The 69814-nt window shown below is 47.7% G+C and overlaps 3 protein-coding genes, 1 long non-coding RNA gene and 2 other non-coding genes across 7 annotated transcripts; 3 read left to right on the top strand and 3 right to left on the bottom strand.

The window, feature by feature from the left end:
* Window positions 1-11228: 11228 nt before the first annotated feature.
* Window positions 11229-11335, top strand: LOC144289081 (U6 spliceosomal RNA). Its single transcript, XR_013357137.1, has one exon. It is a non-coding gene; the product is annotated as a U6 spliceosomal RNA (small nuclear RNA).
* Window positions 11336-13903: 2568 nt separating this feature from the next.
* Window positions 13904-18238, bottom strand: LYPD3 (LY6/PLAUR domain containing 3). Its single transcript, XM_077849620.1, has 5 exons — window positions 18049-18238; window positions 17330-17461; window positions 16426-16596; window positions 15958-16119; window positions 13904-15092 (listed from the first exon to the last, which is right to left on the bottom strand). The coding sequence occupies exons 1-5, from the start codon at window positions 18140-18142 to the stop codon at window positions 14605-14607; spliced, it is 1047 nt and encodes a 348-aa protein (XP_077705746.1). The 5' UTR covers window positions 18143-18238; the 3' UTR covers window positions 13904-14604.
* A 6025-nt stretch (window positions 18239-24263) lies between these two features.
* On the bottom strand, window positions 24264-44481 carry PHLDB3 (pleckstrin homology like domain family B member 3). Of its 2 annotated transcripts, XM_077849609.1 has the most exons (16): window positions 44337-44480; window positions 43440-43828; window positions 42633-42815; window positions 42252-42389; window positions 40406-40534; window positions 40085-40246; window positions 39143-39253; window positions 38904-38987; window positions 38417-38527; window positions 31577-31676; window positions 31349-31439; window positions 31180-31267; window positions 30790-30846; window positions 26372-26591; window positions 25658-25743; window positions 24264-24670 (listed from the first exon to the last, which is right to left on the bottom strand). In XM_077849609.1, exons 2-16 carry the CDS (start codon window positions 43689-43691, stop codon window positions 24536-24538), a joined length of 1947 nt encoding a protein of 648 aa, XP_077705735.1. In that variant the 5' UTR covers window positions 43692-43828; window positions 44337-44480; the 3' UTR covers window positions 24264-24535. The 2 variants fall into 2 exon arrangements, with proteins under 2 accessions (XP_077705735.1, XP_077705739.1); XM_077849613.1 differs by lacking the exon at window positions 25658-25743 and having other exon boundaries at window positions 44337-44481.
* Window positions 42686-56024, top strand: LOC144284731 (uncharacterized). Its single transcript, XR_013353184.1, has 3 exons — window positions 42686-42874; window positions 52131-52188; window positions 55784-56024. It is a non-coding gene; the product is annotated as an uncharacterized LOC144284731 (long non-coding RNA).
* Window positions 45792-69502, bottom strand: ETHE1 (ETHE1 persulfide dioxygenase). Its single transcript, XM_077849631.1, has 7 exons — window positions 69342-69502; window positions 68856-69000; window positions 68606-68754; window positions 48942-49071; window positions 46678-46767; window positions 46160-46276; window positions 45792-45991 (listed from the first exon to the last, which is right to left on the bottom strand). The coding sequence occupies exons 1-7, from the start codon at window positions 69420-69422 to the stop codon at window positions 45939-45941; spliced, it is 765 nt and encodes a 254-aa protein (XP_077705757.1). The 5' UTR covers window positions 69423-69502; the 3' UTR covers window positions 45792-45938.
* LOC144289298 (U6 spliceosomal RNA) lies at window positions 47863-47972 on the top strand. Its single transcript, XR_013357263.1, has one exon. It is a non-coding gene; the product is annotated as a U6 spliceosomal RNA (small nuclear RNA).
* Window positions 69503-69814: the final 312 nt, after the last annotated feature.

Below are 69814 nucleotides of genomic sequence, written 5' to 3'. Positions count from 1 at the left end.
GGGTCAGGGTGGCATCCGTACCAGGGGCAGGGGGTCTGGGCAGGTGGCAACCCCAAGAGACTGGTTGACATTTGAGGGGATTGAGCAAAGAAGTAAACAAATAAAGATTTCTCACTGATGGAGAAATGAGCTATAATTATGCAAACAGTGAAAACTAGAATGGACTATGCAGAGTTGGGTTGGAATTGAAGATACCAGGGGAAATTCATGATTTTCAATATGTAAAAAGAGATCCAGAAATGAATGTAGATGTAAGTCCATGTGCATATATATGTAGGTGTATATGTGCATATTCCCAATCTCCATCCAGCAAGAGCCAGTCCGTGACCACATGGAGCAGCCAAATCTTGATTTCTAAATTTCATTCCCCTGAAATGTGGCAGGGTTTCTTCTTGGGGTGAAGGCTACTTTCAGGACTGGATTGAGGAAAGTACAAGATGAGTCTGGCACATCTCACTGTGCCAGGAAGCAAAAAAATGCCCAGAAAATGAGGGGGTCAGGTCAAAAGGATATGGGAGTCAGCTTAAAGGGGCTCTCTCAGGTCAAACTGAGGACAATTTGAACATCATAGTAAACAATGGTTACAATAGATTATCAGGACGTCTGATCCTGATAAGGCTCAGCGGTCGAGCGCCTGCCTTTGGCTTAGGTCGTGATCCCAGGATCCAGGATTGAGTCCCACATAGGACTCCCTGAGGGAGCCTACTTCTTCCTCTGCCTGTGTCTCTGCCTCTCTCATGAGTAAATAAAATCTTTTTAAACATTTTTAAAAGTTTAGATGAGGAATAGGGTATTTATCTCCAAAACATCTCCTCAGAAAACACATGATTAACAAAGGGGGAGAAAAAGAGTAATTTTACAGTAGAAAAGTCTGGAAGACACCCCCTTACTGAAGTATCACAGCAAATATCCTGAGGGGGAGGACCTGAAATTACTTCTGTGACACTCCAGCCAAAGACGCTTAGCCAGACTCTGATTATAAGAAGATACAGGATGAATGCACATTTATGGATATCTACCCCCAAACCGGCCTGTCATGTTTGCACGTTCAAGGAAAGAATGAAGAATGTTTCCAGACTAAAGGAAGACACGGAGACATGCAAGGTTATGCAATGCCAGAGTCCAGATTGGAGCCTTTGCTACGGAAGCCATGGCTGGGACAGCCAGTGAAACTGAATGGAGTCTGAGAATTGGGTGGCAGTGATTTATTGATGCTAATATTATTCATTCGTGAGGCTGTAACCTGGTTATACAGGAGAAGGTCCTTGTTTGTAGGAAACACACAGTGAACATCCATAGGTGATGGGGGATAATACTAGCAACTCACTCTTGGATGATTTAGGAAAAGCAATTTCTTTGTACCAAGTTGTACCTGTAACTTCTCTGTAATCTTGAGATCTTGCCAATTAAATAATATTAAAACAGTGCTTTTAAAACTTGTTTGAGTACACTGGGGGTGAGGAATACATCTGGCATCAACGTCGACGTGAAACATATTTGCAAAATTGCAATAAAAATGTCACCAAACGAAACATAACCTTGCTTCAAAAGAGAATATCAAATACGGTTTTATAAATTGTTAGTATAACCCAGGAGAATAACTTCCAAGAGAAACAGTAAAAAAACAAACCCCAGAACACTGCTGGAGATTAAATTGCCTTCATGACCTAGAATTTTTGTCCAGTCTTTTTGCAAGTGCGTCATAATGACAAACATATATATAGGTTGTAGCACGCCCTGGGTGCTGCTCTAAGGATTCTGCAGATACTGCTTAATCCTTGCAGCAATCTTATGAGGAAGGTAATCTTAGTTCCCAATTTAAAGTTGATGAATCTGAGGCTGGAGAAAGGTAAACTAATTTGCCCAAGGTCACACAGCTAGGAAAAGGTGGAGCTGGCTTAGAATTTTAGCCAGATCTCACAACACCCTGTAGAATGGACATCATCATCCCCCATTCGACAGACTGGGCAACCAAGTTTCAGAGAAACTAAATCGCTAATTCACAGTCATGCTGATTTTGAAAAGCCCAGACTTGTCCCCAAGTACAGACTGGCACAGCCAGGGAGACCTAATGTCAACAGTAAACCCTGAATCAGGAATCTTGGGCTGTCAATCTAGAGTTTTGCCAACCAATATGGTAGCCACTAGCCATATGTGGCTGTTTCATTCAAATTAATTAAAATTAAAACTGTGGTGTCTCACATTTGCCACTTTTATGTTTAAGAATTTTTTAAAAGATTTTAGGTATTTATTCATGAGAGACACAGAGAGGCAGAGACATAGGCAGAGGGAGAAGCAGGCACCCCATGGGGAAGCTGATGCGGGACTTGATCCCAAGACCCTGGGATCACGACCTTAGCCAAAGACAGATGCCCAACCACTGAGCGACCCAGGTGCTCCAACGTTATTATTATTTTAAAAGTAATCTCTACACCCAACATGCAGCTCAGATTCACAAGCCCGAGATCAAGAGTCACACACTCTAACCAACTGAGCCAGCCAGGCACCCCTCACCACTTTTCAGCATGTGCTTATGGCTACCACGCTGCACAGCTTAGACTACAGGACATCTCCATCATCATCAGAAGTCCTATTAGACAGGGTGGAAACTAGAGACTGCTTTGCAAGGGCTCAACAATTATTATTTTCAAAGGGGGGACTAGAATATTCCAGATAGTTTTTAATTAAATGACAAATGTAAGAGCACCCCCTAAACAGACTGTTGGTAACAACCGCATTTCGTTTTTCACTAAAGAGGCAATGCCACATTTTTCACATAAAGGTCTAAGTCAGGAAAAGGAGCCTGTTGGCCCACAAACCCCAAGTGGGTTTCAATCCATGGTCATAACATGGTCATGATACAGTCATGGCTGTGACACCTGATGGTACCTCTAAAGTCTCACCTTGTAGACTTCTAATCCACTGAGTCAAAACCCCAGATCTTACTTTGAAGTATTTGGCATTCTGCATCACGGAAGGTACATATGGCCTCGAATAAAGAAAAGTGGAGAAAACAGAAAACAAAGGGTCTGCCAATAATAGCAGCTACCAATCACTCTTCCCAGCAAGGGCTGTTTACAGACCTAGTCTTCATCATTCTCACACTACCCCTGGGAAGCACACAGGATTACACCCATTTTTACAAACCAGACACGGTGGCTCACAAAGTGAAGTCACTGCCCAGATTCACACGGGTCATAAATAAAGGAATATGAACTTGAATCAGTCCCATCTCAAACTTCACATCCGGCTTCTTCCTGTGAATGGATTTACCTAATCTAAAGCAAGCCCAGGAGAGACACTGGTTCCAGCATAAAAGCACTGGAAAGCTCATGCAGACAATTGTCAAAGCAAATAGGATTACAGTACACTAACAACTAATTCACGCTAATGATAGGTCAGAGGCAGGGTGGAGAGGAAGCCAGGCACAGGAGGGCAGGTGAAAGGTTTAAAAGTCAATCGGAGAAGGACAAACATTATATGGTCTCATTCAATTGGGGAATATAAAAAATAGTGAAAGGGAATAAAGGGGAAAGGAGATAAAATGAGTGGGAAATATCAGAGAGGGAGACAGAACATGAGAGACTCCTAACTCTGGGAAACGAACTAGGGGTGGTGGAAGGGGAGGTGGGCGGGGGGTGGGGGTGACTGGGTGACAGGCACTGAGGGGGGCGCTTGACAGGATGAGCACTGGGTGTTATTCTATATGTTGGCAAATTGAACACCAATAAAAAATAAATTTATAATAAAAAAAAGAAGAAAAAAAAAAAGATTTCCGAGTGAGGGGAGGAAATGCCCAGCTGGCTAAACTTCAGTCTGTCGCTGTACTCTCTAACCAGGCCCCAATGCTCTCTGCCATCACCACCGCCATGTGGGTTGAAATCATAGATCTTTTCTATCTCACCCACTAGAGTCCAGTGCAGTAATAACAGAAATTTTGAGACCTGTACCCTCCATCCAGCGGCCACATGTGGCTAATTTGAGCACTTGAAAGAGGACCGAGTAACTGAATTTTAAATTTTATTTTGTGTTAATGAATTTAGACTCAAATGTATACCCCACACATGGCTAGTGTCTGCCATATTGAACAGTACCTCATAAGAGCAGGGCATCCCCAGATGTATCCCCCAATGTGCAATGGGTGAACTAGTTGTTCTACAGGCACTCTCTGGGGTCAGACTCCCGGGTCCAAATCCCGGCTCTGGGAAACCTTAAGGAAGTGACATAATCTTGAAGGTACCTCAGTGTTTGCATCTGTAAAATGCAGCATCCTTAAGTGGCCCTGAAAAAGTGTTGGAAGTTATTGAATCTAAGTGCAGAGCAAATAAATGTGCATTGCATGATCTTTCCAACTTGTCTGGGTGAGATTTTTTTTCCTAAGATTTTATTTATTTATTCATGAGAGACACAGAGAGAGGCAGAGACATAGGTAGAGGGAGAAGTAGGTTCCCTGTGGGAAGCCCGATGCGGAACTCGATCCCAGGACCCTGGGATCACAACCTGAACTGAAGGCAGCTACTCAACCGCTGAGCCATCCACATGCTCCGATTTTATTTTTAAATAAAAGTTGGAAAACCCAATGCTCGTTCTATTCTGCTCTGGGCATTCAGTGGTGCTAGTAAAGTGCTTACCTCAGTGCCTGGCACCTAGAAACAATGGAAGCCTTAAGAAGTTGAGCAAGCATTTACCTGGCAAACGCCTCCTCTCTGTCATGTGCCAGAGACATAGACAAATAACACGTACTGAGCACCTTCTAGATGCCAGGTACTGTCATAACCCTTTATATGTATTAACTTAACTTTAATCCCTACAGCCCTCTGAGGCAGGGAGGTTATTATCATTTACTTTAGGACAGTAATATTGTTGCCTCTTAATTTTTTTATTTTTTAAATAAAAATAATGGGCAGCCCAGGTGGCTCAGCGGTTAGCACCACCTTCGGCCCAGGGCATGATTCTGGAGACCTGGGATCAAGTCCCACGTCGGGCTCCCTGCATGGAGCTTGCTTCTCCCTCTGCCTGTGTCTCTGCCTCTCTCTTTCTCTCTCTTTCTCTGTGTCTCTCATGAATAAATAAATAAAATCTTAAAAATAAATAAATAATTTTTATTTTTAATTTCAGACTTAGAGAAAAACTATAAAAATGACACAAAGAATTCCTATATACCAGGGCATCTCGGTGGGTTAAGCACCTGCCTTTCTTTGGCTCAAATCATGATCTCAGGGTCCTGGGATCTAGCCCCGCAATGGGCTCCCTGCTCAGTGGGGAGTCTGCTTCTCCCTCTCTCTCTGCCCCTTCTCCTGCTCTTGCTCTCACTCTCAAATAAATAAGTAAAATATTAAAAAAAAAAAAGAATCCCTACAGCACCCATCAACCACATTCCCCCAAGTTAACATTTTACCATGTTTATCACTTTCTCTACTTCTGTGTAAATATTTTTTTCCTGAAGAGTCTGAGAGTAAACAGCAGACATGTTGCCCTTTTACCTCTAAATAGACACCAATGTGTATTTCCTAAAAACAAGGACTTTCTCTTACATAAGCATGTCATATTTATCTATAACAGGCAATTAACATTGGATATTAAAAAAAACATTGGATATAAATGATCTAATTTGTGGGGTTTCTTGAGTTTTTTTTTAAGATTTTATTTATTCATGAGAGACACACACAGAGAGAGGCAGAGACACAGGCAGAGGGAGAAGCAGGCTCCATGCTGGGAGCCCCATGTGGGACTCTATCCCAGGACCCCAGGATCATGACCTGAGTTGAAGGCAGATGCTCAACCACTGAGCCACCCAGGAGCCTCAAGATTTTTATTTATTTTATTTTATTTTATTTTATTTTATTTTATTTTATTTTATTTATTTATTTTTTGCTTAAATAATGTCTCTTGCAGCAAAAGAAAATTCTGGGCTCATGCACTGCATTCTGTGGTCTGTCTCTTTATTCCTCTTTCTTCTGGCATCCTTTGTTTCATGACATAGATATTTTTGAGGAGCAGAGGTCAGTTGCTTTGTAGAATGTCTCTCACTTTGAGCTTGTCTGATGTCTCCGCACGGTTAGATTCAGGACGTTTTGCCCAATACCATTGAAGTGACGCTGTGTCCTTTCTTGGGGCATCATATCAGGAGGCCCAAAATGTGTCTGTCCCATTACTAGTGATGTTAACTTTGATCACTCAGTTAAATGGTGCTTCCAGGTGTTTTCTTTCTTTTTTTATCTTTTTAGACGATTTGATTTATAAGTAATGTCTATGCCCAACATGAGGCTTGAACTCAGGACTCTTAGATCAAGGGTCATATGCCCCTTGGACTAAGCCAGCCAGGCGCCCTGGGGGCAGGGGGCAGAGGGGGGTTCTTTTTATTTTTATTTATTTTTTATTATTATTATTTTTATTTTACAAGTTGTAATTAGTTTATTGTTAGATTCAATATATTTTTTTATTTTAATAAATTTATTTTTTATTGGTGTTCAATTTGTCAACATACAGAATAACACCCAGTGCTCATCCCGTCAAGTGCCCACCTCATGCCCGCCACCCAGTCACCCCCACCCTCCACCCACCTCCCCTTCCACCACCCTTAGTTCGTTTCCCAGAGTTAGGAGTCTTTCATGTTCTGTCTCCCTTTCTGATATTTCCCACTTATTTTTTCTCCTTTTTCCTTTATTCCCTTTCACTATTTTTTATATTCCCCAAATGAATGAGACCATATAATGTTTGTCTTTCTCCGACTGACTTATTTCACTCAGCATAATACCCTCCAGTTCCATCCAAGAGGGAGATTCTTTTTAATGTCAATATTCCTTCCTGTGAAATTAAGTATCTCAGGGGGAGATCATTTGTCACCATATAAATATCCTGTTACTCCTCAAACTTAAGCCCACTAATTTCAGCATCTATAGTGTGGCTCTAGATGGAGATTCCCACAACCTTTTCCTTGGGTTCAATTAATTTGCTGGAGCAGCTCACAGGACTCAGAGAAACACTTTACTTACTACAACACCAGTTTATTATAAAGATATAACTTGAACAGACAGATGGAAGAGATGCATAGGGGGAGCACAGGGGGATGGGGGAGCCTCCATGCTCTCTGAGTCCACCACTACCCCCCATATCTCCAGGAAATCACTGACCTGGAAGCTCTCCAAACTCCATCCTTTCGGGTTTTTATGCAGGACTTTCACTGCAAGATTGATTAAATCATTGGCCACTGGGGACTGATTACATTCCCCACCCCATCTCCCCTCCCAGGAGGTCAGACTGGTAGGAATCAGAGTTCCAACCCTCTAATCACCTGACTGGTTCCCCAGGCAACCAGCCCCCCAATCCTTTAGTGCTTTCCAAAAGTCGCCTCATTAACATGAACTCAGGTGAGCCAGGAAAGGGGTTTGTTATGAAGACGCTTTTATTGCTGTCATCATTCAGGAAATTCTGTAGGTTTTAGGAACTCTGTGCAGAAACCAGGTCAAAGACCAAACATATATTTCTTATTATAAATCAAATATCACAGCATCTATTATCAGCTCTTGCCTGAATCAATTATTCTTTTTTTTTAAAGAACAGTTGTTGTTTTTTTAAGATTATTTATTTATTTATCCATGAAAGACACAGAGAGATTGAGAGAGAGAGAGAGAGAGAGAGAGAGAGAGGCAGAGATACAGGCAGAGACAGAAGCAGGCTCCATGCAGGGAGCCCGACGGGGGACTTGCCCCGAGCCAAAGGCAGATGCTCAACCGCTGAGCCACCCAGGGATCCCCTATTCTTTTTTTTTTTTTTCAAGATTTTATTTATTTGACAGAGCCCGAGAGCTTGTGCACACACACACACACACACACACACACACACACACACACACTAGCAGGAGAAGCAGCAGAGGGTGAGGGAGAAGCAGGCTCTCCCCTGAATAGGGAGTCCAATGCAGGGATCATGACCTAAGCCAAAGGCAGACGCTCAAACTCCTGAGCCACCCAGACATCCCTGAATCAACTATTCTTTAAGATTTATTTATTCATGAGAGAGAGAGAGAGAGGGGGGTTGCAGAGAGAGAGGCAGAGACATAGGGAGAAGCAGGCTCCTCTTAGGAGCCCAGATGCAGGACTCGATCCCGGATTCCGGGATCACAACCTGAGATGAAGGCAGCCGCCCAACCGTTGAGCCACCCATATTTATTCATGAAAGACAGAGAGAGAGAGAGATAGCTGGACACACAGGCAGAAGGAGAAGCAGGATCCATGCAGGGAGCCCAACGCCAGACTCGATCCCGAGTCTCTAGGACGTCGCCCTGTCCGAAGGCGGCACTAAACCGCTGAGCCATCGGGGCTGCCCTGAATCAATTATTATTATTATTTTTTTTATGATAGTCACAGAGAGAGAGAGAGAGAGGCAGAGACTCAGGCAGAGGGAGAAGCAGGCTCCATACACCGGGAGCCCGACATGGGACTCGATCCCGGGTCTCCAGGATCGCGCCCTGGGCCAAAGGCAGGCGCTAAACCGCTGCGCCATCCAGGGATCCCTGAATCAATTATTCTTAATGAAGATTCCCAAATGGTAATGTTCTGATTCCATCATTCCTCTACATTCGTTAGTTGACTTGTGACTCTAAGAAAGAGCTTTCTCTTCTCTCATTTATTGACTTACACCCTTCTTTAAAAGATTCTTATTTATTTTGAGAGAAAGAGAGAGAGAAGGCATACAAGAGTGAGTGCTGAGGGTGGGTGGGTGGTGAGGAGCAGAGGGAAAAAAGAGGAAGCACACTCCTTGCCGAGCAGAGCGTGAAGTGGGGCTCGATCTCACGACCCTGAGATCATTATCTGGGCCAAAATCAAGAATTCAGCGCTTAACTGACTGAGCCATCCAGTCCATCCAGCCATCCCTGACTTACTCACACCCTTAATATCGCTATATAGTCATGGATTCCTCTTTCTTCAATGGGTTTTAACCTTTCACTATCATTATTTAATTTGGTGCTCAATTTGCCCCAGATTCAGTCGTAGAGAGTTTCTTTCAGATGTGTCCTTTTAACACACACCCATCGTTCTTTGACTATGTTCTTACTTCGTAGGTCGCCTCTGTTTTAAAGATGAAGACACTGAGGCACAGGGGAATTGAATAACTTGCCACCTTTACGTATTGTAGCCACAGGACCAAGATCTGAATGCAAGCACTGGCGGTCCCAGAATACAAGCTCGTAGAAACTCAACCATGGAGTGTCTTAACCCAAACCAAAACCATGACTTCTTGTTCACAGCCATATCCCCTCCACTCAGCATGATGCTTGACCCACAGTACCTGTTAAATAAAGATGTATGAAGGGTCGCCTGAGTGGCTCAATTGGTTTAAGTATCTGGCTCTTGACTTCAGCTCAGGTCACGATCTCGGGGCCCTGGGATCGATCCCTGCATTGTCAGGCTCCCCACTCAGTGAGGAGTCCGCTGGTCTTGCTCTCTGCCCCTCCCCCGTCTGCCTGCCTGTACACTCTCTCTGTCTCTCTCATGTAAATAAATCTTTTTGAAAGAAAAGATTTCTTATGAAATCTGGGGTACCTGGCTGGCTTAGTTGGAGGAGCGTGTGACTCTTGATCTCAAGGTCATGAGTTCAAGCCCCACATTGGGGGTAGAGTCTACTTAATTTTAAAAAACGTATGAAATGGTGGATCCCTGGGTGGCTCAGTGGTTTAGCGCCTGCCTTTGGCCCGGGGCGTGATCCTGGAGTTCCAGGATCGAGTCCCAGGATCGAGTCCCAGGATCGAGTCCCGCATCAGGCTCCTGTCGTGGAGCCTGCTTTTCCCTCTGCCTGTGTCTCTGCCTCTCTCTCCTCTCTATGTCTATCATGAATAAATAAATAAAATCTTTAAAAAAACGTATGAAACGAATAAAGGAATGAATGAATAATCCATCTGTCATATCCCTCAGATCCTAATTTCCCTTCTTTCCTTCCTTAAATCCACTCTTAACCATGATAGTCTCACTTGTGCATATACTCTCAAGTCTCTGGCTTTGTCCTCTTGATAATGCAATCTGGCAATATCCCACTTTCTACCGCTCAGTTTCCATACTCACGTAAGTGACCAAAGCTGGAGAAAAATCACACAACTCTGCTGGAAAGTCTTACTTTAAATTCATGATTCATAACTTCCACTGGGCTCTTAATTCTGCCTAGAAATCAGCCTACATGGTCACGTCCATTCCCTTGCCTGCGCTCCAATTTCATACTTTCTCAGCTTCCCACAAAGCAACTCCCATTACCCTCCATGGACATCAAACAATGGAGGAACTACTCAACGTGATCGGTCTTCAGGGATATGCTTGCAAAAAACACAATGAGATACTAGAACACACCTACACAAAGGATAACATTTAAAAGACCTACTGATGACACCTTATATTGATGAGAAAGTGGAGCTACAAGAATCCTTACTCACTAGCAGGACTGTAAAACAGTACAACTGATTTTGAAGAGGTCTGGTAGTTTCTTAATAAGCCAAACACATGCCAGTCCTCTGACACAGCAGTTCTACTGCCAAGAATTTACATATGAGCAATGTAAATTTATGTCCATAAAGGTAAGTGTACAAGAATATTCATAGCAGCTTTATTCATAATAGCCCCAAATTGGAAACAGTATGAGTGTTCGTCAATAAAAGAATAAATAGGGGCACATGGGTGGCTCAGTGGTTGAGCATCTGCCTTTGGTTCAAGTCGTGATCCCGGGATCCTGGGATCGAATCCTACACTAGGCTCCCCAGAGAGAGCCTGCTACTCGCTCTGCCTATGTCTCTGCCTCTCTCTGTGTGTTTCTCATGAATAAATAAATAAAATCTTTATTAAAAAAATAAATCATGATATGCCACTTTATGTGGAGTGAAAGAAGCCTTACACAAATGAGTATATACTGTATACTTCTATTTATGCAAAGTTCTAAGGCTTTAGATACCGAGCACTTGAAATGTAGCTAGTGCAAACTGAAATGTAATAAAAGCATAAAATACACAAAGCATTCCAGAGACTGAGTACAAAAAACCCATAAAATATCTCATTGATAATGGTTTTATATGGATTATGTATTCAAATGATGTCTGCACATATAAGGTTAGAATATATGATTAAAATTAACCACATCTTTTTACTTTTTTAATGTGGATACTAGAAAATTTTGAATTATGTATGTAATTTAAATGTGTCTTGTGATATATTTCTGTTGGGCAAAGCAGATCTAAAATTTTTAAGTAAGTGCTCACTTTGGCAGCACATACACTAAAATTGGAATGATACAGAGAAGATTAGGATGGCCCCTATGCAAGGATCACATGCAAATTTGTGAAGTTCCATATAATTTTTAAATTTTTTGTTTACTTATTTGAGAAAGAGCACAAGCAGGCAGGGAGAGGGAGAAGCAGGCTCCCTGCTGAGCAAGGAGCCTGCTGGCTGGATCCCAGGACCCTTGAGATCATGACTTGAGCAGAAGGCAGCCGCTTAACCAACTGAGCCACCCAGGTGCTATAGGGTCCTGGGACTGAGCCATGTGGGGCTCTTTGCTCAATAGGAGGCCCACTTCTCCCTCTCCCTCTGTTCTCTCTCTCCCTCTCTCATTCTCTCAAATAAATAAATAAAATCTCTTAAAAAATACATATGTGATAAATAAATGAATGAATGAAATTTATAAATAAGACCAGGAGCACCTGACTAGCTCAGTTGGTAGAGCATGCAACTCTTGATCTGGGTGTCATGAATTCAAGCCCCATGCAGGGCATGGAGTCTACTTAATCAAAAGAAAATTTTACTTCATAAATAAGACAAAAGCAAAACGACATATATTTCTAAAACATCTTACTGGAGCACTGTCTAACTTCTAGAACCACTCAAGGATTCTCTGGTTCTCAGGGGGAATGTAGCTTTGTATGCCCTACTATATATCACTGACTAGGGCCCACACTTTATAAGGTTTAGACTCAGCTTTGCAAATTATTTTCATAAATGATAAGAAGATTGATAGACTGAAAACTTGTTCTCTGGTAAAATGCAAATGACTTCAGATGTAAGTGATATCTGCCTGGTAAACAACGGAACCCCAACAAAATTGCACCTGCCAACGTTAAACAGGCAAGAAGGACTTTATTCAGGGGGTATTGCGGGAGGGTAAAGAGGCCAGCACTCAGTCTGAACTCAAATCTGCTAAAACAAAGAGCAGTTGGGTTTTTAAGAGGTGGGGTGAGGGGGACATCTTAGGTCATCTGTGTTTGCTAGTTGGCTTTCCCCAAAGGAAAAGAAATCTGTGCGACAGGAGGTAGTTTTACAACTTGGAAGAAGGTGCCCACAGAAGTGAGGCTTTCACCACCTCCTCTAGGAAGACTGTAAGACAGACAGGGGTGCTACCTCCTTTGAAGTTTACATTTCAAAGAGATGGTTCCCAGGGCCTAGAGAAAGACGTGTTTCTGGGCTATAAAACTGGCAGGAGGCTTTTAAAGACATTTACATAGATCTCAAAGGCATAGAGAAAGAATTTATAATGACAAGTTTTCTAAAGTGAGTGCTCTAAGAAAAGCGAGGTCTGGGGCTTCTGTGGTTAGGCCATCTGGATTCTGGAAGGGCTGGGGTGAGAGGGAGGTCAGGAGTTTAAAAGTGGAGAGAAGCCTATCAAAAGTTTAGTCGAGCTGAAGGAAAAGTTACAGCCCTCTTGGTCCAGCCCTGTAAAGCCAGTCTGCTTGGGTTGAAATCTGGGTTCCAGTGCTTATTAGCTGGGTGACCTGGGGCAAGTTTCTCAACCTCTCTGGGTCTGGTTTCTTCATCTTGTAAAATGCAGATGATGAATACTTACCTCATAGGATGGTTATATAAATCAGGTATGTCAATCCAAGTATAGCACTTAAAACAGTACCTGATATGTGGATTAATTGCTGTAGGTAAATTATTTTACTGTTCTGAGCCTCAGTTTCCCCAAACTTTCCATCTGAGAATGTATGCAGAAAACTAAATGAGACTCCAGATGCAAACACCCTCAGTACAGGCCTGGCATGTGGTAAGACTTTTAAAATGATTAACATTCCGTAACTACAGTTACTATTAACTGTTGCTTACTTTCTTATTAATTTCCTATTTTGTTCCTATAATCATTATTTACTATTGTGTCACCATACTCTTCCTCATTAATATGGATACTGGAAATATTACTATTATGATCTTGTTATTGACCGCATCTGGTCCCCCCTCCATCAAGCCATCCCAAGCCTGCCAAGACCTCAGTCCCAAGCCAGGCTTTTCCATCCTGGTGCCTCTACACCTTGGAGGAAATGGAAATGGAACTTAGGCCCCAAGTCCCCAACATGAAGCAGAGGTCAACAGCACCACTGAGATCTCCCGATGAGTAGGATGCAGAGGCTAGGCCCACAGAACAATTTTTAAGAAGCCAAACAGATGACAAGGTCGGGGGGTGGGGGGCCAAGGATGGTGTATGATCCATTAAACAAAGCTCCTCTAGAGCACCTGGGTGGCTCAGTGGTTGAGCATCTGCCTTTGGCTCAGGTCTTGATTCCAGGGTCCTGGGATTGAGTCCCACATCCGGCTTCCTGCAGGGAGTCTGCTTCTCCCTCTGCCTATGTCTCTGCCTCTCTCTCTCTGTCTCTCATGAATAAATAAATAAAATCCTAAAAAACAAAACAAGAAAACAAAGCTCCCCTCTGCTCCCAAACATTACTAAAAGCCCCATTCACCCTTCTCACTTCTTAGTGGTTTCATGGGGTAACCCTTCACCAGTGGGATCGCCCACAAACTGGCTAAACCCCAACTTCCCCCTGGGCTGTGGTTCTAGATCTCAGATTCTCTGTTAAAGATCTTGGCAGTCCCATCTTAGTTCAGCTAAGTGGTCACCCTCAGAGGTTAGGGTAAGAAATGAGTCCTTCAAAACACTGTACAAAGGAATTGAACTTTTATTGAGACCTTTATGTGCCAGAAGCTGACTACACAGGGGCATAAGGCACGGTCCCTGCCCTTGAGGAGCTCACAGTCTAGTAAGGAACTCAGATGCCAAAACAATTGCCACAGAGATGGTGGGGGTGGGGGGGGTGGGGCAGGGGCAGCAGCCAGCATAGGAGGGCACCACTATCCGCCTTGGCCCGATATTCCAGGTTGGCTCTGCCCCCTATATACCAGGTTGGCTCCACCCTCTATATTCCAGGTTGGCTCCACCCCCCTATATTCCAGGTTGCTCCAACCCCTACATTCCAGGTTGGTTCTGCCCCCATATTCAAGGTTGGCTATAAAAAAGCGAAGAGGAAGTTTATCATTGTTTCCCCCATCTTCCCTGGGACAGCCCTGGCTTTTCTCTGTCCTAGGCACCATGAGGAGGGGAGGGAGAGACAAAGATGAGGGAGATACATTTGCTGCCTTCAGAAAGCTATTAACACCCTGGCAGGATATATACAAACAATGGTAACTTTATTTCCCAAAGCCGCAAACCAGTGCAGCAGAAGCCGGGGATAGTGGGGACAATGGGAAGAACAGAGGCTGGGCCAGCCCAGTCCAGTCCAGTCAGGGAAAGGAAAGTAATGGGAAGAGAGAGGTACCCAGGGCCAGGGAACAGGGCAAGACGGAAGTTTCTAGATGGAAAAACTCATAATAAGGTGCGAGCAGCCACAGCCAACAGAAAGGCTGTCAACCCAGTGAAGGGAGTTGCAGAGGCTTTACCATGGGCCACATCTTTGGTAGGGATCCCTGCCATATTTCTACGGTCCTGGTGGCCAGTGGCACCTCCAGCAAAGCTAGATTCCTCTTTCCCGGAGGTCTCAGGATGTACTTCCTGGGGAGAAGTCTGGCTTGTTGGGGCTGAGGTGGCTTTGGTGGTAGAGACACGCGTGGTTGGGGCTGGGGTGGAAGTGGTGACAGAGGTGGTTGGGGCCAGAGTGGTGGGCTTAGGGGCGGGCAGCAGGACAAGGGGTGGGATTCGCGGGGAGAAAAAGGTCTTGTTGTGGAGGTCCGAGTTACAGCGGGACCCCTGGCAGCAGGAGCCACTGAGTGTGAACCCTGGGCCTGTCACCACATCCCGGGTGCAGAACTCGTCCTGGACACAGCCCCGCACGGGCAAGGATACAGTCACATTCGCTGCAGGAGGGAGACACAGTAGGTCGGTGGTTGGAGGCTTGCCGAGCCAGAATGAAACAGGGGCGAGACAAGGGCAAGAACCCCCAAAATGAGGGACAGGAGGGCTCTGCCTCCGTTCACCCAAAAGTCTCAATTCAGGCCCCACTTTAAGAAACGCTGTCCCACTGTCTCTGACACATAGTGAGCCGCATTTCCCACTCTTGAGAGGAAAGGTGTGTGGGATGAACTACAAGTCCCACAATGCCTTGCAAGGGAAGTGTGGACAGGGAGACACCTCTCACAGGACCAAAGAGCCAACAAACTTTCCCTACATCCCACTCATTTTTTCCATCTCTCTCTCTCTCTCTTCCACCCCCTCCCCTGCCAAAATTTAGTCTTGAGAGTTCAGAACTACATCTCCCATAATACACCTGAAGAGGAGTTTGAAGAACATCCCCCAGTTCAACATCCCCCCTGAGGCAGAGGCCAGGCCCATGCACTACCTCTCTCCTAAGTGGTTAGGTGGGGGGCCCTAACTCCTTGAGTTTTAAGGAATCGAAGTAGACCCCTGCCATCTAGAAGCTTGGAGGCTTACATTTCCTATGGCATATTGTCCCATTCTGCACCTACCAGGCCTCTATGGAAATGCATTTCCCCCCCAAAAAGAACTCTAGGACAAAAGCAACCTTAGCCCCATGCTATTTGGGGATAGGGCTGCATTATTCAGGATGCTCTAGGATAAGACAAGAACTTAGGCCTACAGTTTCCAGAAGGTGTTGGGGGGCGGGGGGGAGTCTTTGTGTAAAGGGCTACCCACCGCCCATGAGGCCTCAGAGAGGCTACCACAACTCCTGTCGGCCCGGCCCCGTGCTCTCGACTCGCTCACCTGCAGTCAGGGTGACGTTACCGTCGAAGCAGCCCTTGTAGACGTGGTCGCTGGCGTTGTAGCAGCTCACGACGGGCGGCGCCGTGCCGTGGCACGCCTCGCGGCTCAGCCCCACGCAGCTGTAGCACTCGGCACCGTTGGGCTGGTACGCACTCTCATTGCCTGCGAGGGGAGCAGGTAGGAGGGAAACGGTCCAGAAGGTTCAGGAAGCACAGGTCAGCCCAAAGTCCCTGGACGGACTCTCGGCTCAGCCCCTAGCCCCGCCCCCACGCAGGCCCCGCCCACCTCCCGTAGCTCCGCCCCTGGCGTCCCGCCCCACGAGGTCGGCCTCGACGAAGCCCCGCCTGCCGCCGCGTGGCCCCGCCCCCAGCCCGGGCCTCGTTCTCCCGCCTCCGGCTTGGGATCACCCCAGTGGCTCGGCCGCGGTGTGGCTCCGCCCCCCGAGCCTAGGGCCCCGCCCCCACCCACCTGCGGGGTTGAGCGCTCGCGACGTGAGGTTGAGTTTGGAGTTGCAGCGGTCCTGGGAGCATTGCTGCAGCTGGATGAAGGCCAGAATTCCGTGAAGGTCCAGGCCGCGGTCATTCTTGCCCGGGAGACCCGAGCCGCAGCCCCGCACTGCCACCGAGAACTGCCCGTGGACTGCGGGAGGGGGAGGAGCGGGGTGAGCGGCGGCGGGACCTCGAGTGGACCCCCCCCACCAGAAGAGAGCGGGTCGCAGGCGAAAGAGCCACAGACAGAGGGGCAGAACCGCGAAGCGCTGAGTCCGAGGGGATCCGAGGGGACAGGCTGACAGACTCTGGACAAAAAAGAGGCGGGGAGGGCCAAGAGTGGAGTAGGACGGGGCCGGGCGACAGAGGGGCGCAACCGCCGGAAGCATCCTAAGGAGGACCTGGGAGACTGACAGGGCACAGGGGCAGAGAGGTGGGGCCTCCCCGGAGCCTAGCCTCAGCCAGGGGCAAGATTCCCCCGGGCGTGGGCCGGTGGGGTGGAGCCTCCGTCTAGGGAACCTAGGAGACCCCTAGAGCGGTCAGCATCACCGCGAGCCTACCTGGATAGAGGATTCTGGAAGGGACAGGGTGGGTAGCGAGGTCTCAGGGGTGGGGCGGAAATGGATAGATTGTGCCCTTGAAGGGGACCAGGTCCCAAATCCGGGCTCTCCCAGTTGGCCCAACTCCGGTAGCACTTCTCAGCTCCACCCCTCTAAGCCCTAACGGCGTGATGCTGTTGAAGGGCCCCAGTCAGGCTGAAAAGGAAGCGTGGAGGGCGTTGAATGGGTGGGGGACAAATTCGGAAGAAGGGGCGGGACAAAAGGAGGCGGAGCTTGGCTGGAGAAGCATGAAGGGGCACGAATGGACCAGAGGGCCCCACTCACTGGTCTCCACCGCCCCCACGGACTCTGTGCAGACGTCCACGCCCGGCGCGCACTTCACGATCTTGGTCTTTTGCGGAGAGCATCCGTCATCTGCTCTCTGCACGCAGCTGTAGCATTCCAGGGCCTGCGTTCCTGGGGATGCAGGGCCGAGTAGAAATGAGGTATTGCTCCTGGAACCTCCTTCCGGAAAGGAGGAACAGTCCTTCTCGTGCCCTCTCTCCCCGGGATGGGACGACACGATTGCCCACCGCTTTCCAGGACAGAAGTAAGGAAAACCTCCCCACAAATCTGGTGCCCCTCTGCTTCAAGCCCCCTATGCCTGCAGTGGGAGCATCCTTCCCACAGCCCCTTATATCCAAGACGAGGGATCCCTGCTATGGATGGGAGAGACACTCTCCCACAGTTCACTCTTCTGATGGGACAACTCCTCCACAGTCCGGTCAGCTCAGGGAGAGATCCGTCCTCACTGCCCCTTCTGACCAGGGCGGGGGATCCTTGCCACAGCCCCCATCCGTTCAGGATGGAAAAACTTTTCCCACGGTCCCCCAGGGCAGGAATCCTCCGGACAGTCTCTCTGCCCAGGGTGGGGGATCCCTCCCACAGCCTCCTTGAGCAGAGCCGATGATCCTTCCCAGGTCTCCACAGCTCTTCCTGTAGGAGACAGCTCCTTCTAGAACCCTTACTCTACCCCCTCTATCCTCTCCTGGCAGCAGACCCACCTCCAAGAAGGAGCGGCGGCAGCAGCAGCAGCAGCAGCTGCCAGCCTGGAGTCCAGATCACTGCCTGGGCACCTGCTTTTCTGGCAGGGGCCATGGCTCGGTCCTGCTCCCTCGGTGTCCCCCCTGGGTGTGCCGCTTCCCAACCTGGGCCCTCTTACCTGAGCCCAGGATGAGTAAGCTCCCCCCAGGCAACCCTGGCCTTGCCCAACCAGGCCAAATCAGCGTCCGCCGTGGGGCGGAGCACCCGCCCCTGCGTGCGTCACCCCACAGCTGCCGAGGAGGGAAAGGGTGGGAGTCAAGGTTCTCTGACAATTCCCAGGAGAAAGTCTGTGTGTTTGGGGCCGGGGGGTGTAGAGGGGAAAGTACTGAGGCTCAGAATGGGTAAGGGGTCAGCTGGACACCCAGCCCCCCGGAAATATTTAATGAGTACGTACGGTGTGCAAGCTTTGGTTTGCGCCACTGTTGGAGGTGAAGATAGAACCAGTGCCTGTCCTCACAGAGCACACTGTCTGATGGGGGAGACAGATACTAATTAAGTAGTCACACAAACTGTTATGTACAACTAGAATAATGACAGAAGAAGTGTAGGAAGCTCCAAGGAGTTATGGAGTCTGGGGGTGGGGGGCTGGTTGGCCAGTGAAGCTTGCTCCAAGGTGTCTGCCCTTCAAGATGTGGTCTCAAAGACTTGGGGGCAGAGCAGATTACAAAGCAAAGGAAGCAGCTTGTGCAAAGACTAGAGCATGGACCACTCAGGGAGTAGAGCAGTGGGCTTGGAGCTCAGAGGACAAAGGAGGAAGGTGGATGTTAGAGGTGGAGGAGCCAGGCAGGGACATTAGAGGCCCTGTGAAGAAATTTCAATTAATTCTGAGAAAGGTGAATAAACTTTTAGAGGGTGTAAATCAGTGGGGGTGGGAGGGCACACAGTCAGACTTACTTTTTTTTTTCTTTTTAAAGATTTTATTTATTTATTCATGAGAGACACAGAAAGGGGGAGAGAGAGAGAGAGAGAGAGAGAGAGAGGCAAAGACACAGGCAGAGGAAGAAGCAGGATCCATGCAGGGAGCCCGACGTGGGACTCGATCCCGGGTCTCCAGGATCACACCCTGGGCTGAAGACAGGCGCCAAACTGCTGAGCCACCCAGGGATTCCCCCCAGACTTACTTTTTTAAAAATATTTTCTAATTTTCTTTAGCATTTTAAAAAAAAATTTAGCATTTTTTTAAAGGTTTTATTTATTCATTCATGAGAGACACAGAGAGTGGGAGAGGCAGAGACACAGGCAGAGGGAGAAGCAGGCTCCACGCAGGGAGGCTGATGTGGGACTCGATCCTGGATCTCCAGGATCAGGCCCTGGGCCCAAGACAGATGCTAAACCACTGAACCACCCAGGGATCCCCAGATGTGCTTTTTTTTTTTTTTTTTTAAGTGTTTCTTTCTCCCTCTCTTTTTGAAGGATTTTATTTATTTATTTATTTATTTATTTATTTATTTATTTGGCAGAGAGAGAGTGCACAGGCAGAGGGTGAGGGAGAAGCAGACTCCCTGTGGAGTAGGAAGCCTGATGCGGGGCTTCATCCCAGGACCCTGAGATCATGACCTGAGCTAAAGGCAGATGCTTAACTGACTGAACTACCCAGGCACTCCCAGACTTGCTTTTTAATGTTATCAAAATCTGGGAACAAATGTAAATATCCATCAAAAGGGAATGGAGAAAAAATGAGTGGGTCCCGAACCCCATGGATTATATTACACAGCCGTAAAAACAAGCCAACTACTGGTGTCTGCAGCCACATGGATGAATCTCGAAAACTTTATGGAGAGCTCAAGAAGCCTTACACACATAAAGCATACCATAGAATTCCATGTACATGAACTTCTAGAACAGAACAGGGATTCATTTTCCCAATGGAGCACTGGTGCTGAGCCTCTGCTATCTTCATCTAGGTGGTAGTTACACATGTGTACAAATCTGTAAAGAATTACCCAGCTATAACTTATATACTCCACTGAGTGTACATTATACTTTTTAAAAAGGAAGAAAAAAGATAAAGGATATCACTGTGGCCTCTGTGTAAAAAAAGGAGAAGGGGCGCCTCGGTGGCTCAGTGGTTGCGTGTCTGCCTTCCGCTCAGGTCACGATCCTGGGGTCCTGGGATCCTGCATCGGACTCCCCACAGGGAGCCTGCTTCTGCCTCTGCCTGTCTCTGCCTCTCTGTGTCTGTCATGAATAAATAAATAAAATCTTAAAAAAAAAAAGAAGAAGATGATGATGATGATGATTCTGGAGGGAGAGAGAAAACCAGGAGACCAGTGAGGGAGCTGGGCTGTCTTCCAGGTAAGGAAGAAAAGCAGCCCCTGACATCAGGGAGTTGGCCAGGCACCCACAGTGAGGCCATGGTGTTCTGTTACACACCAACACCAACACAGAACACCCACACTGGACAGGAGCACACCGTGACCTGGTGGAGGGAGACACGACCAGGACTGCATTACTGTGTGTAGGTTCAGAAACAAGAACATTGTGCAAGCTGCAAAATGACTAATCATCCCATGTCCAGGCTCATATAAGTGTCTCCTTATGTTATGTTATAGTATTTATATAGATTATGTTTATTACATAATATTTATATCATTATACTATATTATATCATTATATAAGTCACATCTCTAACCTTTCTTTGTTTCTCCCCACTCATAGATAAGATTTATCTATACCAGGGAAAAATAGCGGCTGTGTTCATTAAGATATCAGCTATTCCCCAGACCCCGCTGGGCACCCCTATTCCCAATAATGACTAGCACCTCACTCATACAGGTGACGTCACTTGGCTTCCTGCTGAGGCTCGCAGGGAGAAAGTGAATGACTACTTGTGAAGTCATCCAGCACTGACCCCTGCCTCCCTGCCTTTCAGCCTTGCAGCCTTGAAATCCCAGCCCCACTTATGCCCACTTATGGCTTGCTGTGTGACCCTGGGGAAGTGTCTTCACCTCTCTGAGCCTCTGAGATATCTGTTTTGTAAGGAGTGTCTTTTTTTTTTTTTTTTTAAGGAGTGTCTTTCATAGTGGAGCGAGGCAGTGGGTAAAGTATAAACACTAGACAGAATGAAATTTTAATCTTGCCTGTGCCATCCTCTTGCTGTGTGACCTCAAGCAACTGGGACTCCCTCTCTGACCTTCAGCTGCCTTTTTTGCCAAATGGATCTGAAAACCCCTATCTCCTGAGGGATGGAGCGAGTCAGGTTAATAATACCATAACTATTGTGTGTTCAGGAGTAGGAGGCCCTGCAGTCCCCAGCTGCGTGGGAGAGTTTCAGGGAGGAACCCCAACTAGCCAGACCAGAAGAACTAGCATTTTGGGAGGGAGTGGTACCCAGGGTGGGGAGTCTCCTCTTGCTCAGGCCTGCCTGGATCCTCGATGCTGACCCCCACCTGGCCCAGGCCCAGAGAGCAGAGGGAGGGTTGAATGCAGCGCCTTTACTTACACCTGCTCTGATTCTTCCCTGCTCCTATTCACAGAGATCACTGCAAAATGATTTAGTATTTGGTTCCCCAGATAGGTGAACAGAGAGGCCAGTGTGGAGGCAGTCTCCAGCTCTGGAGGTCATGGCAGGGCCTTATACAACCTTGGGTTGTCTGTCCACCACGGTTTCCTGTCCCCCGGGCCAAGGCAGGCCCTGAGCCCAGTGACATTCCCAGCCTATCTCAGACCCATTCCCTCTGGGACGTACAATCTGGGATGTATCAGGGAAGGGGTGGAGTTAGGGGCAGGGCTGGCTACATAATTTGTGGGGCTTGGTGCAAAACGTAAATATGAGGACCTGGTTCAAAAAGCATGAAAGAGGGATCCCTGGGTGGCGCAGCGGTTTGGCGCCTGCCTTTGGCCCAGGGCGCGATCCTGGAGACCCGGGATCGAATCCCACGTCGGGCTCCTGGTGCATGGAGCCTGCTTCTCCCTCTGCCTATGTCTCTGCCTCTCTCTCTCTGTGTGACTATCATAAATAAAAAAAAAAAAGCATGAAAGAGTGCCATTAAAGATATTAAAATAGAAGTGCATTTTCCCTTTCTTCTGCCATCTTTCTCCGCCCATCCTGGCATTTAATATCATATTCCCAAAGGCAAACATCTTGATGCTTGAGAGCACAGACCTTCAGAGGTATCTACAGACCCTGTCCCACACCCAGAGCAACTGGGTTGCTAGACTCCCTTTCCAGTGGGCAGCTGTCCACTGCCATGCCCCAACCCAAGATGCCATGTGGGACAGGTGCATGACCCTGTTCTTTCTGGGTGTCCCTTGGCCCTGCTGAAGCTGGAGGGTGACAGTGGTCACAGGGCAGGGGCCGGGAGGGAAAGGCAGATAAAGCCTGTCTCCAGGACGGGGAAGGTGGCAGGAGGTGAATACTTGTGTGAGCTCCAATCCCCTCCAGTGCATGCCTGACATCCCTTTAGACTTCTTACAAAATACACATTCAAAAAAGAAAATTAAGAATTTCCAGGTGGCAGCTACGGAGCATCAAATCGGAAAGGGCTTCTTGGCACAAGGACCTGTCAACTACACTGATCACCTGTCTGAGAAGTTGCCCCACCCCACTCCACCCCCTGCTGCTGTCAGCACTCAGTTTGCAGAGGGCTTGGGGTGAACTGATCCAAGAATCCAGATGTCTGGCACCTGGAGGTGGAGGCCAAGGGACACAGGGGTCCCCCGAGGGCCCGGGGTTGGAGGCGTTTGTATCACCAGGACTCAGGAGCACATCTGGATCCTTAAGAAATCTTGCAACAGGGACGCCTGGGTGGCTCAGCGGTTGAGCGTCTGCCTTTGGCCCAGGGCGTGATCTCGGAGTCCTGGGATCGAGTCCCACATCGGGCTCCCTGCATGGAGCCTGCTTCTCCCTCTGCCCGTGTCTCTGCCTCTCTCTCTCTCTGTCTCTCATGAATAAATAAATAAAATATTAAAAAAAAAAAAAAGAAATCTTGCAACAGGACACCCAGGCCCTGAGGAAATGGGAACCAGACTGAGGGCCTAGTTCCAGAGAGGTTTTTCCAGTGGGCAAAGACCTGTCTCTACACAGTGAGGGCCTAAAGTGGTCAGGACTGCACTGAGCAATCCCAGGGGGCTGTGGAAGCCCAGAATAGGCAAGTCCAGCCCAGGGATCAAGGAGAGCTTCCTGAAGGAGGGGACACCTTGAATAACACCTAAAGAATGAAGAGCCCTTTGCTTATTCTCTGCTGTCCTCGATCCTCAGCAGCTCTTTCTCATCAGTTAATTGAGCCAGCAGATGTTCCTTCAACACCTAATTTGCATTTGGGCCTTCTGCTGTGTGCCATGGACTCAGTAGTGACCCAAAGAGCCCTGATCCCTGCCTCCTGGGGCTCCCAACCAGCACAAGAGACATGCTCATCGACTGATGACCCAAAGTCCCCAAGGCTGTGATGGGGGGGGGGGGGGAAGCACTGGCACAGTGTCAGGGCTGGCTGGCCCAGGAAGCCCAGAGGAAGCACCTAGCTCAGCCAGGAGAATCAGGGAAGGCTCCCTGGAGAAGGAAACATCTGAGCTATGATGAGTAGTAGGGTGGAGTGAGGAAAGGTGCCTCAGCATAAGGAACAGTATGTACAAAGACCAAAAGATGAAAGGGAAGCATTTTTTCCACTTCTATGGAATGAAATGTGCCCTATGGTGCTGAGGACAGGGCAGTAACCAGGACGCCACTGGCTATGACCTCATGGGATTCCGGGTCGATACGGGACACAGATCCATCACCAGTGATGACCTAGAGTGTTCAGGGATGAGACAGGGGAGCTCAAAATGGGGTATTTGACCCATCTAGGGGGCCCCAAGAATGGCTTCCTGAAAGAAGGGACACCCCAAAGAAAACCTGAGTTGCTAGCTGGTTAAGGGCAGGGCTGAGGGAATAATTATGTGACAAGGTCCGGAGGACAGGAGCCTAGAAGTTCTTTGAAGTTGCCAATAGGCCAGTCAAGTCAGAAAGGGTGGAAGCAGGGGACCCCACAAACTAATAACACAAAATTGCCAAAGGTTAAGGACTCACGCCTCCCCACCTCCCTCTCCCAGCCTTGACCCTAATGTTGAAGGCCACCATTCCTATAGAGTGGAGAACCGGCTGTGGGACGCTTGGCTCCCAGAGGTACCTATAACTCAGATGTCCCGCCTAGGGGCCAAGGGGCCCTGGACGCCTGAGCTGGAAATACACTGCGGCAACCACTGTTTCCCTCCGTGTTTAATTCGGTATCACAGGAGCACCAATAAATAGTTCCTTCCCGCCCCTGCAATCCTCCTCCTTCCCGGGGCAGGGCCCCAAGGGCTGGCTTCCCGTAGCGGGAAGGCACCTGCAGCCCAAGACACTGCGGCTCAGGCCCGCCGAGCCGCAGCACCTGCGGGATTCCCCGAGTTCCAAAGGGGCGGGCCCAGGCCTCCCGACCGCGGGCGGGGCGCGGGGGCGGGGCCTCGCGGGACGTCCCCGAGGGTGGGGCCTCAAGGGGCGTGGTTCTCATCGGCCGCGGTCACCACGACGTCCATCCAGATGCGCATGGCCTCGGGGCTGGGCGCCACCATGTAGAACAGGCGCTCGTAGGTTTTCACGCAGAACGTCAGGCGAGGGTTGGGGCTCTGCGGCAAGCAGCAGAGTGAAGATGGTTAAGGGAACCCCAGCCTCGCTCCTTCCGTGCTGTGTGGCATTGGACAAGTCACTTAGACTCTCTGAATCAGTTTCCCCATCTGTCTTCCTAAATGATGCTACCTACCTCACTGGGTTATGAAGATTAAGCTAATTAATATTTCTGGAGCTTAGGATTTGGGGAGCAGGAGGGATTTAGAAGGAAGACTCGTGTCCCCTTTCTAGCCTACCTTCTGTATTAGAAATATACGCATTCACATCCCCCCTCAAAATCTAGGTTTTTCTAGCTTGTAACTGGAAAAAGCTAATATCTACACCCCATTTATTAAGTAACTAGTTGCCAATCCTGAACTGAGTAAATACTTCACACCTATCCACTACCTGCTGTTAACCTTCTCAAGTCTGAAGAAATGGATTACGCCGTGTCCATTTTGCAGGTGAGAAAATGAAGGCTGGCTAAGGGAAGTCACTTTCCAGACGTCTCACAGCTGGGATTCCAGCCTAAGCTCTAAAAGGCCATAGTCGGTTGCTTCCCAGAGTTTTCTAAATACCACACCAGTCGCCAACATTTAGATTTCTGGCACTGCACTTCTACAAATTTCGAATATCTGAGTCCCCTAGGGCAAGAGAATATGAAATGACAAGGTGCGGTCCATTCCCATTTGGCAACTATAGGCAGAGGCTGAGAAACCATCGCCTCCCCTAGATGCTAAGAGGCTGTCTTCGTCCTCATCCATTTATTCCCAGTTTGGCATCAGAGCTTTTCAAATTTTTGCTTTAGATCTTTGGCTCCAAGAAAAGTAATAGTGGCTGGGAGCCAGAGACTGAGCTCTTAATTTTTGGTTGCTGCAGGGAAATGACCTGGTGCGCTCCTGTGTTGGATAGAGGACCCTGATGGTGTGGTGTACCCAGGGGCAAGCTAAAGCCTGCCAGCAGGGGCTCTGACCAGGAGGGCAAAGGGCACCACATGGGGGCTTCACCTTGAAGGCACAGCGTAAGTGGTCGTAATAGACTTCCTCAATGGCCTGGAAATAGATGACTCCTTTGAGCTTGGTCTCTTCCTTGTCTGATGGAGGGAGGAGGTGAGGGAGAGAAAAGCCAGTGAGAGGTGTGTGTGTATGCTTTGGAGCAGGGGTAACTAGAGCCAATTCCTGAAACTTACATTGGGGTGACAGAATGGTGGCAGAGTTTGAGGTCCCTAAGATACCCTGGTTGGGAGGTGAGTGAATGTTGAGATCAGAAGGGAGACTGGATAAGATTGGAAATGGGGTCTGGGGGGCTGCAATCCTAGGTCTCTGAGTGCCTTGGTCCTGGAGAAGAAGAGAGACTCTGGAGAGCCTCAGAATCACTGACTCGCCTGGAAAGGAATGGTGAGGAGGGGCCTGGACTCCTTCCTGGGTGTTGAGGGTGGGGGGAGGGCCTGACAATGTGGGTTTGGATTCCTCCCTGTGTCCTAGGAAAATAGGGTCTGGGGAGACAGAATTGTATAGAACTGTACCCACATTACTGAGGAGGGCTGGGCGGGGGGGTTGGATTCTGGGTGGCTAACAGGGCTGGGGATCCAGACTCCTGGCGGCTAAGAGAGAAGGGGGCAGGAGGCCAGGGCTCTTGGGTGTCTGTTGCGGAAGGCCTCAGGAATGGCCACTTCCAGGGTCTCTGGGCCCCAAGGTCCCAGGGGGCTGGCCTGGGCTTACCAGCATAGTAGGCCAGACGCCGGGCCTGGCGGTCGAAGCAGAACCACCGCTTCTTCCAGGTCTTAATGCGGCCGCCCATCTTCACCAGGGATCCACGGCAGCAGCCTCCCGACACCCTCACATGCGGGCAGCTTTCGGGACTGTGGCCCCAACGTTCTAGGTGCTGGCGGAGATCCAAGACTGGAGGGCCTGGGGGGCGGGGTGGGGGCGAGGGCGGGGCCTGGGGAGGGAAGAGAAGGGGGCGCAGCTGACATCAGAGGGTCAGGGAGGGGGTGTCCTGCAGCCAGCGGTCCTGGCCATCCTGCTCACCCGATCAGCTCACCTGCAAGGCCCTTTAAGCAGCTCTTTTCTTTCTTTCTTTCTTTCTTTCTTTCTTTCTTTCTTTCTTTCTTTCTTTCTTTCTTTCTTTCTTTCTTTCTCTTTCTTTCTTTCTTCCTTTTTTCAAAGTTTTATTTATTCATTAGAGACACAGAGACAGGGGCAGAGACATAGGCAGAGAGAGAAGCAGGCTCTCCCGGGGGGAGCCCAATGCAGGACTCGATCCCAGGACCCTGGGATCACACCCTGAGCAGAAGGCAGATGCTCACTCAACCGCTGAGCCACCCAGGAGTCCCTAACCAACCGTTTCAACAATGCTCATCATGAGAAGGATTCTGGCAGCTGCACTCAGTAACTAGGACACCCTTCCCCGGGGGGGGGCTTCCTTGCAGCAACAACTTGACTTCCCATGACTGCCCTTGGGACAGGGCTACTAGGAGCCCCAAGCAAACTGAGATGCAAAAAGGTAAAATGATCCAACCGAGGTCACACAGAGCTTCTAGGTGGTAGAGCTGAAACACAAACCCAGGTCTCACCCCCAGAGCTCACTCTAAAACACAAGAGGTATTCCACAGAAGCAAGGGAGCTCAGTGGGACCCTCATATACTGCGAAATACGGACCAAATAAGTGATCCATACATGAGAGCAGTTTCCACTACTGTTGTTATTGTGATGCAATCAGCGATTACTACCTGTGCTAAGAACTTTATGGGTATAATCCCTCTGCCACCTTCAGACTTTCTTGGGAGGTAAGGGAATTTTATTTGGGGGGGGGGTAGGGAGGTAAGTACACCATTACCTCATTTTTACAGATGTGTGGAAACCAAGACTCAGAGAGGTTAAGTCACTAGGCCCAAGTCACACAGCTGGAGCTGATGGAACCAGGACTCGCCAGGCAGAGTGGCTATCTCAGGCGGCCAGGAAGGGGAGAATCAGGGCAATGAAAGTGTCTAGTGTGTACGAGGCCCAGCCTGATCACACTTGTTCTTCCCAAAGGATCTCTGCAAAGAATGGTAATGATCCCCACAGTCACACTGAGGTTCAGGGCAGTGTGCCTCAGACTTGAGCAGGCAGGCTGACCCCCTACAGATTTTGTTAGAATACAGCCTTGTGTTCGGTTAGGGGTGGGAGTGAGGTTCTGTGCATGCAACAAGCTCCCCAGGTGCCAATGCTGCTGGTCCAAGGACCACACCTTGGGTATTGAGGGCTGAGAAAATGAGCTGAGAAGACAGGTGACAGCAGAGCAAGAAGGGATGAGAAATAGAGATGAGACTCCCTGGATAGAGGAAGGCAGACAGAGGGGAGATACAGAGATGGGAGCGGGATGCACAGGAGGGGAAGGAGCAGGTGGCAGTTAAAAATGCAGCTACTGGGGCCTGGAACCTTCTATGGGTCTGGCTGCCAATCCAGTTACACTAACGTTCACCAATGTGTACGAAAGGTCATACTCGTGTTGAGCACTGTGCCAAGCGATCACACTGATCGCTTTGTTTCCTCTCAAAAAAGAAACAAAACCAAAAAAACCCTTCTATTGTCCCCATTTGCCAGATGAGGCAACTGAGGCTTCTAGAGAGGACGTTACTCATGAAGGTCACCAGCAAGGATGTGGCTGACGGGGACCCCAATCCAGGAGAGCTGTTGGGCTGGGGACTTTTTTTTTTTTTTTTAACATTTTATTTCTTTATTCATGAGAGACAGAGAGAGAGAGAGAGGCAGAGACACAGGCAGAGGGAGAAGCAGGCTCCACGCAGGGAGCCCGAGGTGGGACTCGATCCCAGGTCTCCAGGATCAGGCCCTGGGCTGAAGGCAGTGCTAAACCACTGCGCCACCGGGGCTGCCCCTGGGCTCGGGACTCTCAACTCCACCGCTGTCCACTGTGTCACCCCCACAGTGCACCCATGCCTGCCCCTCTTGGGGCCTCAGTTTCCCATGCTGAAATTCAAGGGCTATCACCAGTGCCTTCCCCTTAGAGCCGATTCCAGGACGAGCGCGAGGTCAGGCTCTCCAATCCCGTGACTATGTTTCGAGGTGAGATGCGAGAGACACACTTGCGCATGCACACAAGACAGCCAGAGGGGAACCAGGGTGAGGGTGAGGTAAGACAATGCACAAAGCAGGGGGCTGTTTAATAAATGATGATGCTCCAAAGCAGGAATGCTTCATTTTTAATGAGCTACAGTTTATCCCTGACAGCCCAGAAGGCTCCACTGCCACGCCTGCTTTATTTGACTCTCTCTGGCTCTTATCAGCACCTGACATGCTACTTATTTCACTTATTGAAGCTGCTTTTTCTTTCTAAATGCTAGTTTCCTCCAGGGCAGGGATTGTCATTTGGGTCACTGCTGTGACCCCCAGCCTACCACGCAGTAGGCACTCAATAAATATAAAGGAAGTTTATTTTTAAAAAAATAAGGAAAGGACAAATGGTTAAGAAAACAAAAAGCAGATGGGGAATAATGTGCTCACTTATGGGAAAAATAAATTCACAAAATATGGTTTGATCAGTGTATGCAGAAAAGTAAAAAAGATTTGAGGGCCACGGCGGGGGGTGGGGGGTGGGGATGGGGGGCTCAGTGGTTGAGCACCACCTTCAGCCCAGGGCGGCATGGGATCGGTTCAGCATGGGGCTCCCTGCATGGAGCCTGCTTCTCCCTCGGCCTGTGTCTCTGCCTCTTTCTCTCTGTCTCTCATGAATAAATAAATAAAATCTTAAAAAAAAAAATATTCAAAGGGGGCACCTCAGTGGCTCAGTCGGTTAAGTGTCTGCCTTCTGCGGGGTCATGATCTGGGGGTCCTAGTATTGGGCCCTGGTTCAGCTCCCTGCTCAGTGGGGAGCCTGCTTCTCCCTCTCCCTCTGTGGCTCATCCCCCTCAGCTCTCTTCTCATGCTCTGTCTCAAATAAATAGATAACATCTTGAAAAAAAAAAAAAAAAAAGATTTGAAGGCTTCTCAACAAGAGGAAATACTTGCGCCTCCAGAGATACCATGGAGAGACCCTCACTTCCCCAAATTCAATAACATTTATTATGATAAAAATGTATTCCTGCTATTAGCATGGGTAAAAATACAATTTTAGTAAGGAGCTGTCAGCTAAATCCAGAATGTGTAAAATTCTGCAGGATGAATGACTCAATTTTTTTCCACAAAGAAACAGCATTTTTTTTTTTTTTTAAAAGTAAAGAGGGAGGATTCTTAATCTCAGACACTTTGGAGACATTTTAAGTGCATTGTATCTACTTTGTTTGGATCCAGATTCAAATAACCAACCATAAGAAGACATTTCTGAGGCAAGTCAGGAGATGTGAATATGGATCACATATGATGATGTTAGAGAATTATTAATCATCCCATAAAGTATGACAGTGGCATTTTTGTTATGTTAAAAAGAAAACTCTTTTTAACTGTTTGTTTTAAATTTGGAGATACACAGTGGGGTATGGACAAAATGATACAATATCTGGAATTTGCTTTAAAATATTCCATTGCAGGGTGGAGAGTAGGTGAGGGATCAATAAAACAAAGCTGGCAAATAAAACAAGATTCAAGACTGATAACCACCAGGGAGCTTAGCTGACTCAGTTGATAGAGTGTATGACTCCTGATCTTGGGGTCATGAGTTCAAGCCCACATATGGTGTGTATAGAGATTACTAAAAATAAATAAAAATCTTTAAAGAAAGAAAAAAAGACTGATAATCACTGGAGCTTCCTGGTGAGTACACAGGAACTTATTAATCTATTCTACATATGACTATTTGGATAAGACAGATTTTTTAAAGAATGAAACAAATTTTTAAATGTTCTAAGTGTTTTTGAAAAGCCCCAGCATATAGTTGCCCTCATTCTACAGTAAGTACTGACATTGTCACCCACTTATAGAAGAGGAAACTGAGGCACAGAAGTAAAGCATGTAACCCGAGGACATGCCATGGACATAGATAACCATGATAGGAACAGAAACCAGGCCTTCTTAGTTCCCCTCCCCTTGCCAAGCCCCGGACACTTTTCTTTTGGAAGAGAGGAGAAGCTGAGAGAAGAAAAAGCCGAGGCCAGGGCAGAAACAGAGCAGGGAGGAGGGGCTGAGGGCAGGGGGCTACTGACCATGAGGGCAGGTACAGCAGGGCCTGAGGAACCTTCTTTGCTTCTTCTCAGTCCTTCCTGTGGGTTGAGGATGAAGGAGTCAATGAGGATGCTAACCAATAAGAAGCAAGGGAAAAAAGTACTGGACTCCTGGGTCTGAGGGACGAGGGACTGGAGACCTAGACTCCCTCCTGGGTCTGAGGGAGGAGGGGGCTAGAGGCCTAGACTCCTGTGTCTGAGGGAGGAGGGTACTGGGGACCTAGACTCCTGGGTCTGAGGGAGGAGGGGGCTAGAGGCCTAGACTCCTGGGTCTGAGGGAGGAGGGTACTGGGGACCTAGACTCCTGGGTCTGAGGGAGAAGGGGGCTGGAATAGGATCTCCTGACGCTAAAGAGGAGGGGTGAGGTCTCACCCGGGCCTTGAGCAGTCGCTCCCTCTCTGCCACAGCCTGCTGTAGGAGCTGCTCCATGCGGGCGATGTCTGGGTGGAGGGACCCACAGCTGGGAGGACAGAACAGAGACGGAGCAAGTTACAGTGCCCTAGCCTCTTCCCATCTCCCCACCTTCTCCCTGATGTCTCACCTGTTCCCAGGGCCACAGTTCAGCAGCTGATAGAGCGGGTGTCTCCCAGAGTCTCCTGATGCTGGTGGGAGGGCCGAGGCCCCCAGGGGTCCTGGGAGAGAAGGGCGGGGGGTAGGGGGCCAGGATTCTCCCTGTTTGAGCCCTTCCACCTCTACTCCCAGACATCCAGGCTCCTCCATCCTTGCTGCAGGAAGGGAGGAGGTACGTGGGAATGGGGGGGACCCTCACCAGTACAATGGAGGGACAGAGGTCGGGGGGATCCCCTCTGGCTGGCTCTCTCTCCCCTCTTCCGGGGCAGGCTTCCAGTCCTCTGGAGGCCAATGGAGCCCTGGAAACACACAAGACCCATGCATACAGGAAAAGAGGCTCAGTCTCAACTGTAGGTCGGAGGACTGCCAAGGAAAAGCAGTAGCTCCTTGGCTCAGATCAGAAAGCTACTGTGAACACGATGCTGGGTGAAAGCAGCTAGTCACACAGGACCACACGGCGCAACGTGCAGAAGGGGCAGATCTAGAGACAGGAAGTAGATTAGTGGTTGCCAGGCCTTGTGGGGTGGAGGGGAATTGAGGGGTGAGAGCTAGAGGATTCAGGGTTTCTTCTGGGCATGATGAACATACTCTAAAATGGAGTGTGGGGATGGCTGCACATTCTGTGAATATACAAAGAAAACCACTGAATTGTACACTTTAAATGGGTGAATTGTAGCATATGTAAATTATATCCCATAAGACTGTAAAAAAAAAAAAAAAAAAAAAAAAGCCCATCACGTTGGTGTGGATGTGGGAAACCCATAAGCTCTCTCACAATGCTGGGGGTGGGGGTTGGGTTCTATTGGAATAACCTTTATAGAGGCCAATTTGGGTCTTCTTATTTTTATTTATTTTAGATTTTTTTAATTTTTAAATTTTTTATTTTTTTAATTTGAGATAGTGAGCAAGCGAGAGAGTGCAAGAGCACAAGCCAGGGGAGAGGCAAAGACAGAGAAAGTAGCAGGCTCCCCGCTGAGCAGAGAGCCTGACAGGATCCTGAGATCATGACCTGAGCCAAAGGCAGACACTTAACTGACTGAGCCAGCCAGGTGCCCTGGCTCTTTTTATTTTTAAAATGGAAATTGCCTAAACATTTGGGTCTCAATTCCACTTCTAGGCCTCTATACTATGGACACACTCCTAACATGTGCAAAATGACTTGAGTTTCAGATTGTTCCCTGCAAATGCCTAGGAGCTACCCCATCAGAAGGAGATGAAGTAAATAAACCAGCCACCATCCACACCCCAGAAAATGCTCCCACATATAAAAGGAGGAGGATGCTCTTTTCTTTCTATCCAGAGAGGAAATAATCTCTAAGACAAAAGCAAATGCAGAACCGTGCAAAGAATGTACTACTATGCATAAAAAGATGGCAAAAAGGGCAGCCCCGGTGGCTCAGAGGTTTAGCGCCGCCTTCAGTCCCGGGCGTGATCCTGGAGACCCAGGATCGAGTCCCACTTCGGGCTCCCTGCATAGAGCCTGCTTCTCCCTCTGCCTGTGTCTCTGCCTCTCTTTGTGTCTCTCATGAATAAATAAATACAATCTTTAAAAAAAAAAAAAAAGGATGGCAAAAGTACATTTATGACAGGCTATAGAAATACAGAATATCTCCAGGAAGACTCAAGAAACTGGCAACCTGGGGCTGTCCCCAGGAGGTGAATGCAATGGATGGAGACAATGGTGGGAGAGCCATCTCTCTAAATATCCTGCCATACCCTCCAAACTTTGAATGAGGGGAATGTTGGCTTTCTAAAAAAATAAACATGACAGCCAAATGTAGCCTGTGCTCTCAGACCAGAAAAAAAAAAACTGGGGTTTTGTTTCGTTTTGTTTTTGCTAGTAAAACAATAGGGGGACAGCTGACAAAATATAAATAAGATCTGGTTATTTCAATAATATTATCTCAACATTAGTTTCCTGAATTTGATCACTGCAGTGTGGTTATGTAAGAGTGGCCTTGACCTTAGGTAATAAATGTAGAAGTATTTTAGGGTAAGGGGAAATCATGCTGCAGAAAAGAATAATAAAGTGTCCGTGCACATGCACACAATGTGTGTGTGGAAGAGAGAGAGAGAGAGAGAGAAAGAGAGAACAGTGAGAAAGAAAAACAAAGCAAATGTCCAATGTGGTAAAATGTTCATTACAGAACCTGAAGGCCCAGTATATAGGTATTCTTTCTACTGTTTCTGTAATTTTTCTTGTCTTACATTATTTCAAAATAAAAAGTTACCAAAAAATGAAAATAAACTTAATTGAGAGTAATGAAGAAATAAAACGCAAAGCATTTTAAAAAGAAAAAACAACTCTGAGTGGATAATAAAGAATACAAATGGGGCTCTTGGCTGGCTCAGTAGGAAGAGCGTAGGACTCCTGATATTTGGATTGTGAGTTCAAGTCCCACACTGGGTATAGAGATTACTTAAAAATAAAATTAGGGCAGCCCCAGTGGCGCAGCGGTTTAGTGCTGCCTTCAGCCCAGGGTGTGATCCTGGAGACCTGGGATCAAGTCCCACGTAAGGCTCCCTGCGTGGAGCCTGCTTCTCCCTCTGCCCGTCTCTCTCTCTCTGTGTCTCTCTCTGTGTCTCTCTCTCTCCCCCTGTGTGTCTCTAATAAATAAATAAAATCTTTTTTAAAAAATTAAATTATTTTTAAAAAGAATAACAAAAATAATACATTGCATAAAGTGAGTACCAATAAGGATACTCACTGCCATTCGTCACAAGGCTTCAAATATATTTGATTTGTGAGATAATAATAGCAAAGGAAAAATCAAATTGGTTACCTTGGGAAGGATGCAACAGAACCAAGTCTTTATTTTGAAGACTGGTGAGTAAAGTGAAATCAGCAAGCATGAGCATCTTTCCTGCATTTTCTACAAAAACCATGCCCCCGGGTAACCAAATAGTAAAGAAAGGCGGGATCCCTGGGTGGCTCAGCGGTTGAGCGCCTGCCTTCAGCCCAGGGCATGATCCTGGAGTCCTGGGATCGAGTCCCACATTGGGCTCTCCGCAGGGAGCCTGCTTCTCCCTCTGCCTGTGTCTCTGCCTCTCTCTGTGTCTCTCATTAAAAAAAAAAAAAAAGTAAAGGAAGACAAGCCTCTACAGAAGTATTTTAATGAATAAATGAGGAGGAATATCAGGTTGGAAGTGGAGTACTTTAGATCCCTCGGATAAGGAGATAAGGCGCCGATGCCAGAGAAAGAGAAACAGGCAAATGGCCCCCAGCAAGACTTGCACAATGCTGACCTTGCACCTGCTCGGGCACCCTGCAGCCAACTTTACATGATGCAATCAGCAGACCCTGCCTGGGAAACTCTACAAAACAGCCATCTGGTGTCTTCACCAAATAAATTACAAGAGGGACAGAAAAAGAAACGGAGGGGAATGCTATAAAGACTTAAAATATATAGCCACTAAAAAAAAAAAAGAAAGAAAGAAAAAGAAAAGAAGAGTAAACTATAGTATTTAGGGACAGACACTTAACTGGTTGAACTTCATATTTTTTTCTTAAAGATTTTGCTTATTTATTTGAGAGAGAGCATGAGCAGGGGTTGAAGGACAGAGGGAGAGGGGGACGCAGACTCCCTGATGAGCAGGGCGCCAGCCTGATGCAGGGCTTGATCGCTGGACCCTGAGAGATCATGACCCAAACAGACGGCAGACACTTAACTGACTGAGCCACCCATGCGCCCCTGAACTTTAAAGAAATATAAGATACTACTATAAACGTCAGACCAGCAGCCATTCTCCAGGAGGCATGTGGTGTGTTTCCGGAGTGGCTGCCAGTTTTGCCTCCTGATACAGCTGGCAGTTCCAGGGTGTTCCCATATAATAATTAAGCTGGGTGTGTGTTCCATGTGATTTTCTATACTCATGTTATCTTTAATAAAAAAAAAAAAAGTTTGACAAAATAGCAACAGCAAGTATTTATCAAGTGCTCATTCCATGCCTAACGGCATACCTGGCACCTTGTAGAGCCACCGAAGTTTCTAAAAAGCCCAGGGAGCTGGGAAAGTTTTGCTCCCCTTCGCAGGGAGGACCCTGAGTCCTGAGCCCCTGTGCCTCTTCACTCTTTCCTCGCTTCAATCACTATTCCCAGCACTTCCTCACTGAGACCTGAGATATCTGGCACTGAGGCAACAAGGGGGGGGTGAGGGGGACCCAAGCTTTGTCTGCATGGCACTTATGTTGTAGGAACTGAATAAACTATCATACAAATAACTGTATCATTAGAAATTGCTGTGAGCAGAGAGAATAAAGTGTCATAATAGAGGATCAGCTTCTAACTGGGAGACCAGGGATAGCCTTCTGGACACTTGACCCTAAGGCCCAAAGAATGAGAGTTGGTGGGGAAGACTGAGGAGAACAGTGTTCCAGGTAGAAGGAGCAGCAAATGCAAAGGCCCTGGGGCAGGAGCAAATAGGGAATGTTGGCAGGTCAGGGCTCCTGCAGCTACAGCAGAGTGTATGTGGGGGACAGTGGTGAGAGGCGGCAGAGGCCAGATCATGCAAGGGACCCACAGGCTCAGGTGGGGAGGCTCAGGAGGCTGCTGACAGCTCTAGGTGGGGGAGGACTGAAGGAGGGGTCGAGATCACTGGCTGTTGTGTGGGGAAGAGATTGTTGAGAGACAAAAAGTAAGATGAAGACATAGTGAAGAGGCTGGTTTAGGGTCACAAAATCAGAGATGAGGGTGAGAGTGGGTGGAAGAAGGGTGCTAATAATTACGATAATACTAATAATTGTAATGATCGTCAGAGTGACAGCAGCACTAAACACCAACTACGTGCCAGACACCATGCTAAGCACTTTAGCCATCAACCAGTGGGTGCTGTTGTTGTTCACATTTGTCAGCTAAGTAAACTGAGGCAAAAAGATGTGTCTTGGGGGAACCTGGGTGGCTCAGCGGTGGAGCGTCTACCTTCAGCTCAGATCGTGATCCTGGGTCCCAGGATCGAGTCCCTCATTGGGCTCCCTGCATGGAGCCTGCTTCTGCTTCTCCCTCTGCCTGTGTCTCTGTCTCTCTCTCTGCATCTCTAGTGAATAAATAAGTAAAATCTTAAAAAGCAGCAGAACAGGTGTTTGAACCCAAGCAGCGTCAGTACCCTGGCACAACACGTGATCCTGGAAAGAAGGGTAAAATCTGAGACTTACGGGACTTGGAGGGACCAAGAGGAAGGAGTGAGGAGTCCTTTGTTAATTCACACACTCATTCATCCACTTGTGTATGTTTACCTGGCCAGGTAAGTAAATACTCCCTGGGCTCTTTGTGTGCCCTGCGGTCCCCAGCCGTGTCCCCTGAGCCAACGCTAGCCACGATGCCCTCCTGCATTCCGAGGGACTCCAGAGACACCCTTGCCTCCTGGAAGGCACTGGTTGTGGGAAGCAGGCAGACTGGGCTCAAACCCAGCTCGGCCACTTCCGGGGGCTGTGACTTTGGCAAGTCCTGTCTTCTGAGGTTTGAGTCCCCCTCTGTAAAGTGGGCAATGTCCCACCACCCTGCTGTAGTTGATGCAAAGATTAAATGAGGGACCTCATGCAAAGCACACAGGAGAGTGCCTGGGACGGCCTCCCCAGGTGGCACCCAGGTGCAAGGTGGGCATGGGATCCACACCCATGGGCACACGGTCTGTGGCAGCCAATAACCCAGGTCACAACTCCATAGGAATGGACCTGGCTTCCCAGCAAGTATTTATACATAGGCAATTTACTTTTAAGGGTCATATTTACCATAAGTCATGTTGCCCAGGAACGCAGCTGATGCTTCACCTTTATCAGGCTGCCAGGGGAACCAGCTGGAAAGTTAATTTCCCCAGGCAGAAAATCTGCAAGCCCTTTACCCAGATAATAATGGAGACCTACTTTGGGGGGTTGTTCTGAGCAAAGAATGAAATATTTTCACATTTTGTAGATTGATAGATCTCACAATACACATATTAAGTTGAACCACACCCGGCTGCCAAAAATGACCCCTTCCCATGTCCAAATAATATCAATTCTATGCTCTGCCTCTGTTTCTTTACCTATAAGATGCAGGCAAGAAGCTAGCTGATGGTACCGTTGCAAAGACAAATGGGTGAATACGTGAGAGGCACTTAAAACAGTGCCTGGCACACGCTCAAGACTCAACAAATGTCAGCTGTCATCGTTATTCCTGTTTATAGTGTTATCTTGAGAGTCATTAAAAATGACGAGGCAGCTCTAAATATATCAGTAGAAGACGGTCTCCATGATCGAGTGTTAGGTTAGAAAAATCAAAGCCAACAAGTAGCTTATACAGGCATTTTTGAAGAAAAGTTTGCATAAGAGCTACCAATTTGGGGGCCCCTAGGTGGCTCAGTTGGTTAGCATTTGCCTTTGCCTTAGGTCATGATCTCAGGGACCTGGGATCAAGCCCCACATCAGACTCTCTGCTCAGTGGGGAGCCTGCTTCTCCCTCTCCTCCCAGCTCGTGTTCTATCTCTGTCGCTCTCTCTCTCTCTCTCTCTCAAATAAATAAAATCTTAAAAAAAAAAAGCTACCAACTACCAATTTCTAAGTGCTTAGTTGTGCGTCCACACAACTAAAACAAAACTCTTCACCTAGCATTCAGCCTCTGCCTCCTGCACAGCACTCTGATGCTCTCTACTCGGTTTCATTTTAAAGAGTAACAATGAATGTCGTATGCCGTTAATAAATGGGGAGCCCCGGTTTTAAGGAGATCTAGAAGGAGGGGTACCCAAGAAAGCATTGCTGGGGATGGGGCTGTGGGCCAGTGGGGTGGAAAGAGGGTGCCTTCTTATCAACACGCCCTATTTGGCTGCTTTTGAAATTTACTCCTGGATGTACCCAGTCCCATTCTGTCAGGGAAGTGGTGGGGTGTCAGGAAGAAGAAAGAGAATCAGTAAGTAAAGCTTGAGCCTAACAAAAAATCAAAATACCCCTCGTTCATCCTTTCCTCTCCCCCAGTCTCCCATGGTGGAGAAAGCCACAGGGAAAGTTCTGGAGATGCAGTGACAGAGAGAAAGTCACATGGGGGACCAGAGGCAGTGGGGGAAGGTACCTGCAGGGAGCTGTGAACAGAGAAGAGGCAGGAGGAAGTGGTGGAGGCAGTGTGGGCGGTGGGGTCCTGGTACACCAGCAACTGGCGGTCTGTCTTCTGGGTGAACAGGAGCTTTGGGAGAGGGGTTGAAGGTTAATGGGAGCTGGAATGATCCCAGAGGACCCACCAGTTCCCAGAAGATCTGGCCCTTATCTCCAGTGTCAACCTATTCCTCAGATGGAAAAACAAAGGCTCAAGGTCACAAGAGAGCTGGCCTGGGATCTTAGGAAGCAAGGACCGTGGGAGAGACTACAGGTTCCCTGAGGAGGAGGGACTGGGGGCCTGAATTCCTGGGACCCAAAGATAAAAGGGTTTAAGGGTAGGGAATTGTGAACCCCAAGGGAGAAGGGGTCTGGGGGCCAGGACTCCTGAGGGAGGAGGAAGAGTTTGGGGGATGGTCTCCTGGGTCTGAGGAGGAGGGGCTGAGAGGCATAGGAAATCCCCATACCTTAGTGAGGGCCTGGCTGGACTCAGAGAAGTTCCTGCCCGGGGTTCTCTGAAGGCAATTAAGCTCGAGCAGTCGGTTCCGCTCCTAATAGAGGAGCAAGTTATCACTGGCTGGCACCTTGCAGCATCGGAATGGGCCATCCCAGCCGCCTTCTCTGATGCCAGGAGACATCCTGGGGTGCTGAGTGGTGATGAGAGGCCCCAGAGGGACAGTTGGACAGGTCTCCTTGGAGCACGTACCTGTGTCAGGGCCTGAAGGGCCTCCTCCTTCTTCTGGCTCAGCCCCCTGCTCTCAGCTGCCATCTGCTCCCCCAGAGACTTGAGCTGCTCCTCTAAGACCTGGATCCGGCGCTGCAGGGCACAGCCCGGGGCCCTGGTTACTCAGCGGCCCCCGGGTTTCCAGTTGGCTCCCCTAGAGCCAAGTCCTCCTCGAGAGCCTGGGGTATGCTGGACCCCATAACAGAGACCCGGGGACCTGGGTGCCCAGGCAGGAGTGGGAGTTGGGGGCTCAGAGTTATGTTCCCCTGGCACCTTTCTTCCCTTTTGGGGGTCCAGGAGAAACCTGGGGTGAGTTGGAGGGGATGGAGGATCTGATGCTCAGACAGAGATGGAGAGAGGCAGAGACGACCCAGAGAGAGTTGTGGAGGACAGAGAGTCCAATCAGAATAGAGACAAAAACAAAGGACCAAGACCGCCCCCCAGAAGAAGAGGTAAGAGAGGAGACAAGGCACAGACAAGACAGACAGAGGGAGAAGAGAGAGTGACAAAAAAAAAAAAGAGAGTGACAAAGAGAAAGTCCAGAAACGGGGGTGGGGAAAGAGGAGCCACTCGTCACAATCGAGGGGTTCAGATCCCAGCTCTATCCTCTACAAACTGAGTGGCCCTGGGAAAGGTTACTTGAGCATCTTGACCTTCAGTTTCTTTATTCATAAAGTCTGGGGGGGGGGGAGAGTCAGATTGGCCCCCTCTGATTCTCGTAAGGACTCGATGAGTAAAGACTCATGAAACATTTAGGACCATGCCCAGCACATTGTAAACGCTCCATAAATGTCCATGACTGTCATAAACTCTTCTGAAGACTGTGACGCAGGTGGGAAATGAGGGCAGGGCAAGGGCCAGACCTGGAATGGAGGAGTCAGAGGGCAGAGGCGAGGGAGGAAGGGCTGGCCCAGCCTGACTCACCCTGTGCTGTGCCACACTGGCCTGGAGCTCCCGGACCTTGGGGTCTCCTGCCCGGGCCCCAGGGCTGTCCTGGTCCTCCTCCTCCCGCCGGCTCTCCTGCTCCAACTGCTGGAACTCCAGGTCCTCATATGCACGCTGGGCCGCATCCAGCTGTTCCCTCATCTGTGGGTGGGATTGCAGGACCTGGAGAGGTCTGGACCGCCCCCCGGGACCCAGGGCAGGTAGGTGGGCCAGGACCAGGAGTCCTGGTGAAGGAGGTAAGAGGGGCCTGGTTACCAGGCCTGGTTACCAGGTCCCTGAGAGGATGCGGAGAACCCTCACCTCCTGCACTCCCTGCAGAAGCCGCTCACGCTGGTCCTCGGGCTGTGAGTCAAGCTGCCCCTGGGCCTCCTGGAGTCTCTGCCGAAGACCCTCCACACGATCCCGCTCCTGGATCAGCTGCCTCTGCTCCTGAAAGGACACCCAGGTTCCCAGCCTCAGTCTGGACACAGGAAGAGAACAGAGGCCGGCATGGGCCAGGCTACCCGGATCGCGAGACCCAGCCTGGGTAAGCGCTCCAAGAGTACAGGGACTCCCCGTCTGTCTGTCTGTCTGGTTCACTCTTTTTTTCTTTTTAAGATTTTATTTTTATTTTTTTAAGATTTTACTTATTTGAGAGAGGGAGGGAGTGAGAGAGTACAAGTGCAGGGGGAAGAGGGACAGGGATATCCCACCGAGCAGGGATCCCAATGCAGGGCTCAATCCCAGGACCCTGGGATCATGACCTGAGCCAAAGGCAGACACTCAACCACTGAGCCTTCCAGGCGCCCCCATCTAGTTCACTCTTGTACAGGCTGGGACAATCAGGACAGTGAAACACTGACTGGGGCACCTGGGTGACTCAGTGGTTGAGCATCTGCCGTTGGCTCAGGTCATGACCCTGGGATCCTGGGATCGAATCCTGCACTTGGCTCCCCAGAGAGAGCCTGCTTTTCCCTCTGCCTATGTCTCTGCCTCTCTCTGTGTGTCTCAAATAAATAAATACATACACACATACATACATAAAAATCTTAAAGAAAAGAAAAGAAAACACAGAGACTACGGAAACCAAAAGTGAGGAGCAATGTGTACCGGGATGATCCAAGGCTTCCTGGAGGTGAGGATTTTAAGAGAAGCCTCAAAAATCAGGGAACAATTAGACCTGGGGAGAGAGAAGGAGCTGGAAGGGCACTTGAGGCTGAGGGCACAGTGCAGCACAGATGCATAGTAGTTGAAAAGCATAGGAAGTTTCAGGGGTAAAGCCTGGTCAGAGAGGAAGATGTGGTGGGGCGGTAGCCACGAGGAGCACAGAGGGAGGAGGTGACAGTGGAAAGGCAGGGACGGTGAGCTCCTGTCTGGTTTGGCCAACCAGGCTGAGGAGCCCTTATCCTGGGGCAACAGGACTAGAGAGAGAGTCAGGGAGCTGAAAGAACCGGGCATGTTATCTGACAGCAGGTTTGGGGCTGGAGAGAGGGAGGTGTCCAGAGCTGTGCGCCTGTTTTTAAAAACACTATCACTGTATCATTATCACACCTTATGAATGAATTGATTCTCAAAGAATTTACAGACAATACCAGGTCTCAGATTGGCTTTTAAAACTGGGGTTGGGGGGCAGGGGGCGCCTGGGTGTCTCCGTTGGCTGAGTGTCTGCCCTCAGCTCAGGTCAGGATCTCGGGGTCCTGGGATAGAGCCCAGCGTGGGGCTCCCTGCTCAATGGGGAGCCTGCTTCTCCCTCTCCCACTCATGGCTCTGTCAAATAAATAGATAAATAAATAAAATCTTAAAACAAAACAAAACTGGGGATGGGGAAGCAAATGGAGGGACATGAAACAAGAATGGAAGATCAATTACCGCTGAAGCTGGCGAGCATACCACATGGCCACCCACCTGACTACTCTGTGGGTTTGACATTTTTCACAATATGACATTCAAAGAGCACAGAGAGGGGGCAAAGGAAGAGACCCCAATGTGTCAGGCCTCAGAATCATGGTCCGGGAGGGAGGAGGAAAACAAGGAGCATCTACCCACCCCCCACCCCCAGCCCCAGTATCCCTTTGGGGAATGGGGCTCAAGTCCCAAGGGCACCACCAGGAATATCCGTCGGACAAGGAAGGACACTGATGGTGAAGATCCAGCAGGACACACTGACCTGTTCCCGCTGCTCGTGGCTGCCCTGCTCCGTGTCCACCTGCTGTCCCAGCAGCTCCCGGAGCCGCTCCTCCTCGCGCCGGGCAGCCACCCGCTCCCCAGCCAGCTCGCCCCGCAGCAGGGCCACTTCCACCTCCATCTGTGGGGAGGATGTAGGCGCTGAGGCCCAGAGGCCTGGGTCCAAGGAAGGAGGAGGCTGGGGACTCAGACTCCTGGGTCCACGTGGGGTGTGCCTGGGGGTCTGAGCTCCCGGATTCCGAGGGAGGATAGGGCTGGAGGCCTAAGGGTCGGATTCCGCGGGAGGCAGGGCGGGGTCGGGAGCTCGGCCTTGAGGGCTCCCCTTGAGCCGGGGCCAGACTGCCCACGAGGTCCGCAGGCTCACCTCGATCCTCAGCTCCTTCCTCTGGCGCTGCAGCTCCTTCACTCGCTGCTCCATCAGGGCCACGCGGGTCAGCGCCTCGAGCTGCTGCTCTCGAAGCCGCCGTGCGGCCCCCCGCACCCCCTCCCCGGGCGGGGAGGATGCGGGGGGCGTGGCCGGGGTCCGTGCCGGGGGCGGAGCCTCCCCCTGAGGGTGGAGGGGGCGTGGTCAAGAGGAGAGGCCGGGGCTCTGCCGTCGCGAGGCAGGTCGGTTCCCCCAGCACTCCGGGGCTGGGGGTCTGGTCAGCCCCAGTCGGCCGCCACGCCCGTTTACTCGAGTGGGGGAGGGTGCAGGCGCGGGAGCCCCCCACCCGGCCGAGAGGAGACCCAGGGGCCTGCAGTTCGGGACGGGGTACGCAGCCGACTCCAGGAAGATCCCGTTTTCGCTACCCAGGTCCCATTCTCTTGACATCGCGTCCCGGTGGACCTGGGTCTCTCTCCCTGTCTCCCCAGGTCGCTCTGAGTCTTCCCCCCGTTTCTCTGGGTTTTGTCTCTCCGACTCCGTATCTGTCTCCGAGTCTCTAGGTCTCTCCCTTTCAGAGTATTTCCCTTCGAGCATCTCTGTCCTTTGTTTCTGGGTCCCTGTCTGGGTCCCTATCCCCATCTCTCTGTGTCTCTGTCTCTCTGTCTCTCTTGGGTCCTTGTCTCTCGGTCTCCCTGTGTCCAGGTGTCTCTCCCGGCTCTCTATACCTGTCCCTCTGTGTCTGTCACGGCTGGCCCCTGCCTTTCCCTCTGGGCCCGTGACCCCTCCTTCGCCCTCCAGCTCCCTCACCGCGTCGCGGCTGCTCTCCGTGCTGCTGCCTTCTCCCACTTCTTCCTCTTCCTCAGCCTGCTGCTCAGCTCCTCGGCCGCTCGGAAGCTCCTTCACTGGCTGGGGCTCCTCCGGGGCCGCGGGCGCCTCCGGCTCGTGGGGGTCCTCGGGGTGCACGTGAGGCTGTGCAGCCCCTTGGGGCCGGGCCTCCGCGTCGCCCTCCGAGACCGGAGGCGGCTGGCCCCGCTCCTCCGGGCTGCTCGGCGTCCCCATGGCCGCTGGGCGCTCCGGCGGAGTGGGCGGGCCCCCGAGTTTCCGGGGGCGTGGCCTGGCAGCGTGGGGGTGCGGCCCACGAGGCCCGAGCAACTCCCGATCCGCCAGCGCTGGGAAAGAGCTCCAGGAGGCGGGGCCTAAGAGATCAAAGGCTGCAACTGAGCGCCCCGGGGGCGTGGCCTGGAGTTTCTAGGGGCGGGGTTCGGTGGTTCCCAGGGCGCCACACCCCCGAAGGCCGGATCGGAATTTGAGTCGGGGTCTTAGCACGCCCCCTACTGGCCTTTCCCCTCCCACCCAGGTGTCCAGCCCTGTACCCTCCCAGCAACCCCCAGCGAATCCCTTGGAGCACTCCAGAGCGATCGCATCTCCTCCCTCCCGGACTCCGGCGTCCGGGATCCCGCACCCTCCTTTCCCGAGCCTGGTAGACTTGGCCCCGACTCCACTGCGGGGGGATCAGCGCCCACGCCGTCGCACTCAGAGATCCAGGAGTCTGGGCTCCTACTTTCTCTCCCCGAACTAACCAAGAGTCTGCGTCCTCTGCTCCTCCCGGGGGCTAGATTCCCAAACTCCAGCCTCCCTTCTCCCCGAGGGAGCCCAGAAGGCCGTCTCCAGCCCCCTCCTTCCCCGCAGCCCCGGCCCCCTCACCTGCTCAGGATTCGGCGTGTTTCCCTCTGCGCTCGGGGCGCAGACAGCAGCCTGTTCTGTCTACGGGACAGGTGGCTGGGGAAGAGGCAGGAGAGAGAAGCTGCTCTGTCCCCCTCCCCAGCAGCCCGGAAGTGGAGGGGGGGACAACAGGTCCAACTGCTCCCGAGGGAGGAGGGAGCGACCAGTTTGCCCCGCCCGCGGCCGCGGCATCCGGCCATCCCGGCCCCACCAGCCCCACCAGCCCCACCCTCGGAAAACCCAGCATCGCGACCCCCCACTCTCCCTCCAGCACCCCCCCCCCCGCCCCGTTCATGCCCCCTGGAGGGCTAGGTGTCTTGGTCACCTATGTATAAGCGCCTCCCTAATGCCCAGACCCCGGGAATCATGAAAGGAAGGGGGAATGGAGATAGGGACCTCTCCCCTCTAATGAGCCCTTTAGAAGGGCTCTGACCGGTTTGGGGAGCTGGGCAAGGGGAGGGGGTGCCCTGAACTGAGTCAGAGACCCGCCCAGAGACAGGGGAAGTGTGACCCCCGCCCCACCCTGCTATGGGGTGGAGGGCAGAAGTTAAAGGTCTCAACCAGACCCTTTCCTCTCTGGGCAAAAACAGGAAAATAACTGGCATGTGAGAAGGGGTCACTGGATATCAGGAGCTGTGCTCAACACTGTATACACGTTAATTTTATCCTTACAGTAGCCTAATGAGAAAGGTACTATCAGCTTTATTTTACAGTTGGGGAAACTGAGGCTTAGGGGGATAAATGTGCCTGGAAGCCTGAACATGTTATTCATCTTAAGGCTAGATTTGTTCTCTAGAAAGTCCATGTTCTTGACAACTGGGCATACTGTCACTCTGATGCAGCCGGGAAGTGCCTGGAAGATCACTGCAAATGATAGTAACAGTAATAGTCACCACTGATATGACACCTGTCACGCAGGCAGTGTGCCAGGCACCTCATACATGTGGACTCATTGGATCATCACAACACCCTGTTATTAATATTATTGCCATTGCACAGGTGAGGGAACTGAGACTTGGAGCACCTTATCCTGGGTCATACGGGTGCAAGTGGCACAAACTCAAGATGGTGTTTTGTTTTTTAAGATTTTATTTATTTATTCATTAGAGACGCAGAGACAGAGGCAGAGGGAGAAGCAGGCTCCCTGTGGGAAGCTCAGTGCAGGATTCAATCCCAGGACCCCAGGGTCACACCCCCAGCCAAAGGCAGACACTCAACCACTAAGCCACCCAGGCACCCCTCAAGATGGTATTTTAATCCAAGGATGTGAGAACCTCTGCCCCAGATATGTTTGTTTCTGGTCTTGTGAGTTGGAACCTTTCCTCCTTCCCAGCACCCTGAATCTTCACCCTGCTTTCCTCCCTGGCCTCTTCAGACCATACACCTCAGACCAGAAAACCAACTGCTCCCTCCACCCCCACACAGATGGAAGTAAGATTAAGAGCAAAAAATAATTTTTATTTATTTATTTATGAAGCTCAGGAGCTGGTGAGGGAGGGGAAGAAGAGAGGCTTGGCGATGGCACCTCTCTCTGTACCCCACCTAGTGCATTCTTAATGGAAACAGGCACCTGACAAAGCCAGGTCAGGAAGGGGGAGTCTGGATCCCACAGAGCATGTTAGCTGGAACAGCAAAGTCTGAAAGGAAAAAAAAAAAGTTGAAACTAAAGGGTCCCCAGCACACCCCCTGATGTCCCACTGAAGACCCACAAATCTTAGGAGCCTTTCTTCTTTGGGAAACTAGAGTTCTGGCCCTAAGCCCCCTCCTCCCTCAGACCCAGGAGTTCCGGGCCCCCAACTGCTTACCTATCTGCTGAGGCTTTGGCAAGTTCAGGTTGTCCATGACCTTGACAAACTCCTCACAGCTGAGGGTGAGCCGCGGGTTCAAAGTCCGCTCCTCCTCTACAGTGGACACTGTGAGCCCTAGTGGCCAAGGGAGGGGAGGGACGTCAACCCGGCAAGTGCCTGGGGCCTCCTAGGACTACATTTCCCAGAAGGCTTAGGGTGCATCTCGGGGCTGGGACTCACAGGCTCTTCCCAGAATGTCGTGGAGATCGCTGGCTCGCCTCCATTGGCACTCTGGGAAATGTAGTTTCCCACATTCCTAAGCTCTGTAAGGAAGTCCCTGGAATACACATACCCTTGGGAATTCTAGTCTTGTTTCTCCATCCACACTCAGCATACCTAAACACTTGATCTTTTCGGCCAGTGAAATTTCTGGGAATTGTAGCCCCCATGCCCACAAAGACTACAGCAGTTTGGTACTCCCTCCCCTTCAAATGTGAAGTTATGTACGTCCCACACCTCCTCAAGGAAGCCCTCACCGCGGTAATCATGAGCAGGGTAGATCAGACAGTCTCCTGGAAGCGTGAAGATCTTTTCATGGACCGAGTGGTACAAAGTCTTAGCACAGCCTGGGGAGGGAAAACTCAGTGGTGAGTAATCAACAAGACAGAAGCTTTCTAGACCCTTCCCTCAAGAAAAGGGTGGGAGGATGAAATCACAGTAGCTAGAGTCTCTCCCTCATCTTCAGCCAGTACCCCTTTGTCTAGGCACAGAAAGAGAGGGAAGGGGCGTTCTGAGCTGATGGAATAGCATATGTAAAGAATTGGGGAATGGTAAGAAATTCACTATAGCAGTAAATAAGGCTGGGATGAGATCCTGAAGTACCAAGGAGTTGTGCCCTCAGCCTGGGGATGCCAAGAAAGGGTTCTGGGCAGGGAGGCTGGACTAGAAGGTAAGAAACTGAAGACCTGAGGCCACAGAGGGAAATCTTTTTTAAAAAAAAATATCCATAGGGGTACCCAGCTGGCTCAGTTGGTGGCACACACACCTCTGATCTCAGGGTCATAAGTTAGAGTCCCACAATGGGTGTAGAGGTTACTTTAAAAAATATATAATCTGGGATCCCTGGGTGGCGCAGCGGTTTAGCGCCTGCCTTTGGCCCAGGGCGCGATCCTGGAGACCCCGGGATCGAATCCCACGTCGTGCTCCCGGTGCATGGAGCCTGCTTCTCCCTCTGCCTGTGTCTCTGCCTCTCTCTCTCTCTCTCTCTCTCTCTCTCTCTGTGACTATCATAAATAAATAAAAATTTAAAAAATATATATATATAATCTTGGGGGACACCTGAGTGGCTCAGGGGTTGAGCATCTGCTTTCAGCTCCGGCGCGATCTCGGGACCTGGGATCGAGTTCCACATCGGGCTCCCCACAGGGAGCCTGGTTCTCCCTCTGCTTATGTCTCTGCCTCTCTCTGTCTCTCATGAATAAATAAAATCTCTTAAAAAAATAAAAATGAAAAATATAGTCTTTAAAAAATAATAGGGATCCCTGGGTGGCGCAGCGGTTTAGCACCTGCCTTTGGCCCAGGGCGCGATCCTGGAGACCCGGGATCGAATCCCACGTCAGGCTCCCGGTGCATGGAGCCTGCTTCTCCTTCTGCCTATGTCTCTGCCTCTCTCTCTCTGTGTGACTATCATAAATAAATGAAAAAAAAATTAAAAAATAATAGCTTTTAAAAAATAAAAATAAAAACCTATACTAAAATTAGAATGACACAGAGATTAGCATGGCCCCTGCACAAGGATGACATGCAAATTCATGAAGAATTCCACATGAAAATAAATAAATTTTTAATAAAATTTAAAAAATATATGCCTACAAATTCACTGACATTTTTCTGTTGAAAATGTGACACCTCTCCTCCTGACAGTGGTCTGGACTAAGTGGCTTGCAACTAATAAATAGGATATTGCAGAAATGACAGAGTTTTGGGGCACCTGGATGGCTCAGTGGTTGAGTGTCTGCCTTTGGCTCAGGTCATGATCCTGGGGTTCTGGGATCGAGTTCCACATTGGGCTCCCTGCAGGGAATCTGCTTCTCCCTCTGCCTGTGTCTCTGCCTTTCTCTCTGTGTCTCTCATGAATAAATAATTATTTTTTAAAAAAGGAATGACAGCGTTTGGTTTCTAGACTAGGTCATTAAAAAAAAATTAGTCTTGTCTGTGTTGTTCTGAACATTCCCTCTGGGAGAACCCAGCTGCCATGTCATGAAGACAAAATAGCCTCATGGGGAGTCCATGTGGTGAGGAACTGAAGCCTCTTACCAACAATCAGAGCCAGCTTGCCAGCTATGTGAGTGAGGGGCCTTGGAAGCAGACTCTCAGACCCCAGTCAAACCTTCAGATGACCACAGCCCAGGCTTTCATGTGACTACACCCCCATGAGAGACACTAAGCCAGAACCTCCCAGCTAGGCTGCTCCCAGAGTCCTGACTGTCAGAAACTATGTGAGATAATGTTAATCATTGTCTTAAGTCATTAAGTTCTGGGGTGATTTGTTTCAGAGCCATAGATAACTAATCCACCCTTGCATCTAACTGTCCCCCAACAAGGTAAACTGCTGAATCTGTCTGGCAATAGCTAACCCTTGAATCTAATTCTCCTTCACTCCAGCAGCTGAACTTCTTCCATCTAATCCTAACTCCCTAAAAATCTAATGTCCATTCATTCATTCTTGCAACAGATACTTAAAACCCTGGCACACACATAACTGTACTAAGATCTCAGGTTAGGGGAATGGGCCTGTGACCTTGCTGGAAGTCCGTCCGCCCACACCCTCGGATGAGCAGGGCATCTCCAGTGAAGGCCATGCTGTGATCATTCAGAACAAAGGTGACACAGCCTGGGGTGTGGCCGGGGCTGGCCCGGGTCTCCAAGGCCTGGTGGGGAAGGAGAATACAGACAGTTACCAATAAGCCAGGGGCTCTGGCCTCACAGTGAAACTGTCCCCAGAAGTCCCCATCCTACCCCAGGATCACATCTAGCTAACATAGTTTTTTTGTTGTTATTGTTAAAAAATTAAGTTCGATTCCCAGACTCAAACCACACACCAGGATAAACTCCCAGTAAATTAAACATTTAAAGCAAGAAAATAAAACCATAAAACTGTGACAACAACAAAAATACAAATGAATATATGATCTCTGGTTAGGGAAGAACATTCAAATGTGATCCCGAAAGTTGCAAATCATTACAAAAAAGATCAGTGGTTTGACTTTAAATAAATCTGAAGTTTCTGAACGCAACAACACCGGAAACAAAATTGAAAGGGAACCAACAAGCCAGCAAAATATATTTATAACATATACACCACATGGTGGTCACTATACTTCATATACAAACAGATCTTCAAATCAATAAGAAAAAGATAAGATAAAACCTTTATATAAGATAAAAACATATAAGAATATAATCTTATACATGTATAAGGAAATATATGTATATAATCTTTATATATATATATATATATATATATATATATATATATATATAATCTTGAAGTAGGAAAGGTTTTTATAAGCATGATATTAAATTCAGAAGACATAAGGATAAGCAGTGGCAGAGATGACCACATAGTTTAACTTTATTATAGAAAAGAACAAAACAAGAGTTAAAAGAAAAAAAAAAAAAAAACTCAGGGGCACCTGGGAAGCTCATTCAGCTCAGGTCCTAGATGTCCAGGGATTAAGCCTCTATCTGGGCTCCTTGCTCAGGGAGGAGTCGCTTCTCTCTCTCCCTATGCCCCTCTCCCCTGCTTGTGCTCTCTCATGCACTCTCTCTCAAATAAATAAATAAAATCTTAAAAAAAGGACAAAAAACTCAGAGACAGTATTAGCACGTATAAGAAAGTATTATAAAGTATGAAAAACCATCATATATAAACAGCTCCTAAGCATCAATAAGAACTCCCAAAAGAAAAATGCACGAAAGAAAAAAACCAGGAAGAGGAAGTAAATAGTCAAAAAAACATCTGAAACGTCTGCTCTCCTTTTTAGGGATAAAAAGAGAGAGATTTAAATTTAAAACCCTTATTTTTCACCTATCTGATTGGCAGCTGTCAGAGTTGCTCAGTGTGTTTGCTGCAAGCCCTTACATTTCCTGGGATGTGGGTAAGATTCACTGTACCCATTGTAGGGGGCAAGTTTGCAGGGTTTACCAAGAACCCAAATGCAGACTCTTTCTGACCCCTCAAAACTTCTGCTAACATTCTGTAGTTAAGAACTTCTGACACATGGGCAAAAATGCCTATCCAGGAAATCCTCATTATCTAAATCCCTACACTCAGTTTAGGCAAGCAATTGTCAGGAAAAAAAAAAAAATTGTTATCCTCAGCTCTAACAACCACTTATAAGATTAGTTCCCACTCACACAGCACTCCTCCCACTAATTAGCATCCTGGTCCAGGTCAGTCATCTGCTGATTATAGAAGGACACTAGGTGCAGATCCTGTGTCCACACCCAGCATCCATTCTGCTCTTCCTCACTCATGGGTCTCCAGTTTGGTTCAGGACATCAGTGTGCACCTCCCCTTCCCACTTTATCTGGTTCTAGACAAAGGTGTGATGGCCGCAGCTACAGCAACCACCTTGCAACCATGAAAAAGAATCCCCCAAATGAAAATGCTGCCAAATCAAAGAGAAGGACTGCCTTCCTCCAGAGTCCCTGTTACAAGAAAAAATTGAACTTCCAATTATTTAAGCCACTATATGGATTTTTTTAGTTGCTTTCAGTCAGACACCTTTAACTCATACACAATAGGATATATGTGCAATGCAAAACAAATGCAAAGCAAAATCACAGATCTTGCAAAATCTGGGAAAAATCACAACCCTACCTACCCAAATCAACATAACCTTTTGGTGGTAGAGGGATGATCTTTCATTATTTTGTCTGTTTTCATATTCTCTGAATTTTTTTAAGCAAAAAAGCATAGGTGTCTTTTGAACTAAACATTGTGGATGGATATTCAAGAGTCAAATTCAAAATAGTTAATCACAGTTGTAGTGATGGATATTGACCAATCAGAAAAACATCAGCTATAAACAACCAGTACAGTTAGACAGTATATATATGGCATATATGGTACAGTTAAAGTATACATATGGTATATGTAATTGTGTATGTGTATAAATTAGACAAAAATTTAAAGATTATTTGTTTGTTTGTTTGTTTGTTTGTTTGAGATAATGTGAGAGAAAGGAGAGGGGAGAAGCAGACTCCCCAGTAAGCAGGGAACCTGACACGGGACTCCATCCCAGGGCCCTCGGATCATGACTTGAGCTGAAGGCAGATGCTTTACTGACTGAGCCACCCAGGCACCCTATATTGGACCAAATTTTAATATCAATTGAACAATATCCTGCTTGCCACATGGATCAAGATTCCCTAGGCCCTTGGTGACTGAGTCTGTGTGGCAAGTGGCTTTGCTGAGGATCTGTTTATCTGACCTTTCCCTTCTCTGGAATATCTAGACTCTATCCCCTGCTATGTACCTCCCACAGTCCTGCCCATATTGGGCCTCATCTTCTCCGGCTAGGACCAACCACCAGCCTCCCCCCCTGGCCTTCCAGCCTCCATCCATCTCCCACATGGCCCTGAGGCGGGTTTCTACTGCCCAGATTCAAACTTGCTCCTCTCTGCTCAAGACCCATCCTTGGCTCCTGCTGTCCCCAGGGCAGAGTTCTGGCTCTCAACTTGACTTCTGAAATGCTGCTGTTCTGGTATCTTCCCAGCCCAATGTCTAATAACATCTTCTTTCCTTTCCTCAACACACCAAGCTACTCTGAAACTCAGGGTCACTACCAGAAAGCATCAGGTTTTTCCATACCTTTTGGCCCAAGCAATTCTCTCTGCTAGGTACAACCCTACCCTCTCCCATCAGTCAGGCCTACTCCTTCCCAAGAGCCCTGACATTGACTGACCCTTTCTCCTGTGCCAGGCTCTCTTCTAAGTCTCGACATGACTGAACTCATCCAGTCCTCGCACATCATTATGGGGTAGGTACCATTCCACAGATGAAGAAACTGAAGCACAGCATGAGAATAAGAGTGAGCAAACTATATGTGAAAATATGGATGGATGTCACAGATAAAACAAAAGTAGAATAAAGCATGCTAGACACAGAAGAGCAGAGAAGTGTGGGATGGAACAGAATGGAGTGGTGTGGAGAGAAATGCAATGAAGTGGGAAATCTCAGGGTGCCTAGTACCCAGTAAGGGGAAGTGGTATTTCATGAAGTGGAGCTTTCAGTTATGAATCCAGGTGTAAGATATCTATCTCTTGGTGAGAGTGCATGGACTAGTAATTAAGAACAGCCTCAGGGGAGTGCCTGGGGCGGGGGAGCTCAGGGGTTGACTCGCCGCCTTTGGCTCAGGTCGAGGCTGCGGTCTTGGGATCAAGTCCCATGTCAGACTCCCTACAGGGAGCCTGCTTCTCCCTCGGCCTATGTCTCTCACGAATAAATAAATAAAGTCAAAAAAAAAAAAAAAAAAACAGCCTCTGGAGCCAGGTGACATGGGTTCTAAATTTGGCTCTGCTATTTATTACTAGTTGTGTGGCTCTGGACAAGTCACTTCACCTCTCTGTCTCTGAGCTTCTCTGCTCCCTTGTAAAATGAGGATAATAACTGTCCCCACCTCGTAGGACTATTATAAACATTAAGTTGCTTTGTATATGTAAAGCTTAAAAAATGCCTGGCACACAATAATCACTATATAATCAAAGTAACATAATAATGATGTTTTGAAGTTTATAAAAAAAAAAAAAACACTGATCTAGTGGAACCACAAGGCTTCCTGGGTTAAAATCCACACTCAGAGGGGCACTTGGGTGGCATAGTCAGTAGGTATTCAACTCTTGGTTTTGGCTCAGGTCATGATCTCATGGGTCATGGGATGGAGCCCGTTGTAGGGCTCCACTCAGAGTCTGCTTAGAACTTTCTCTCCTTCTCCCTCTGCCCCACCCCCCAATTCTTTCTCTCTCTCTCTCTCTCTCTCAAATAAACAAATACATCTTTTAAAAAAATTCCAACTGGGCCACTCTTTCAGTGTCATTTCCGGACAAGTCACTTTTCCTCTCTATACCTCCTTCTTTTTTTTTTATTTTTATTTTTATTTTTTTTAATTTTTATTTATTTATGATAGTCACAGAGAGAGAGAGAGAGAGAGAGGCAGAGACACAGGCAGAGGGAGAAGCAGGCTCCATGCACCGAGAGCCCGATGTGGGATTCGATCCCGGGTCTCCAGGATCCCGCCCTGGGCCAAAGGCAGGCGCTAACTCGCTGCGCCACCCAGGGATCCCTCTATACCTCCTTCTTTGTAAAATGGGAAAAATATTTATTTTTTTTGGAAAAATATTTCTGATTCCACTATGTGGTTATGAAAGTTTAATGAGATCTGTTTGTCAGAGAAGACACAGTGGAGGCCCCAGGGGCAGACTCAGCCAGAGAAATGTTTTGTTTGGCCCACCCGGGATTTATGAGAAAGCTGAATTTATAGTCTACCATTAAAAAGTGGAAGATTTCTAAAAAATGTGTATTTGAAGCTTCTATTAAAAAAGAAAAAAAGGCTTGAAAAGGGGAGAGTCCAAGATGGTGGAGGAGTAGGAGACCTCAGTTTCGTCTGGTCCCAGAAGCTCAGCTAGATAGCTATGAAATCATCCTGAGCACCTGCGAACTCAGGAGATCTAAGAAAAGAATAGCTGTGACGCTGCAAATAGAAAAGCGAGCACTTTCTGTAAGGTAGGAGGTGTGGAGAAGTGAATCCAAGGTGATACATGAGGAGATAAATCATGGGGAGGAGAAGCCTCCATCAGCTGGCTGCCAGAAAGGGATAGAGCAGCAGAGTGCAAAATCAGAACGTTTAGAAGTCTGCTCAGGTGAGGGACCTGCCTGCCTGAAAGGGGTTTAGGCCACGAAGCAGGGGTGAATCCTAGGTGAGCCAGTGTGGTCTCAGGATCCTCGGGTCACAGGAAGACCAGGGGAGTCGGAGGGCAGCAGAGTTCCTAGGCATCAGAGCAGGGAAACCAGCTGCAATCAGTGAGCCCAGGAGAGGGCATTCAGCTCCCAGTGGCCATAAACCCCAAACCGGGGCTGAGGCAGTGTGATCATTCTCTGAGCAGTGGCCAGAACCAGTGAGACCCCTCCTTCCTCCACAGGGAGAAGCATGAGAGCTGAGGAGTCTGCAAGGTTTGAGGACTCCAAACGTGGGTCCCAGACCTGAGATAGAAAGGCTTGGACACAGGCTGAGTGAGCTCGGAGTGCAGTGGGAACCAGGGAGACAGGAGCGATGGACTGCTTCTCCCTGGGGGTGCAATGAGGAGTAGGGCCCCACACTTTGGGCTCCCAGGCTGGAGACTGGGAGGCTGCTATTGTCACTCTCATCCTCTAAAGTGGAGGTGAAAGTCTTCAGGGAACAAAAGTCATATAGAGCAATCCAGCCTGGCCCCCTGGCAAGGGCTGTCCCCCCTCAGGTGGGGGACACTTGAGAATCAACACAGCAGGCCCCTCCTCCAGAAGATCGGCAGGCACATCCAGCCAAGACCAAGTCTCTGATCACTGACAACTGCAAAACTCCAGTGCTAGGCAATATAGTATATAGAATTCAGTTTTTTCTTCCACGATTCTTTAGCCCTTCCTTTTTAAGTTTTTTCTCTTTCCTTTTTCAACCAATTTCTTATTTTAGCAACTTTTTAAAAACTTTTCTAATTTCCATGTTTATAGTTACATTCTATCGTCTCTTTGTATTTAGTTTTATTTTTGTATATGTATAAGTTTTTCTTTCTTTGCAATTTTGGGGTGCAGTTTCTTCTAACAGACCAAAATACACCTGGAATCTAGTGTGTGTCTCTGTTCTCTTCATTTGTCTGATCATATTTGCTTTTCTTTTTTTTCTTTTTTTTTGTTTTATTAAAGGCTTTTTAAATTTTCACCTTTACATTCTATCCTTTCAATGTATTTAATTTTATCTTTGTACATGTATGTTTTCCTTTCCTTAGAACTTTGAGATGTAGTTTCTTCTAACAAGCTGACCAAAACACACTCAGGATATAGTGTATTGCTATGTTCTGTTCACCTGTCTATTTATATTCCTTTTTTTTTTTGTCTTTTAGTTTTCATTTTTACAGTTAAACTCTATCCTTTCATTGTATTTAATTCTTTGTACATACATAAGTTTTTTTTCTTTCTTTTTCTTTCTAAGATATTATTTATTTATTCATAAGAGACACAGAAAGAGAGAGGCAGAGACACAGGCAGAGGGAGAAGCAAGCTCCATGCAGGGAGCCTGATGGTGGGACTCGATCCCAGGACTCCAGGATCACACCCTGAGCCAAAGGCAGACGCTCAACCACTGCCACCCAGGCATCCGAAGTTTTTCTTTTGTTATAATTTTGGAATCTAGTTTTCTAACAAATGGACACAGGATCCGGTATATTGCTCTATTCTATTTATCTGTCTGGTTATATTCTCTTTTAAAAAAAAAATTTTCCAGTTTTGGGAAAATCTCTTCTGATTTGTTTAGTGTGTATTTCTCTGGGGTTGTTGTTGCCATTTTAGTATTTTGTTTTCTCATTCAGCCCTTCTTCTCTGGACAGAATGACAAGATGGAAAAACCTCAAAAAAGAGAAGAAGAGGCAGTACTGACTGCTAGAGACCTAATAATCAGTATGGACATAATTAAGATACCAGAACAATAGTTCAGAATAATGATTATAAAGATACTATCTGGGCTTGAAACATACATAGAAGACACTAGAGAATCCCTTTCTAGAGAAATAAAAGAACTAAAATCTAATCAAGTCAAAATCTAAAAGGCTATTAATGAGATGCAATCAAAAACAGAGGCTCTAACTGCTCGGATAAATGAGGCAGAACAGAGAATTAGTGATATAGAAGACAAAATGATGGAGAATAAAGAAGCTGAGAAAAAGAGAGATAAACACTACTTAATCAAAAGGGGAGAATTTGAGAGATAAGTGATACTGTAAAGCAAAACAATATTAGAATAATTGGGATTCCAGAAGAAGAGGAAAGAGAGAGAGAGGCAGCAAGTACACCGGAGCAAATTATAGTGGAGAACTTCCCCAATCTGTGGAAGGAAACAGGCATCCAAGTCTAGGAGGCACAGAGAATCAGTAAAATCTCGCTCAAAATCAATAAAAATAGGTCAACACCCTAATATAGAATAATGAAACTAGCAAATCTCAGAGACGAGAAAATCCTGAAAGCAGCTCAGGACAAGGGGTAACCTCTTGGTAACCTACAAGAGTGGAAACATTAGGCTGGCACTGACCTATCCCCAGAGACCTGGCAGGCCAGAAATATTCAGGGTGCTAAGTGAGAAAAATATGCAGCCAAGAATACTTTATCCAGCAAGGATACATTAGGCTGGCACAAACCTATCCACAGAGACCTGGCAGGCCAGAAATATTCAGGTGCTAAGTGAGAAAAATATGCAGCCAAGAATACTTTATCCAGTAAGGATGGCATTCAAAATAGAAGGAGAGAGAATAAAGCTTCCAGGACAAACAGAAACTGAAAGCAGACCTACAAGAAATATTAAAAAGGGGTCCTCAAAGCAAAGAGAGAGCCCAAAAGTAGCATAGACCAGAAAGCAACAGAGACAATGTACAGTAATGGTGACTTTACAGGTAATAAAATGGCACTAAATTCATATCTATTAATAGTTACTCAGAATGCAAATGGGCCAATTGCCTCAATCAGAAGACACAAGGTATCAGATTGGATAAAAAAGCAAGATCCAACCATATGCCATCTGGAGGAGACTCAGTTTAGACCCAAAGACACCTCCAGATTTAAAGTGAGGGGGTGAGAAACCACTTATCATGTTAATTGACATCAAAAGAAAGCTAGGTTGGCAATCCTTGTATCAGACAAATTGGATTTTAAAACCAAAGACTATAATAAGAGATGAGGAAGGACAGAATATCATAATTAAGGGGTCTATCCAACAAGAAGATCTAACAATTTTAAATATCTATGCCCCTAATATGGGAGCAGCCATTTATATAAGCCAGTTAATAACCAAATTAAAGAAATACATTGATAATAATACAATAATAGTAGGGGACTTTAACACCCACTCACTGCAATGGACAGATAATTTAAGGTGAAGATCAACAAGGAAACAAGGGCTTTGAATGACACACTGGACCAGATGGACTTCACCAATATATTCAGAACATTCCATCTAAAGCAACAGAATACATATTCTTCTCGAATGCACATGGAGCCTTCTCTAGAATAGATCGCATACTGGGTCACAAATAGGTCTCAACTGGTACCAAAAGACTGAAATTATTCCCTGCATATTTTTGGACTACAATGCTTTGAAACTGGAACTCAGTCACAAGAGGAAATCTGGAAAGAACTCAAATACATGGAGGCTAAAGAGCATTCTACTAAAGAATGAATTGGTCAACCAGAAAACTAAGGAAGAATTTAAAAATTCATGGAAACTTGCTTCTCCCTCTGCCTGTGTCTCTGTCTCTCTCTCTCTCATTCTCTCTCTCTGTGTGTGTCTCTAATGAATAAATAAATAAAATATTTTTTAAAAATTCATGGATACAAAGGAAAATGAAAACACAACTGTTTAAAACCTTTGGGATGCAGCAAAGATGGTCCTAAGAGGGAAGTACATTTCAATACAAGCCTTTCTCAAGAAACAAGAAGGATCACAAAAACACAACCTGACCTTACTCCTAAAGGAGTTGGAGAAAGAATAGCAAACAAAGCCTAAACCCAGCAGGAGAAGAGAAACAATAATGATCAGAGCCGAAATCAATGAAAAAGAAACCAACAGAGCAATAGAACAGATCAATGAAACTAAGAGCTGGCTCTTCAAAAAAATTAATAAGATTGATAAACCCATGGCCAGACTTATTAAAAAGAAAAGAGAAAGGACTCAAATATATAAAATCATGAATGAAAGAGGAAAGGTCACGATCAACACTGAAGAAATACAAACAATTGTAAGGACATATTATAAGCAACTATATGCCAACAAATTAGGCAATCTGGAAGAAATGGATGCATTCCTAGAGATGTATAAACTACCAAAACGGAAACAGGAAGAAATAGAAAACCTAAACAGACCAGACCCATAACCAGCAAGGAAACTGAAGCAGTAATAAAAAATCCCCCAACAAAAAGAGTCCAGGGCTGGATGGCTTCCCAGGGGAGTTCCGCCAGATATTTAAAGAAGAATTCCTCTGAAGTTGTTTCAAAAAATAGAAATGGAAGGAAAGGGATCCCTGGGTGGCGCAGCGGTTTGGCGCCTGCCTTTGGCCCAGGGCGCGATCCTGGAGACCGGGGATCGAATCCCACGTCAGGCTCCCGGTGCGTGGAGCCTGCTTCTCCCTCTGCCTGTGTCTCTGCCTCTCTCTCTCTCTCTCTCTCTCTCTCTCTCTCTGTGGGACTATTATAAATAAATAAAAATTAAAAAAAAAAAAAAAGAAAAGAAATGGAAGGAAAACTTCCAAACTCGTTCTATGAGGCCAGCATTACCTGGATCCCACAACCAGGCAAAGATCCCATCAAATGAGATAATCACAGACCAATATCCCTGATGAACATGTATGCCACAATTCTCACCAAGATACTAGCCAATAGGACCCAACAGTGCATTAAAAGGATTATTCACCACGACCAAGTGGGATTTATTCCTGGGCTGCAAGCGTGGTTCAGCATTCACAAATCAATCAGTGGGATACATACATTAATAAAAGAAAGGATAAGAACCATACAATCCTCTCAAAGATGCAGAAAAAGTATTTGACAAAGTACAGCATCCTTTCTTGATTAAAACTCTTCACAGTGTAGGGATAGAGAGAACATACCTAATATCATAAAAACCATCTATAAAAAGCCCACAGCAAATATTATTCTCAATGGGGAAAAACTGAGAGTTTTCCCCCTAAGGTCCGGTCCATGACAGGGATGCCCGCTCCCATCACTGTTGTTCAGCACAGTACAAGAATTCCTAGCCTCAGCAATCAGACAACAAAAAGAAATAAAAGGCATCCAAATTGGCAAAGAAGAAGTCAAACTGTCACTCTTTGCAGATGACATGATACTGTATATAGAAAACCCAATAGACTCCACCCCCAAATTGCTAGAACTCATACAGGTATTCAGCCAAGTGACAGGATATAAAGTCAATGCACAGAAATCAGTTGCATCTCTATACACTATAAATGATACTGAAGAAAGAGAAAGTAAGGAGTCAATCCCATTTGCAATTGCACCCCAAACCATAAGATACTTTGGAATAAATCTAACCAAAGAGGCAAAGGATCTGTACTCAGAAAACTATGGAACACTCATGAAAGAAATTGAGGAAGACACAAAGAAATGGAAAACATTCCATTCTCATGGACTAGAAGAACAGATATTGTTAAAATGTCTATGCTACCTAGACCAATCTATACATTCAGTGCAATCTCTATCAAAATACCATCAACTTATTTCACAGAGTTGGGGCAAATAATTCTAAAATTGGTATGGAACCAAAAAGGACCTCAAATAGCCAAAAGAATGTTGAAAAAGAAAATCAAACCTGGAGGCATCACAATTTCAGACTTCAAGCTGTACTACACAGCTGTGATCATCAAGACAGTATGGTACTGACACAAAAATAGACACAGAAATCAGTGGAACAGAATAGACTACACAGAAATGGACCCTCAAATCTATGGTCAACTAACCTTCAACAAAGCAAGAAAGAATATCCAATGGAAAAAAGTCAGTCTCTTCAACAAGCGGTGTTGGGAAAATTGGACAGCCACATGCAGAAGAACGAAACTGGACCTTTTCCTCACACGATACACAAAAACTAGACTCAAAATGAATGAAAGACCTAAGTGTGAGACAGGAATCCATCAAAATTCTAGAGGAGAACATAGGTTGCAACCTTTGTGACCTTGGCCGCAGCAACTTCTTACTAGACACGTCTCCAAAGGCAAAGATGAACTATTGGGACTTCATCAAGATAGGAAGCTTTTGTACAGCAAACAGTCAACAAAACCAAAAGACAACCAACAGAATGGGAGAAGATATTTGTAAATGACCTATCAGATAAAGGGCTAGTATCCAAGATCTATAAAGAACTTATTAAACTCAACACCCAAAGAACAGATAATCCAATCAAGAAATGGGCAGAAGACATGAACGAAGATTTCTCCAAAGACATACAAATGGCCAACAGACACATGAAAAAATGCTCCACATCACTTGACATCAGGGAAATACAAATTAAAACTATAATGAGTTACTACCCAACACCAGTGAGAATGGCTAAAATGAACAAGTTTAACAAGTCAGGGAATAACAGATGTTGGTGAGGATGCAGAGAAAGAGGAACCCTCTTGCACTTCTGGTGGGAATGAAACTGGTACAACCACTCTGGAAAAGTGTGGAGGTTCCTCAAGAAGTTACAAATAGAGCTTCCCTATGACCCAGCAACTGCACTACTGGGTATTTACCCCAAAGATACAGATGTAGTGAAATGATGGGACACCTGCACCCCAATGTTCATAGCAGCAGTGTCCACATGGGCCAAACTATGGAAAGAGCCCAGATATCCATCGATAGATGAATGGATAAAGAAGATATGGTGTATACACACACACACACACACACACACACACACTAGAATACTACTCAGTCATCATACAAATGAAATCTTGCCATTTGCAACAACGTGGATGCAACTAGAGGTTAATATGCTAAGTGAAATAAGTCAATCGGGGAAAGACAATTACCATATGATCTCACTCATGTGGAATTTAAGAAACAAAACAGAGGATCATAGGGGAAGAGAGGGAAAAATAAAACAAGATGAAATCAGAGGAAACAAACCATCAGAGACTCTTAATCATAGGAAACCAACAGGGTTGCTGGAAGGGAGGTGGATAGGGAAATGGAGTAACTGGGTGATGGACATTAAGTAGGGAGCATGATGTAATGAGCACTGGGTTATATAAGACTGATGAATCACTGACCTCTACCTCTAAAACCAGTAATACAATGTGTTAATTAACTGAATTTAAATTTAAAAATAAGTTATTTCAGGCAAATTGAACACCAATAAAAAATAAATTTATTATTAAAAAAATAAAATAAAAATAAAAAAATAAGTTATTTCAGTAAAAAAAAAAACCAATAGCACATTTATTCACTATACATCACTGTGAATAACATTCTTGTGAAAAATATTTTTTTCCAAAACTGCAACAAAAAGTAGTAAAAAAGAGTAGCACTTTTAATGTTTTTGCAAATCTCTATAATATCTGTTTAATAAAAGATATTTGGGTTCTCAAAAAATAAAAGGCTTCGCAGGGGACAGACTACATTCCTTTTTTTTTTTAAAGCTTATTTATTTAAGTAATCTCTACACCCAACATGAGGCTCAAGCCATGACCCCCAAGATCAAGAGTCCCACACTCCTCCAACTGAGCCAGCCAGGCACCCCGACAGACTACATTCCTTAAAAAAAAAAAAAAGAAAAGGATTTTATTTATTTATTCATGAGAGACACAGAGAGAGACAGAGAAATAGGCAGAGGGAGAAGCTGGTTCCCTGTGGGGACCCCAATGCAGAACTCGATCCCAGGACTCCAGGATCACGCCCTGGGCCGAAGGCAGGCGCTAAATCGCTGAGCCACCCAGGAATCCCCCAGACTACATTCCTAAACATGACTAATCAACTTGAATTGTGCAATGGGAAAAAAAAAATAATTGTATAGTGGGTGTCCCCTATAAACAGAACATGCACCCTAACATTTGCCACAGGCCCCACCACTCCCTGCTGCCTGCAGTGATATTTGATATTTACAATTTACTTCTTGTTGATAGCAAAGAGAAGAATACATTGAATGACACCATGAGGAAACAACCAGACACACCCAGAAGTGGAACATTCTACAAGACAACAGGGTGGAAACTTCAAAAGTCAATGTCAGGGCACAGAAAGGGTATGAAACCATTCTTGGGCAGCCCCGGTGGCGCAGCGGTTTGGCGCCGCCTGCGGCCCGGGGTGCGATCCTGGAGACCCGGGATCGAGTCCCACGTTGGGCTCCCTGCATGGAGCCTGCTTCTCCCTCTGCCTGTGTCTCTGCCTCTCTCTGAATAAATAAATAAATAAATCTTAAAAAAAAAAAAAGAAAAGAAACCATTCTTGATTTAGAGACTAAATAGAACAGCTGAATGGCATGCATGAACCTCGAGTGAGTTCTGGCTCTTAACCGCCATAAAAATGATTCCTGGGCACCTGGCACTATTTGAACTCAGACTGGATTTAAGAATTATTTCAGAAGTATCATGTATCTTCTGTGATGGAGATTTTGTAAAAGAATTGTTCTCAAAGTGCAGTTGAAGGAACCCTGAGGGCCTCCAAGGTGAAATCTATTTTCATGATAGTAGGAAGAGCCCTTCCCCCCTTCTTACTCTCATTCTTCAGTCAGGTCAGAGTTCAGGGGTGTTTTCCCGAAAGCCCCGTGACTGGTGATGATGTCATTGCTCTGACAGCTGATAGAGTACTTGGATATTCTTGTGTTTTAAAAAAGAAAGTCTCAGGATCCCTGGGTGGCTCAGCGGTTGGACGTCTGCCTTCGGCTCAGGGTGTGATCCTGGGGTCCCGGGATCGAGTCCCACGTCGGGCTCCCTGCATGGAGCCTGCTTCTCCCTCTGCCTGTGTCTCTGCCCCTCTCTCTCTCTATGTCTCTCATGAATAAATAAATAAAATCTAACACACACACCCAATAAAAACCAATGTCACCAACTGGTGAACTTTAGGCGAAGGGTACTAACTGTACTATTATTTCAATTCACTATAGGTATTAGAATATTAATAAAAGCTTATGGGGAAGCACCTAACATCTGGACCTCGGGCAGCCTCCATCATTCCTGAAACTAGTTGGATCATCTCAGCAGCAGAATATTCTACAGGGATTTTGTGCAGCCTGCCTAGCCCCACATTCTTCCAACAAATTCCTTTTCCCCTTCGTGGTGCTTCACATATGTGACACTGCTCAACAGCTCTCCCCTCACCTGTTTCCAGGTGCAGCGACGCCGTCTTCAATACCTCACAGCCACACCTGCACCCAAAGGGATCCGCGCAAGCTCCCCCGCCCTGCAGTTCCCACGGCCCACACTGCCCCCTGGTGGCAAGCAGGCTGGGGCCTTCTTTTCCATTTGGTCAAGTTCAAAAGCACCTAATCTTGGTATAAAACCCTGGGCCACTGTTTCTGTGCAATTTATACTCAAAAATCCCAAATGTCTTTTTTCCACTGAGGCTAAATACTCTGAACCTCCGTTGTCAGCCAAATCTTCCTTTCTTTTGGTGAAAGAAAACATTAGTTGTCCTAACGTTTACGGGACAGTATACTGATGTCTATGATTCAAAGGGGCATCAAAAAAATAAGATAGGTAACAGATGGATATGATGTTTGCTGTCAATTTTTTTCAACTTTTTGGGACTCCTGGGTGGTTCAGTGGTTGAGCATCTGCCTTTGGCTCAGGTAGTGATCCTGGGGTCCTGGGATCGAGTCCCACATCAGGGTCCCCACAGGGACCCTCCTTCTCCCTCTGCCTATGTCTCTGCCTCTCTCTGTGTGTCTCTCATGAATAAATAAATTAAATATTTAAAAAAATCTTTTTCAACTTTTCTGTATGCTTGAGATTTTTGATAAAATGTTGCAAGGGGGAAGATTTATTCCACATTTCAAATAATTAGTTCCAGGGGCACCTGGGTGGCTCAGTTGGTTAAGCAGCAGACTCTTTTTTTTAAGATTTTATTTCTTTATTTGACAGAGAGAGAGGGTAAGCACAAGTAGGGGGAGTGGCAGGCAGAGAGAGAGGGAGAAGCTGGCTCCCTGCAGAGCAGATCACAACCAGAGCCCAAGGCAGACAGTAGACGCTCAACCGACTGAGCCATGCAGGCGCCCCAAGCAGCTGACTCTTGATTTCCACTCAGGTCATGATATCAGGGTCCTGGGATCCAGCCCCACCCGCACCCCATCAGACTCCCTGCTCAGGGAGTCTGCTTGTCTCCCTCTCTCTCTGCCCCTCCCCCTATGCTCTCTCTTTCAAATAACCTTTTGGAAAAAATAATGAGTTCTAAATGGAAGGAAGCACTGAAATTCCCACCTAGACCACATGAGAATCATCTATGAGCTTTTATTTTATTTTTTGAAGATTTTCACTTTTAAGTAATCTCTACACCCAATGTGGGGCTTGAACTTACAACCTTGAGATCAAGAGCCACATGCTCCACTGACTGAGCCAGCCAGGGTCCCACCTGTGGGATTTTAAAATAGATTGATTCCCTGTGTATGCCCCAAACAATTAAATCAGAATCTCTAAAGTGGGATCTGGGGTTTCAGTATCTGGCAGCACTTTAAATTAACATATTCAACAGGCAAGACTAACTTTCCGAATCTGCCATCCCTCATGGGAACTAAAACGTTCAAATCTCATTGCTCATTAAAACAGAAAATTCATTCTACAATGAAACCATCCAAATTTGGCCCACTGTGAATGTAAAACACAACCAGCTAAAAAAAACTGGCAATTTCTACTAAAGTTAAGCAGAGGTCAGTCCTATGACTCAGAAAGTCCATTCCTTGGAATTGAGAGTAATGTCCACGAGGAGACTTGCATAAGAACCTTCATACCAGCATTGCTCACAATAGCCCAAAACTGGAATCAACCATCAAAAGGCAAATGGATAAATTTTCATAAATTCACATAAACAAATGCTCTTACAGCAGCATTATTCATGAATAGCCCCAAGCTGGAATCAACTATCACAAGGAGAATGGACAAAGTGTCATAAATTCACACAATAAAATGCTCTGCATCAGGGGTTGGCAAACTAAGGCTGGTACATCAAATTTGGTCTGTCGTCTGCTTTTGTATGGCCTGAGGGCTAAGAATGATTTTTACACTTTTTCAAAAATGGTTGAAAAAAAAAATCAAATGAGAATGGTATTTGGTAACACATGAGAATTACTGAAATTAAAATTTCAGAGGCCAGAACTAAAGTTTTATTGGAGCACAGCCATGCTTATTCATTTATGCATTGTCTATAACTGCTTTCACACCAACAGAGTTGAGTAGTTGCAACAGAGACCATATGGCCTGCAAAAGTGAAAATATTTACTGTCTGGTCCTTTACAGAATCCCTGCTATATAGCAACAGAAGGAAAGAACTACAACTATATACAACATTATGTGGAGAGAAAGAAGCCAGAACACAAAAGAGCACATGTTGTATGAGTCCTGTTTATAAGGTCCGGAACACATAGAACTAATCTATGATTAAATAAGTCAGAAGAGGGGCGCCTGGCTGGCTCAGTCGGTAGAGCATGTGACTCTTGATGCCAGGGTTGTGGGTTCAAGCCCCACAGTGGGCATGGAACCTACTTTAAAAAAAAAAAAGTTGCTAAGATTGCAAATATTAAAAGTTCTTATCATAAGGGGAAAAAAAGAAAACTTAAAAAATAAATGTCAGAAGACAGTTTCTTGATGGAGCTGTCAATGGTCAGGAAGAGGGACAAGGAAGCCCTTTTCGGGTGATGAGTATGCTCTGTATCTGGATCTCAGAGGCAAATACTCAAGTGTAAACATAGGTAAAAATTTACCTAGCTGCTCATGTACAATATGTGCACTTTCTATTACATAAAATGCATGTTAAAATGGAAATTTTTTAACTGGGGGGGAAGAAATGTGACCATTTCTAAAGGCTTATAAGGAACTCAGATGAGGGCAGCCCGGGTGGCACAGTGGTTTAGCGCCGCCTTCAGCCCAGGGTGTGATCCTGGGGATCCAGTCCCACGTGGGGCTCCCTGCATGGGGCCTGCTTCTCCCTCTGCCTGTGTCTCTGCCTTTGTGTGTGTGTATGTGTCTCTCATGAATAAATAAATAAAATCTTTAAAAAAAAAAGAACTCAAAAAAAAAAAAAAAAGAACTCAGATGAAAACCACACGAATACCGAATAATCATAAAGACAGATGCTAACACGTGTTGGCAAGGATGTGGAGAAACTGGGACTTTTTTTTTTTAAGATTTATTTACTTTAAGGGGGGAGGGGCAGAGGGAGAGAGAAAATCCTGAAGCCAATTCCCTGCTGAACACAATTCCTGGTTGAACGTAGGGCCTGATGCAGGGCTAGATCCCAGGACTCTGAGACCACAACTCAAGCCTAAATCAAGAGTTCACCACTTAACCTACTGAGCCACTCAGGTGCCTAGAAACTAGGACTTTCATATGCTGCCCTTGGAAACATAAAATGGTACAACCACTTTTGATAACAGTCGGTCAATTCCTCCAACTGTTTTTTTTTTTTTTAAGATTTTATTTATTTACTTGAAAGAGAGCTGAGCAAGGGGAAGGGCGGAGTGAGAAGCAGACTTCCTGCTGAGGAAGGAGCCCCACACAGGGCTTGGCCACAGGGCTCTGGGATCATGACCTGGGCCAAAGGCAGATGCTTAACCAACTGAGCCATCCAGAAGCCTCCTTCCAACTGTTTTTTAAGTAGGCTCCACATCCACCATGAACCCCAACATGGGGCTTGAACTCATGACCCTGAGATCAAGACTTGAGCTGAAATCAAGAGTCTGACACTTAACCAACTGAGCCACCCAGGCACCTCAGTTCCTCTAACTGATAGACATAGAATTATTATTGATCTAGCAACCCACCCACCCCCACACACATATATAAGAGAAATGCAAACAGACACACAAAAATTTGTACATGAATATTTATAGCAGCATTATTCATAATAGCCAAAAAATGGAAGCAATGGAAATGTCTATCAACCGATAGATGAATGCATGAATGAATAAGGTATATTCACACAATAGAATATTACTCAGCCATAGGAAGGCATGAAGCACTGACACACACTACAACATGGAGGAATTTTGAACTCTTATGATCAGGGACAAGCCAGTCACAAAACACCACATAATATATGATTCCATTTTTATTAAATGCCCAGAATAAACCCGTAGAGACAGAAAGTAGATTTGCTGTGGCCTAAGGCTGTTGGAGGGAGAGCGGAGGGGGCTAGGATGTCAGCTAGGAGCGTGGGGTTTCTTTTGGAAGCAACGAAAATATTCCAAAAATGATTGTGGGGTTGGATGGATGGGCTCAACTCTGAATATAATAAGTCACCGAATGGTACACTCCAAATGGATGAACCGGATGGCTTGTAAATGATATCATTTAAGTTGTTTGGAAAAAAAAAACAGACACTGAAGCTAAATCTACTACAACTAAACCCTTCGACATTCATTCCTTCAAAACATCACTTATTTGATCTAAACAAAGGACTTATCTTGACAGGAAACCCCAATCATTCTTCACTCTTCTAGGCCTTCTCAACTCAAGAAATGCTTGCTAGCACTTCACAATTACCCACGGTGTACAGAAGGGTACAATGCACTTTTTTACCGGCTTCCAGGAAAGAGCTTGAAATGAAGAGGCTGCAACCATTGTGGTTCAAACCCTCTGATCCCACATACAGCTCTCATCTCTAAAAGCTCTGACTCAGATAAACTGTCCCCAAATCCCCTAACCTAGAGGTCAAGTCTTACCCTATGTCACTTGCCCATTCTGTTCCCAAGTCAGCCAGACTCTGTAGCTTTAGCAAGTCCGATCAGAAAAAAAAAGCCTGGCTACCTGTTTCTCCTCCCTCTGAGGACAACTCCACCCCAGTGCCCTCTCCACCCCAATCTACTGCTCTGGGTTGAAATCCTGGCTAGAAACCTGCTGACCTTGCCTGTGACAAAGACAGGAGAGGAGATAGGAACCTTCAGAACCTTCCTGTGTGAGGCAACAGCTAGGGCTGAGGGTGAGGCAAGCGGGCACTAAAGGGAGAACATTTAAGGAGGCGCTGGCCCCAAGGTGCTGACCCTGCCCTTGCATGACCCTGAGAGTGAGCGCCTCCTTAAACGTTGTGCCCTAGGCGCCTGGCTCACCTCACCCTAGTCCTGGCCCTGGGCAACGAGATGCTCCTTCCTCGAACTGTGGCTCTAGAAGACAAAGCTGGGTCACTCCCTCAGCCCTGGCCTCAGAATTCTAGCCCTCAATCAACTTTTATGGAGATCCCAGGCCAAAGGAGCTGCCCCAAGGCTGTAGGAAACTACAAATGCTGTTGACTTAAGGGGCTTGGCCAGAGACACACCTGCCCAGAACCTCTTGCTCCAGTGCCCTACCTGGGTTTATGGTGCCCTCCTCCCAGACACAAACTCAGGGATCAGGAACCCAGGCCAGAGTTCCCTCCTACCCCAGGGCTTAGGGCCCCCCCACCCCCTGCCCCCAAGCCCCTCACTTCCCTTGAGTCCAAGAAGTCCAGGCCACCACCCTCTGGGGGGACCCCATCCAACTCACGAAGCGCCCGAAGTGGATGGAGTCTCCATCCTCGATGTGCAAGTCAGCCTGGGCCCCACTAAGGCGGGAGATGACAGACTGGCAGCCGGGAAGTAGGGACCGGAGCAGCCCTGAGCCCGTAATGTGGTCCGCATGGCAGTGGGTATTCACTGGGAGAGAGAGGAGGGCCAGGTCCAGGAGGGCCCCGGGCGGACGGAGGCTTCCCAGCCCCCTCCTCCCTCAGACCCAGGGGTTTGGCCTCCACACTGACCAGCATACAGCAGCCGCAGCCCCAGTTCCTTGACCAGCTGCGCATCCCGAGGCGCTGTCTCCAGAACCGGGTCGATCAGGATGGCCTCACGGGACTCTCTGTCACCCAAGAGGTACGTGTAGGTGCAGCTCTTGGGCTCAAACATCTGGGGAGGAGGCAGGTGGGACAGGTGAGAGGGCAGAACCAGATTTCAGCTCACGGGGGACCCAAGAGCCCAAGCCACGTAAAGATCCAGAAGCAGAAAACCCAGCCCCTTCTTTGCCCACCTGTGTCAGGAGTCTGCGGCCCCTGCACCTTACTCCCTCTGAAACAGTCCCCACTTTCACATACACCCCCCCAAATCAGGATCTCCAGCAACCTCTTCCGTAAGGGGAAGTCCTGCCCCAGGCCCAGGGGATCCCAGATCTCTCCCCTTTCAAGGACCCGGGAGTCCCGCCCCAGTCGCTGCCCGACGCCCGGCGCCCAGCGGTCCCGCGGTGGGCGCACCTGCCGTAGGAGGATGGGGACTCCAGAGCCGCTGCGCTGGCTGAGCTGCCGCCCGGCGACCCTCAGAGTAGCCCCCGCCATCGCGCCCGCGGCCGGGTGGGGACTGAGCGGAGTTCCGAGCGCCTCCCGAAGCCGGGTGCCCCCGGGCTGACCCGGGCGGGGCGGGGGCGGGGCTGCTGGCGGGGCGGGGCGGGGCCAGCCTTAAAGGGGCCGCGCGCGCTGGGGGCTCCAGGCGATCTTGCGGAGAGAACAGAGACCCAGACGACTGCGCGACCCGGGAACCGGCGGACAGGGAGACACTCACAAGGCTCAGAAGGCCACGGAGAGACGCTGGCAGAAGCACAGACAGGGAGAAAAATGAAAACCCAGCAAGAGGCTCCAATGCACCGATAGCCGGCCTTCTAGTGTATTCCTAGTGGTTTTTATCAGGAGAGAGACCCAGAAAGGCACTCAGAGACAAGGGAGGTGCTCAG

The sequence above is a fragment of the Canis aureus genome, chromosome 1, assembly GCF_053574225.1.
Source record: "Canis aureus isolate CA01 chromosome 1, VMU_Caureus_v.1.0, whole genome shotgun sequence".
Taxonomy (NCBI): Eukaryota; Metazoa; Chordata; class Mammalia; order Carnivora; family Canidae; genus Canis; species Canis aureus.
This window is presented reverse-complemented; position numbering and strand designations above follow the sequence as displayed.

Bases quoted from the DNA above. Each gene is read 5' to 3' on its own strand.
- LYPD3 (XM_077849620.1), bottom strand. From the start codon at position 18,142: ATGGCCCCTGCCAGAAAAGCAGGTGCCCAGGCAGTGATCTGGACTCCA. The intron at 16,597-17,329 runs GTGAGTGGGGCC...CCCCTCCCGCAG, and splicing joins CGTGGGGGCGGTGGAGACCA to TCCACGGGCAGTTCTCGGTG. The intron at 15,093-15,957 runs GTGAGCGAGTCG...TCCCTCCTGCAG, and splicing joins TAACGTCACCCTGACTGCAG to CGAATGTGACTGTATCCTTG.
- PHLDB3 (XM_077849609.1), bottom strand. From the start codon at position 43,691: ATGGGGACGCCGAGCAGCCCGGAGGAGCGGGGCCAGCCGCCTCCGGTC. The intron at 38,988-39,142 runs GTACGTGCTCCA...CTCCTCTATTAG, and splicing joins CCCTTCAGGCCCTGACACAG to GAGCGGAACCGACTGCTCGA. The intron at 31,677-38,416 runs GTACCTTCCCCC...GTGTGTTTCCAG, and splicing joins CTGTTCACAGCTCCCTGCAG to GGCTCCATTGGCCTCCAGAG.
- ETHE1 (XM_077849631.1), bottom strand. From the start codon at position 69,422: ATGGCGGGGGCTACTCTGAGGGTCGCCGGGCGGCAGCTCAGCCAGCGC. The intron at 49,072-68,605 runs GTGAGTTGGATG...CTTCCCCACCAG, and splicing joins CCATCCACTTCGGGCGCTTC to GCCTTGGAGACCCGGGCCAG. The intron at 45,992-46,159 runs GTAAGCAGTTGG...TTTTCCTTTCAG, and splicing joins GCCAAAGCCTCAGCAGATAG to ACTTTGCTGTTCCAGCTAAC.